Here is a 71,714-nt window from a genome sequence, read left to right on the forward strand (position 1 = left end):
ACAGGAAACTTCTCAGTCTTAAGAGAAGGAGCTTAGTAACATAAACATAGCACATTGCCAGTAAGTTTCTGCATCCATTCAGCAAACACTTAAATAGATACATGTGTATATATAGATATAATAATATATCCATTCCATTGGAAAGTGTGCTTCCTGAGACAGGGATTTCTTTTGTCTGTATTGCTCACTAACAAATCTCAACAGCCTAGAACAGTGGTGTTTGTATGGCAGACATGCAACAGATATTTACTGATAAACTGGAATAAATGAATGCTTAACATGTGCTGTATCTTTGCTCAATACCGGGGACTTGACCTGTACATTTTCTCATTTAATCCTAATGACAGCTCTAGAGGTAGGGACCATCAGTATGCCCACTCCTCAGATGTAGAGACCGAGGTGGCAAGGGATAAGAAGCTTTCCAGGTTTGAGGAAAGCTGGCATTTGATTCAGGTGTTCTTACTTTAGGAGCCCATGCAGAGTGCCCCTTGTGTGCCAGGCCTTGTGTGCAGCATTGCCACCATCCAGACACATGGTAGAAGTACCACCCAGGGACCACTTGCTATCCCCCTGCTGTGTTTTGTCTTTATTGAGTGAAGCTCCCCTTTCCATGGTGCTGTGACAAGAATAAATGGCATTAAGGAAAGGCTGGCTGACCAACAGTGAGTCCCTGTCCCTACCTAGTTCGGTGGCTGAGTTATCTTGCCCCAAACCTCAGTTCTCATGTTGGTAAAAGGAGGAGACTGAGTTTGGAACCCTGCCTTCCCTTCTAGCTCCAACATTCTACTGTTCCTGTGACTCCCAGGGAGCTGGATTGAGTGCAAGAGAGAGGACCACTTGTTACTAGGCAACCAGTACCCACCTCACCCATGTTGCCATGGTGATGATGAAAGTTGGGCTGATGGGATTACCAGCTCTTGTTAATTGCATATGAGAGCTCAAGGTCTCCGTCTCTTTCCTGCTTGCTCTCTCCATCTTACTTTCTTATTCTTCTGGGAACTGTGGAGAGATCTCCTTTCCTTCATCTGCAGTGTCTCTAAGGTAGCCGTTGTACAATGGAAAGCAACTGGAAATAGAGCCTGGCTGTGCCTCTGAGAAGCTGTGTGACCTTGGGCAGGTTCCTCAGCGTCTCTGGGCCGCCACTGCCCCATTTGGGAAATGAAGGTGTTGGAATAGTGGTCCCTGTCTAAGGCTCTTCCTGGCTCTCAAATCCTTTGAAGCCTAGGGAACATGTCAAGGGAGCAGACCACGCTGTTACTAGGCAACCAGCAGGCACCCTGCCCAAGTTGCCTTGGTGACTGGATGCTGAAAGGGAGGGGAATAGCTGCTGCAGCTAATTGCTTAATTATTTATGAGTGCCTCAAGTCTTTTTGTTGTTTTCGTTGCTAGGGGCTGTGGGGTCACCTTCTCTTCCTTCCTCCTGCCACCCCAAGCCATCTGAGTGGTGTGCTACGCAGTGGGAGAGCACGTTGGCCTGGACCTCAAGCTACCCACGTTCTAGTCCTGCCTCTCATTTCCTAGAGCTGTGGCCTCGGGTAAGTTCCCTCACCTCTCTGGGCCTCAGTTTCCTCATTTGTAAAGTGATGGGTGTACGTAGATAGTCTCCAAGTTCCCTTTCTACCCTGAAACTGGAATTCCTGTGGTCCAGTTGCAAAGTGGGAAGGATCAGGGGAATTTTCCTCACTGATTATCTTCTGAGGATAATTCTGAAGAGAAATGGTTAAGAAATGGTTAACCATTCTCTGAAGAGAAATGGTTAGCAGTGGTTAAGTATCTTACACGGTTCCAACAGGAAGGGAGTGAAAGCAATGCCCATTGTCCTGTCCTTGCTTCTCCCCTTGGTCACATCACCAGACTTCTTTAGTAATCTTAAGGTGACCTGGGTTCAATCCCTGGGTCAGGAAGATCCCCTGGAGAAGGAAATGGCAACCCACTCCAGTATTCTTGCCTGGAGAACCCCATGGACAGAGGAGCTTGGTGGGCTACAGTCCACGGGGTCGCAAAGAGTCAGACACGACTGAGCGACTTCACTTACACTTTCAAGGTGATTTAAATTGTGTATTTTTTGTAGATCACTTACTTCCAAAATAGATTTGAGGGGTTCACAATATAAATGCACATGTGCAACTGGATCATTAAAAATAGGAATACATTAATATAAAAATAATGATGCTTTTTCATTGGTTACTATTGAAGTTTTGATTGAACATCAGATGTAATTTTGAGCATCCTGGAAGCCAAAGCAAAAAGAGGAAGGTGCATAATTGATAATAAAGACAAATTGCCAGACTGTTCCTAGTTCTAAATTGTGAAAGTAATTTATCATGTGGTGTATATTCTCTTTTAGAAACTGCAGATGAAACTTTTAAAATTTCCCTTTCTTGCTGAGAGTACTGTTACAGGACAAAAGGAAGAACCTAAACTTGACAGTTTGACTAGTTCTAATCATCAGTAAGCAAAAACTCTCTTTCAACCAATACCTTAGAATTTTATATAAAATTTGAAGATGTCACCAAGGAAATACAAAAGTTTGGAGTCTTCCAGTATTTACAAATCATTTATATATAAATGTACGTAACCATTTTGCACGTTAATTTAGTAATGTTTATCAAAATTTTAGATTCGGGCAAAAATTCTACTTCTCCGAACTTATTCTGAAATAAACTGGTGGAGATAAGGAAAGACATTAAGTATAAAAATGCTTATGGTAGCATTATACATCAAAGGAAATGACTGCAAACCAAATAAATCTTGAGTGTTAGTGAATTATATTACTTCTTTAGAATGGATTATTTTGCAGGGCTTAAAATGAAGTAGATTTACATGTTTTGATATGAAAGTCTTCAAATACGTTAAGTAAGATCAGGAGATGCCACAGTGGTATAAAATACATCTATTTCTCTATAAAAGATGTAGGTAGGTGTACAATATATATATCTAGATATATGCTTTTACGTGCATACTTGCATTTTTCTGGAAGGAAATTATAAACAGTGGCTTCCTCTGGGTAACAGTATTGATAGCCTTGGGAGGGAGGCTTACTATTCACTCTTATTATTATTATATGGACCTGTTAGTTTTCTAGTTAGAGAGGCAGTAGATACTGGCAGTCAGGAGCTAGATTCTGGAGTCAGAATACTTATGTTCAAATCCTGGCTCTCTCACTTTTTAGCTGGGTGACCTTGGGGTTAATTTAATTTCTCAATTTCTCACCTGTTGAATGTGCTAATAATAGTACCTTGCTCATTGGATTTTGTGAGGATTAAATGAGTTAGTAACTATAAAGTGCATAGAATAGCTTAAACAATCTCATATGTGTGTTTTCTTGAAAAAAATAAACAAAAGAAGGTAAGCAACAGCAACAAAAAAGTGCGTCTAACCTAAAAGGCCCTTGTATGTTAGAGTTGGAAGGACTTTTAAATATGTCGCTGCTTCTAGCATCATACTTTGTATAAAATTTGTGTTCAAAGTGAGGCTAGCAAAGCAACATTCTTTCATTGTAGTCATTTTACTTGAACTTAAATACCTTTTAGGAAAGGCACCTACCCTAGGTTTCATACCAGGTGTTTGCAATGTCTGTGAAGCCCCTGAACCCATCTGGTTTTGCAGCTCCTGTTCTGGTGCATCCAGAGACACTCAAGCTAAGAGCAGGATGTAGGCTAGGCCAGGTAGAGTATCTTTGAGGAGATGGAGCTCTGCATCCACAGCTGGTCAAGGCCAGAGAGGGACTGTCCAGAAATTCAAACTCCAGGAGGGCGTCCATGGCCCTGCCAGTTAGGACGCGTGTTCACATGGCCGCGTGCCTTGCCTTTTCTTTTGAGAGAGACTGATAGACACCTGGTAAGGGGCTGTGCGTGCAGGACCCCTCTTTGGGTTCAGGAATCTTCCTCTGTTTTCAGCGGTGCAGAAAGCCGAGGGCTGTGTTCAAAACGGCCCCGTTTCTTCCTCCATTTCTCGTGGGTGCTTTGGGGCAAGTGTGGAGAACCTGGACGGACTCTGGGCACCCTCGTTTACCGTTGGTCACACTTGGGCACACGGTGACCCCTTCAGATCCACTGAGTTAGGAAATGGGCGACACTGACCTGTGACCACTTTACAGCCGGATTAGTGGTCCAGGTTCTGACTGTCTTCCTTTCTCAGCTCCTGCGCACTCCAGCCTCTGTTCGTTCTGCCAGCGGTTCCCCAGGCATCTGTCTGTCACACCCAGCTGTGCTTCCATCGGCCCTTCCATCCCGCCACCCCTCCTCCGAGCATCTGCGAGCGTTCCCACCGTCCTTCAGACTGCTGGTCTGCCTGCCCTCACCTGCGCCCCTCTCGCCATACGGGTCTGGCTCCGTCCACTGGACCATCCATCCACCCATTCCTTCGTCTTGCTGTAGCGCACACATTCGTCTCGCCCGTCACCCGTCAGGCTGCGGAATCCGCCGGCTGGCCCGCTGTTCCCCCGCCCCGTAGCCTGGAATCGGGGCCCGGCGCCGCTCCCCGCTCGCTGCGGCCCGCGCGTCCGTCGGGCCCCGCACGCGGAGTCGGCGCCTGCACGAATCCGCCTCCCCCTCGCGTGGGCCGCGCTTTTGTTCGGCGGCCCCGCGCGGTCCTGCGGTGCGGCTCCCGGCCGGGCGGGCGCAGGGCCGGGCCGGGGCGGGGCGCGCGCGGGGCGGGGCGGGGCGGCCGCGGCGGGGCGGGCGGGGGCCGGGGTGACTCAGCCGCCGCTCGGCCCGCGGTCCGCGCGTCCGCCGGCCTCGCAGGCGGGGCGGAGAAAATGGCGATGCCCCCGGCCGCCGCGCCCCCCGCCGGCGCCCGGGAGCCGCCGGGGCCCCGCGCCGCCGCCCCTGCCGCCGAGCCGCCGGCCGGCCTGCAGCAGCTGTCGGCGCTGCGGCCCGAGCCGGGCGGCGTCCCGCTGCACTCGCCCTGGACCTTCTGGCTCGACAGGTGAGGGGGCGCGGGGCCCGCCGCCGGCGCCCGCCCGGCCTGCGCCGCCGCTTTGTCTCGGCGCTCGCCCGCGCCCGGTGCACCCGGGCCGCCGGCCCCGCGCCTGCCCCCGCGCCCTGCCCGGCGCCCGGCGCCCGGCCCCGCCGCGCGAGCTTGCTCAGACCCAGCTCGGAAGCCCAGGTTCGGGCCGGCGCGAGCGGCCGTCGGGCGTCCTAGGCCAGGAGAAAAACCACGCAGTCCCGAAAGTTTCGGTAGCACTCTCCCCCTTTATTTCCTTCCGAAGGAGCAGCGCCGGCGGGCGGGCATCCCAGCTGGGCGGTGGGGGATGCCGGGCCTGGCGGGGGTGGTCTGTAAAGTGGGGAGAGGGTGCTCTCTTCGCTACGCCCACGGGGTTCTTGGGGAGCTCCGGACAAGACCCTCACTGTGACGGCGCTCGGGAGAGTTGACCAGCCCCGTGGGAAGTGTGCGGCGGTGGTGTTACTATGGCACAGCGGGCGCCTGCACCCCTGCCGATGCTGCCGATGCCGATGCACCCAGCACCGATGCTGCCTCGCACACTTCTTTGAATTCTTTCTCATTCTCTGGGCAGCTATTTCTTGAGCACTTACTGGGGACCGATCCACACACCTCCTAGGTGCTGGGGATTCAGTGGTGAGCCGTGCCTCACCTTGTTAGTAGAGTGCGGACGATTGCAGCTTCCTCAGGGCCACAGCTCAAGTATCTTCTCAGAAATGCCTACCTGACTGCCGCATCGAAATTAACACTCCTCATTCCTATCACTCCTGCCCTCCCTGATCCTCTTCGTAATGTTTATAATGCTACCGAGTTGTGTTGTGTAGGAGACTGTTTATTTTCAAACTGTCTCAACCTCTCAACACTTCCCCCTCTGTTCGGGGCCAGTGAACAGGAACTCTGTACTTGGCACCTAGTAGGAGCACAAGAAATTTTTGACAAATGAATAAATGGAAGAATTGCAAAGACCCTTCTTAGTATCTGTCACGCATCCGGTGCCCAAGGCTGACACTTAAAGATTGTCCCACGAGCTTACGGAAGTTTTGATGACACTGTGTCTACTCTGGTTAAGTATTAGGAAAGCCCGGATGTGACAGTTTTCCGTGCAAGTTACTCAGTAGACACAAATCTGGTTTTTAAAAGCCTTGCGTAAAATACGCACAAGACTTTTTAAAAATGCTGTTCATCTTTTCTTAGGAAGACAGGCTCATTCCTTTCTTGCTGTTGGAATTAGCACCCCCTCTATAAGAGTTAACAGTTTGAAGTCATTGTCTCTTTCTGGAACACAAAAAAGTTAGGAGGTGGGGAAGATACAGTGAGTCTTGTTGGTTTTTTTGTTTTTTTTTTTTTAATGTTTTTACTTTCATTATGAGATGCTGAAAGAGCGTCTTACCGTCATAACAAGAATGGTTTTGGCAAACTGCAGCAGGATGAAATCATATGCGTCTTTGTTTCCAGAAGTGTGTTATGTTGCTGTACCTGGTATCTGTTTCCAAGGTGTTAAACCTGGATTCTGGTCTACATGGAGACTGTGGGCTGCTGGAAACAGTATCAAGAGAGTTTGTTTATAAACATGCACAACATTTTTAAGACCATTAATACTACATAGCATAACTTTTAAAGAATATGTGTTACTTTTTTTTTTAAGAAGTATAGTCAATGTAGAATACTACTACAGTGTACAATATAGTGATCATAATTTTTTAAAGTTACACTCTATAGTTATTATAAGACAGTGGTTTTATAGCCTATGTTGTACAATATAGCTTTATAGCTTAATACAACTTTTAAAGAATATCTGGTATCTTTGAAGATGAGAATATGGTGATTTCCGTGAAGACAGACTATAGCTTTTCTGCTGTGTATTTGCACATTTTTGTTCTCTGAAAGCCAGTAATCAAGTGAAATATGTTGTTGCCCCCATATCCAAATCTGTAACAGAAGTGGCTGTATTCATTTAGACATTATATTTAGTCTATATATCCCATAGGTTTTATTGAACTTTTCTCTAGTTCTCTGGAGATGTAGAGTGCCTCTCTTCCCCTTGAGGTTGTGAACACATTATGTTCTAGAGGTTCCCACGAATCTTTTTCCCCCAGAGAAACAAGATTGTAGAGAGGGTGGTAAGGCTCTCCGGAGAGCCCTCCACTGCACCCTTCTCCCCAGATAGCTGGTGTATGCGCTGATGAGATCAGTCTCGAGCCACACCACCCAAAGGTCTCCTGCTACTTACCAGTCTACTTATTTGGCACCTACCTCCTGGCCTGGCCTGCCTTTCAGCCTGCTGTGTAATGATGAGCGGATGACCTAGACTCCCTAGTGCCTCACCTGCATTGTTTGTGAAATGAGGATAAATAATCATAGGATACATTAGATAGGGCTGCTTGGTGGGTTACATGAGTGCTATGAGTGTAAAACACCAGCATTATTATCCAGTGCTCCCTAATAGCCCCCATCAGTGATCCTCAGGGCAGCTTGTCTGATTTCAGGGTTAGAAAGCCAGCATCCTAATGTATTCCCCTCATGGATGGATTTGAGAGTTCCCCACTCCCACCCCTACCCCCATGGAGTTGTTTGCAGTTCCAATAGTAAACTCCAGTAGGTTCTTATTTAATTAGACTGTATGGCTAAAGATTCAGACATTTGGGCGATAATTTTGGCTAGGGATGTAGGATGAAGAATTTTCCTCTCTTTTTCTGGGAATTTGAAACTCTGTCTTGTTTTGACTCTTATCGGCCACTCCTGGTTGTGTGCCTCTGAATGCTTTGTGTTTGTCTCATATTGACCCATCCCCCACCTCCTCTGAGTTTTAGCTGCAGTACTCAGTGCTCAGGCCTCTTCTTGTTCCCGTGTACACCAGTGATCTCATCCAGTCACAAGGCTTTGGGCTCCATCTGGACTGCTGGTGATTCCCAATACCCTACACTGATCCATTCAACTCCTCCTCTCCATCCCCATGTGGATGCCTGATACACATCCCAGCTCGACACGTGCCAAACTGCTTCACCTGCCCTCCCCATCTTGCCTCCTTCAACTGAGCCATCTCAAACCAGACCAGTTAACAGCAACCCATCCTTCCAGTTGTTCACCCCCCCTTACAATCTTAGAGTCACCCATGACTCTCTTTTCTCTTCTTCCTTATCTCCCCACTTTTTCTGGCCCCTTCCACATCCTCCTCCTTCCCACTGCAGCCGCTATCAACAAGGGCTATTGATTCTACCCTCAAAATATATCCAGAATCCAGTGTATTCTCACCACCTGCCTCCCAGACCCTGCACCACACCACGTCTGTCTCTTGGATGAAGAAAAGAGGATCCTCACTGCTCTTCCTGCTTCTGCTCTTGCCCCACACAGTGTGTTCCCAGCTTAGCAGCCAAAGCAGTTCCTTTAAATACCATAGTGAAAGCCAGTCACCTCTCTGCTCCCCGGTTGTCTCAAGCAAAAGCCAGAGTGGTCATCACAGCCCTTGAGACTGCAGCATTTCCTGCCCCGCTTAGGGCACCTTTCTCCTATCTCTCTCTCACTCTCTCCCTGCATGTGCCCTTCTAGTCCGCTGACTCCCTGGCTCTTTCTCCATCATCGCAAGCCTGGGACTTTGCCACTGAGGGGCCTTCCTGATGGGCTGCTCTACCCTCAGTCACATCTGCTAGGTCTGCACTTTGCTTCCCTCTAGTCTCTGCTTCAATGTCATCTCAGCAAGGCCTGCCTTGACCACTGATAGAAGCTGATGCACACCTCCTGACGCCCTCCCAGGCCCCTGCCTCCCCTTTATAGTCTCTGTAGGATTAGCATTGCTTGTCTGTCTTCTCTCACCAGAGTGTATGCTTCCAGGATTCCTCTCCCCACTGCTCTATCCTCGACTCCTAGTTGAGAGCCTAGGACAGCCTAGGTTAGCCCACACTAAACATTTAGGTGTGGCACTCAATATGCCTGCAAATTTGTAAAACTCAGCAGTGGCCACGGGACTGGAAAAGGTCAGTTTTCATTCCAATCCCAAAGAAAGGCAATACCAAAGAATGTTCATACTACCACACAATTGCACTCATCTCACACGCTAACAAAGTAATATTCAAAATTCTCCAAGCCAGGCTTCAACAGTATGTGAACCTTGAACTTCCAGATGTTCAAGCTGGGTTTAGAAAAGGCAGAGGAACCACAGATCAAATTGCCAGCTTTCTTTGGAAAGAATGATGCTAAAGCTGAAACTCCAGTACTTTGGTCACCTCATGCGAAGAGTTGACTCATTGAAAAAGACTCTGATGCTGGGAGGGATTGGGGGCAGGAGGAGAAGGGGATGACAGAGGATGAGATGGCTGGATGGCATCACTGACTCGATGGACGTGAGTCTGAGTGAACTCCGGGAGTTGGTGATGGACAGGGAGGCCTGGCTTGCTGTGATTCATGGGGTCGCAAAGAGTCGGATACGACTGAGTGACTGAACTGAGCTGAACTGGATCATGGAAAAAGCAAGAGAATTCCAGAAAAACACCTGCTTCATTGACTATGCTAAAGCCTTTGACTGTGTGGATCAGAACAAACTGTGGAAAATTCTTCAAGAGATGAGAATACCAGACCACCTCATCTGCCTCCTTAGATATCTGTATGCAGGTCAAGAACAACAGTTAGAACCAAACATGGGACAATGGACTGGTTCCAAATTGAGAAGGGAGTACATCAGCGTTGTATATTGTCACCCTGCTTATTTAACTTATATGCAGAGTACATCATGAGAAATGCTGGACTGGATGAAGCACAAGAGGGAATCAGGATTGCCAGAAGAAATATTAACAACCTCAGATACGCAGATGACACCACTGTTATGGCAGAAAGCGAAGAGAAACTAAAGAACCTCTTGATGAAATTGAAAGAGGAGAGTAAAAAAGCTGGCTTAAAATTCAGCATTCAGAAAACGAAGATCATGGCCTCTGGTCCCATCACTTCGTGGCAAATAGATGGGGAAACAATAGAAACAGTGACAGACTTTCATTTTCTTGGGCTCCAAAATCACTGCAGATGGTGACTGCAGCCATGAAATTAAAAGATGCTTGCTCCTTGAAAGAAAAGCTATAACAAACCTAGACAGCGTATTAAAAAGTAGAGATATTACTTTGCCAAGAAAGGTCCATCTAGTCAAAGCTATGATTTTTCCAGAAGTCATGTGTGGATGTGAGAGTTGGACTATAAAGAAGGCTGAGTGCTGAAGAATTGATGCTTTTGAACTGTGGTGTTGGAGAAGACTCTTGAGAGTCCCTTGGACTGCAAGGAGATCCAACCAGTCCATCCTAAAAGAAATCAGTCCTGAATATTCATTGGAAGGACTGATGCTGAAGCTGAAGCTCTAATATTTTGGCCACATGATGTGAAGAACTGACTCATTTGAAAAGACCCTGATGTTGGGAAAGATTGAAGGCAGAAGAAGGGGATGACAGAGGATGAAATGGTTGGATGGCATCACCAACTCTGTGGACATGAGTTTGAGCAAGCTCCAGGAGTTGGTGATAGACAGGGAACCCTGACATGCTGCAGTCCATGGGGTTGCAAAGAGCCGAGCATGACTAAGTGACTGAACTGAACTGGACTGACTGAAACATTTAGGAGGCTATTGAAATCTACCCTCAGTGACTTTCCCTTCAGGAGAAGGGGATGATTTTACTCTAATTATCATTTGCAAATCTGCATCCTAACCCTGACCCCGCTCCTGAGTTCTTATACCCAGAACCATCCCTGTGATGGTCAGCACCGCCACGTCCTACCTGGCATCCCCTTCTTCCTCAGATGCCCTTCCCCCTCCAGTTCTTACTTCACATTGTCCATTTACTCTGGGAAGACTTGCTCCAAGCCTAAGCCGTCCCCTCCTCTCCACATTCCTCCCTCTGCACTCCGTGCTCCTCTCCAGCCTCAGTCACACTGTAGCTTCTTGCTCCCAAGCCTGTCCTTTCTCCAGGCATCTCGCACACCTTCAGAGTTAGCCTTCTAAGGGACACCTGACCTCAGCCTTTCTGCCCCTCTGTTCTGCCACAGTAGTCAATGTTGACTCTGTCTCTCATCACCTAAGGGTGCCTCCGTCATGGAACTGTGTGCTCCAGATAGGTAGAGTTGTGGATCTCCACCCCTGCTTCTACCAGGGCAGGTCTGATTGGTTTTGGTGGTGGTGGGTTTTAGATGTGAGCCACATTCATTTGAAAAAAGCATTCCTCAGCTTTGAAAAAATTAAAACCATAGGTTTGCAGATTATGGTACAAACTTCTTTATGGTACAAACTTCATTTAATGTGAAACTCGCCTCATCACCTATGTCTCCCCAATTCCATTATGTCACTCACTCTGTCTGTTCTTTCTGGTGACAGCAGATGCCTGCCCCTTCTCCTGGATAAACCATGGACTTGCCAGCCTCTGAGATATATCTCATGATATTACTTCTGCTTGGGGTGCCCTTCTTCCCTTCTTCTACCTGAAAACCTGCCTCGCATGCTTTGAGGCCTTTCTGAGATGCCTGCTCTGTAATTGTCCTTAATTACACAACAGCCCTTGGCCCCGGCGGGGTTAAGTGCACCTCCTTTGTGTCCCTGCAGCATTTTTATAGCCTGTATTTGTGTTGAGGATTGTTGATGCCTCTTCTGTCCCTCCCTTCTGATCACGAGACACGTAACTGCCTCGTGTCTTGACTCCCAGAAGGAAGTGCACCTTACGGTGTGCATTGGAGGTACTTAGTGAGTATTTGTGTTCTTGTGTTTTTGACCACAACTGTGGGCCCTCTCTACATCGCCCACTAGCTCCACCCCGTCAGTTGAAATACAGGCCCTCACCCTGCCCTAGACCTACCGCATCAGACCTCTGGCGTGACATGAGCATTTGGAACACGGATGCATTAGGTGCCTCACGTGACAGTTACTGTTGTACTTACTGATCAGATTACTTAAGCATATCAGTTGCCAGAGACTGTTGTAGCTGCTGAGAACGCAAAGATGACAGCATGGGCCTGGGCGTCCTAGGAGCTCCAGGGGGAGCTCTGTCTGCCTCGGTAGCATCGATGAAGAGTTTGGTGCGGGACCCGCCTTCCAGGGTGAAGTGTGTCCAAGGGCATTCTGGTGGTGGCTCCATAATAACGGGCATGATGGGGGCAGGGTGGGACCAGGCTTGACACGAGGACCCCCAGAATGTCCTTCCTCATCCCAGAGTGGCCTGCTGGGTCTAAGTGCGGGCGGGTGACAGGGAGAGAGGAACTGGCTTCTCGACTTCTCCTCTTCTTTTTCTCCATTCTTGCCTTTCTGAACCCACAAACTCTCTTACTTGCCAGGATTTTATTTTCTGTAAGAGGCAAGTATTTCTGGGTACTTCAGGCAGGGAAAAGCCCAGACCTTGGGGGCTCACAGCCTGTCACCTGTGGGTCAGTATCTGCAGGAAGCAGACAGGCCTGAGGACCTTAGACATCCTCACTCAGAAAACTTACCAGTCCTTAGCTGGTATATGGTAGCTTCTTGAAAATATATTTTCCTGCTTTCAGAGTAACAGATGCCATTTCCTTATTTCCAAACCTAAGGCAGCTGGTGAGACCTCAGTGACCTGTCACGATGACAGTTCAGAGTCTGGCCTTTTCACTTCCGCTGTCAGCTCTAACACTGTTACAGCTTCTTTTTCCCCCATCCTCTGTGTACTAAAGGATTCATCACATATCTACATCAAAGAGGCATAGTTGTGGCCATCAGGGAGCTCATAGGCCAAGAGTGACAGTAGATAGAAGCAGGGAAAAATCAAACTCAAACATGCAAAGATGAAACATTTAGATTATGTGGCTAGTTTCAGCAGATGCACTCTTAAATGTTATTAATAGGCTCTTGCCCATTTTTGCAAGTGACTCTTTCTCAAACAGGAAGCTGATGTAGCCACAAGCCACAGATCTATCTAAAAGTGATTAAAATGCAATCATCTCTAATGGGGTGAATGACAGGCAAGGGACATCCTTCCTTGTGTATCTGGGCTTGTGCAGGTTTTCTCTGTGACAGCCGAGCCTGACGTGAGTAAATTCAGCAAGAAGACTGGCTTTTAGGAGTCATACCCCTGGCTTTAAAATTTTCCCCATTTAAGTTATTTTCCTGGCTGAAATGAAATGATCTCTCATAAAAATAAGGTGAAGTCATCGTTTATCTTTGCACCAAATGTTTATTGTGTACATGTGTGCACTGTACGTGTGTTTCCATAACTTGGTTGTCCTGTACCATATGTAAAGCTTTAAACACCTTGTTTTTCACTTTAACCAATGGATATTCACTGCTGTTTATTCAGTGCAATGGGCAAATGACTGGAGCTATATGTGGTTATTCACGGAATCCTCACAATACTGGAGTGGGCCATATAGCAACATTTTGCATAGGAGATGCTTTAGGCCCAGAGAAGTAACTTACCTGAGGTCACAAAGCTAACGTAGAACAGAAACAGGATTTGGAGTAAGGACTGTGTGACCCCAAGCACCAGCATCCCTCACTGCACTGAACACTGCTTCCCTGTGAGTACGATCGGTGAATGGCACACAGTTCCCCCTTGGTCCATAGCTTTAGATATGGGAGCTGGGCTGGACTTCTCAAATAAGCAAACTGGGGGCCAGTGTTACAGGAAACACATAAGCCAAGGACTCCTTGTTTCAAAATCGGCAGAGAAAAAGAAGAGAGTCCCACCTAAAACTCATATTTAAGTGCTTTTATAGAATTGTCCTTTACATTTTAATGGTAAACATGTCTTAATCATCTCTTTGGATGATTGAAAAAATATCATTATTTTCATAGATGCTTTTGTTTCCCAATGATTTTTTTTTTCCATTTTTCTGATGAGGCTGTCTATAGCTGATTTAGTTTAAAAGAATTTTTTTTGGATATAGTTGCTTTACAATGTTACTGTACAGCAAAGTGAATGAATCATTAGATTTTATTTCGCATTTCTTGTAGTGATTTGCTTTAGATGATGTAAGTCAGGAAACATCAAACTTGAATGTACAGACAAATTCCCTGGGATTCAGTAGGTGTCAAGTGGGGCCTGGAGACTCTGAAGCTCTAACAAGCTCCTGGGTGATGCTGCTCGTTGAGAGACTACAGTTTAAGTGGCACGGATGTGGGCAGGGTTTGGGGAAACCTTTCTAGCTTCTTTCCTTTATTGGAAGCATCTCCAGGAATCCAGGTCCCTGGTAAGGGGTGCTGTGCTCCACTGAGAGTTAGCTAGGCAATGGTTCACATCATTTCCTTAAGTACTTACGAAGGGAGTAAGTTCCTCTGTCTGCATGAGTTTTATTTCTGAGCTGAGCCTGCAGCAGCCAGGTGGGGTTTAGGAGGAAGCACATTTGGATTGTTGGCAGGTCGGGGTGCAGGGTTGCAACATGCAGGAGAATTGAGAATGTGTTTGGTCCAGAGTTGTGTTCACAGCACCAAGCAGAGTAGCGGTAGTGCCAGAAGTGATCACTTTAGGTTAGTGACAGAGCCGGGTTGCCAGGGACTCTAGGTTCTGGTATCAACTCTGCCACTAGTCAGCCATGAGGCTCTGGGCAAGTCACTGTTCTCAGATTTAGTTTGCTTATCTGCAAAGTGGGATTGTAACCATTATTTAATTAAGAATTTAATTAATTAATAATTAAATACTGCTTAATTAATGATGCATACACATGGCACATGATGTGTGGTCTTTTTACCTACTGGGAGTGCAATAAGTATCTCTGGAATAAGAGAGGATAAAAATGCTTTGAAGTGTCTCAGACTTCAGTTGAGCTAAATGAGTTCTGTCTTGCGGAGATTCTCAGGGACCTGCTTCAATGAGTACATAAACATGACTTGTAAATAGCACATTACATTTTTGCATATAAATGATAGTTATGTGCCTGGAAACCACTTAAGTAGAATAGTTGGTCCAACTTACCAAAATTCCTGCCTTCTCCTAACTCCCCAAATGGGAACAGATTTTAACTGATTTCACATAGAGAAACTTAAGATGCATATGTTGTTATTCTGTCGTTAAGTTGAAGAGACACGGAAGTAATATAAAGCTGGATTTGGGCATTTTGTAAGTTTAAGGGTTCCCCTGACATCTTTTATTAATCATCTCTTTGGCAGACCTGGAAGCATTCCTTCCCACTTCTGCCTTGACCATCAGCTTCGGATTCACCAAGTCCAAGTGGAAGCAGCTCATGGAAACTGTGGCCTTAAGCCCAGAGAGACTGGCACCCTATGGGCTTTCTTTTCTAAGGATGAATCCAGGAGGTTCTAGGCTCTGTGTAACTCTCGCAGAGTTCTTGGAATTTTTGCTCTCTGTCCCACAGATGAGAAAATGCACTTGCTGTCTCTTAGCTCTGATTGCTTCCTCCTCTGTTCCTCTTCTGCTGCTGGTGGTGATGACAGCAACCATTGCTTCTTAGATACTAGGCTCTGTGGAAATACTTCATGTGCATTCACTCGCGTAGTCTAAGTAGAACAGCAATGAGGGGTAGAGCCCATGTTCCTCGGAAAGGGGAAGCGAGGATCAGAAGAGTCAGGCTTGTCACACAGCTGGTGGGTGGCAGAGCTGGGAACTCAGATCTGTCAACTTCAAACCCATCTGCTCTCCTGCCTTCCTGCTGCAGGCCAGTGTGACTCTTGTTTGGTAAATTATCTTAAAATTATGACCTGCAGATGTGTTCCTCCTGAATTAGGTTCCTTGTATCCCATTTGGGGATATCATTGTTGCCAGGCGTCCTGGTGACATGGATCCCTGTCATGTGTCTCTGATTCTCCCCCCTCCCAGTAGTGTGGCTTGATGGGTGATGATGGAGGAGAGAATCACAGGCTATAGCAGTGGGTGGGCCCAAGGAGGGAGCGGGTCATCTAAGAAGGGCTGAGAGGGGATTGCCCTAAGATGTGTTATCTGTGACTACCAGTGTTGACAGTGACTGCTTGTTTTTTACTGAGAAGCAGACTCATCCAAGAGGAAGATTCTAGGCATCAGAGCCAGAGAGACCAGGAGAGGAACCCAGATCTTCTACTTAACAAAACATGTACAGAGTTCAAAACATGCTTAGTTTTGAACTCTGTACATGGAGACAGTGGTACGAGTACCCTGGCAGGATTGCTATAAGGAATAGAGATCTATATATGCAAAGCCTTGTCATATAGTACAGGCTCAATAATAGGAAGCTGTTATTACATTGCTGTCATTAAATCACAAGAGAAACTTCTAGTGAGACAGTTCAGACTCCTTGACCTGATCCATCCAGGAGACATTTATCATCCCATTGCTGCATTCTCAGCTCTGGCTGTGTGCTGTGGGGAGCAGATGTAGTGTTTAAAGAATGTGAAAATAGGTCCTGACTCCTTGGTTCTGTGATTTTCCACAGCTTTGGCTGTATGGCCTTCTAGAAATGGACATAGTCAATGTGTATATTTCTTTCTCAACTTTTTATCCCACTTCTTGCCTCCCAGGCCCGCCCCCCCCCCGCCCCCGCCGCCCCGCTACCGCCAACCAAAAAAAGTATCTAACTGTTATTTCTTAGCCTTCAGATATTTGGGGAATTCAGAGGGGGCAGGGGTGCTTAGTTCTAGAACACACACTCCTGAGGACAAGGACTTTGTCTAGATTGATCACTGTTGTACCCCCGTCAGCTAAAAGAGGTGTGCAATGAGTCTTAGTTGATTGAACAAATTATGTCTTCCCAGGCCTTCTTATATGTCTGCGGCTGGGTTTCTCAGCGTGGACTCTCGACAGTTTGGACCTGATCGTGCTTCGTTGTGGGGGCGGTCCGGTCCACCATGGGAGGGTCCAGAGCACCCCTGTCTCTTACGCACTCAGTGCCAGTAGCACCCTCCCCGTTGTAATAGCCAGAAATGTCTCTGGATGTTGCCAAAAAACCTTCTCTCCAGAGGCCACATCACCCTTAGGTGGGCACCCTTGGTCTACAGAGAGGGGTTTGGGTTAGGGTTCTGTTGAGAGGTTTGGGGTTTTTTTAACATGAAGAAAGTAAAAAGATTTAAGATGTGAGAATGTACTATATGCGTGATAGCAGTAAAAAAAAAAAAAAGAAAAAAAAAGTTTCATTGAAATCCACTACAAACACTTCCCTTCCAGTTGCTGCAACTGTCTGTCAGAGGAAGTGGAAAGAGAAGGTGCGGGCTGGGCTGAGGCTGTGCCAGGAACCGCCGGCAACTGCTGCTTAAAGAAACAGTAACTCTCGATGGTACAGCTTCCAGTTCAGTTTGGAATCAGCAAGTCCAGTACAGATTAACCTGTTTACAAGGCAGTTCACTTACACATCTTGGCCAGTTGGCCTTTTTAAGATCGATTCTGTGATATTTGGCCCAGTATTGCTTGTTAAAGATAGCTGAGGTTCAGGCATGAGGTGTAGGCTTTCTCGTGACTGTCCGAATCAAATTTGGCTTAAAGAAGAATGAGTTTTTTAATACTGGCTAAGCCAATTCACTACTATCAGAAGCATTGTTTTCTTACTTTGACACCTGGGTATTCATAAAACTGTCCAGCAGCTGGAAAGAACATTGAAAATCAGAGAATCTGACCTCCTTCATTAAGAAATTAGAAAACTCATCTTCCATAGAAGCTGACTCTTTTCCTTTCAAGCACCAATGCATCAAGAACTTGAGATACTAATCAGAATAGAGCTTTTGTTGTGCATGATCCTATTACTTTTAGCGAGGGCCTTCTCTACCTTGCTCTATTGCAGAGACTATTCTAAGAAAGGAATATGGACACAGTCTTGTATTAAAAGTATAGCATTCAGCAAAAACAGCCTTGATGGGAACACACCAAGAGTCATTTGTGAAACTCCATTAAAAATGTAAGTGTGTAGATGGTATAACTGGACAGTTTAGCAGTGAGGTTGTAAACAGCAGGAAATCTCAGGTTACCTGTATTCAGGTGAGGTTTCTGTGGCTTGGGACACATTACCAAACCTCTGCAGGCACTGGGCAGCTCACCTGTAAGATGGTGACAAGTAAGAATGACATCTAAGTACGTTCACTGGTGGGAATTCGGCGCTGTAGTGAAGGTGACTTGCTTATTAGCATATAAGCAGGAGTTGAGTTCACACACCCCAGCCCCTGACATCGTCGTCATGCCCTGAGAAGCGTTGCCTCGTCGTCTCATGCTGTAGCCCTTCTCAGACTCTAGAAATCAGATTTCTTCGAAAGACTTGAGCAGTGGAGCTTTGTGTAATTGTCTCCTGTACTGGAATGTGAGTAAAAGACCAGAACGTGGAGACAGAGACAGATAAAGTAAAGGCTTATCAGTGATTTATTTCCTAGGTTAAATAGTGATATCCTCACGTTGTATTTGCTTAAATTGACATCATGCTGTATGAGGTGAACCCTCAAATTATAACTGTTCTAAACCATCATAAATTGAATGATAACTTTAGAAGTTAGCAAAAATTCAAAATGCACAGTTTTAAAAATGAAGAAAAAGCTAGGTACATTTTCCTACCTTTGGACCGTCACTTTTCCCCCATACCCCATTAAGGACAGAACCTGTACATGATTTGCTCTGTGCCTTGGGCAGTCAGGGATATATTTGCTGGGAATAGTTGGTGGAGACGTCAGCTAAACTCTTCAAAGGAAGAAAAGTCTTTGTTAGAATAAATGCCAGTAAATTTTCCTATAAAAGCAGTAGATTGTTCATGGGAAAATCTGTTCAGAAAAGGTTAAAGTTTGGGTTTTGTTTTTAAGTGTTTCACCCAGTTCCTTTGTAATTTAAGCCTCAAACAGCATGTGTGTGTGCTAAATCACTTCAGTGGCGTCTGACTTTTTATGACCCCATCGACTGTAACCCGCCAGGCTCTGCTGTCCATGGGATTTTCCAAGTAAGAATACTGGAGTGGGTTGCCGTTTCCTTCTCCAGGGGATTTTCCTGACGCAGGAAATTGAACCTGCATCTCCTGCATTGCTAAGCACATTGAGGAAGCCTAAAGCTTGTATTAAATAGCAATTCAGTGTTTATCTGAGTCAGCCCTTCAGTTCCTTGAGCAGCGCAGATACACGGAGGCACTGTGGGCCAGGGACCGTTGCTGCAGATGCTGATCGAGTCCTCTCTCTTCGCTGCACTCCGTAGTAGCGTAGTGTAGTAACGACACGGTTTTTAGGCTTCCAGTCTGGCAGCAAAATGCAAACATGGTGGTTATTGTAGCTTTGCTTTTGTTAAACACAGTGTCCAACGCACTCATGATAACTAGAACAGAGTCGCACACCCTGGTGCTTTGGGGAAGATTTATTTAACGGGCTCTACCTGATCACCAGGGTCCCTGTTCACCCCCACACTAGTCCGTAACTGTACTTCCTTTTGACCTCCAGGCCAGGGAGCTGTGTCCAGAAGTGCGTTTTTTATATCAGGTTTGACACCCAGGTCCGTATGATTGGCCCATAGTTCCTGGACTGTCGTCTGCAGAGCTTGGCCCCCTGGTGCCTGATGCTCACCCCATAGCTGGGCGGGACCCTCTGCTCTGCCATCCCCTGCACCTCTGAGCTGGGTCGGTTTGGGGCACATTTCTAGCTGGGAAGTTCAGCATCTTGAAGTTCCCTCTCGGAGGGTCAGCACTGGTAAAGAGCATTCTTTTTATAGGTTCCAGACTCTTACGGGTCGGCTGGGAACCAGTGCGTGCTCCTCACCACAAACCTGAGTTCTTACCAACAATCAGACATGGGGCTGTGGTGCATTACTTGAATTTTTAAATCTTAGGCATGATGTAGCTGGATCTGAACTTTGCTGAGCAAGACCTGCTAATTCAGTGTAGGGAGAAAGGAAAGATGGCCGGGTTGCAGAGGCTTCACTTCTGCACATAGATGAGCACGTGTCCCGTTACCCCTGACCCAGGACACAGTGTGGGTAAAACAGCGGTGGATGGGTCTTCTGGTGAGTAAGCCTGTAGTGTGTTGCCATCTAGTGGAACCTATGGCAAACTAAAGATTAATGTATTCTGACTGCAGAGTTCACCAGAGCTAATTACATCAGCCGGAGAAAATAACTGAAAAGTGTTTTGGAAACACGCAAATTCGGGTGAAACAAAAAAGTTGGAGTGACTTTTAGTAATCATGTTTTCTTAACGTTGGCAAAAGATCAGCCCGTTTCTCAAGAGTTCATGAATATTTACCACCAGGGACCTAACAAGTTTTTCAAACACATAACCAGATCAGGACCACACACTGTCATTGTCGTCTATACAACAGGCCCAGTTTCCCATTCAAAGTCCTCGACAAACGAGGCTTGGTTACCACCCGGTTATTTTAGTATTTTTTAGACGGTGATTTTAAGGTTTCAAATACCTTTCTCGCTTACATTTCCACTTTTCCTGTTAAATTTCCACAGGGTAAATATGTTTGTTTTTAGAAGAAGCAAGCACCTGACTTGACAAAGTAGGAGTTCCACACTTTAAATTCTAACTAGCATCCCAGACGTGTCTGCTTCTGCGGTTTCAGACCCGGTTGGTGTGCAGGCCTGCAGACTTAACACCGTGGAATGTTTCATGAACACTGACTCCTTATTCTCCTTGTTTCTTTGCTCTTTGGCTTCTGTTTGCCTAGATCCCTCCCTGGTGCCACAGCAGCTGAGTGCGCATCAAATCTGAAGAAAATCTACACAGTACAAACCGTACAGGTAAGACCAAGAAACCTGCTGTTTGGGGAAGCTTACCCATTCAACCTGAGACCTGCCGCTGAGCTAGCAGCACCCACCCCGACTCTGCCCTGGCCTCAGCCCTCGGGTTCATTCCGGCAGAGCTTCCCTCAGCCATGTCTGCCCCAGAGGCAGCTGATCACACTACGCTTCTCTTGGTGACCTATAGGATGTTATCTCGACTTCAGTGTTTCCCCAACCCTCACAAACAGCAGTGTGTGGCATTGCTTTGACGATATCAGGCTGTGTCCCATTCAAACACCAGCTCAGCCATTCCCTTCCTGGGCTCTGTTGGCCATCAGTGAGAGGCCCTGGCACCCGCTTGCAGGGTTATCATAAGAAGGGTCACGGGTCACACTGGGAGGACAGGACAGTGTTGAGCAAGAAGGTGGAAAGTGTCAGACCTGTTTCGTACTTCCACATTCGAGTTCCATCGTCCTGAGTATCAGCCCTTTAATTGCTGTGAAACTGGTGTTGTGGTAGCACCTGCCTCCATGGGTGTTTGTGAGGACTGAGCGAGATGATGTCTTTACCAGGTTTCATGGGAAACCTGGCTCTCAGCAAATGTGGGCTCTTAGATCTCTTAGTTCGTTCTCTATCCAACTCTTAGGATGAACATTAAAAAAAAACATACAAAAAAACTGGTTTATTTAGTCGATCACATTACTGTTTTGTTCCAGGGAAAATTCTATCAAGTTTCTCTCGCTTTTCTAGTTTAATACATTGTTGAACACAAAATACGGCTTTTAGGCCTGCTTCATACTTCCATTGACTATATGTCCTGAATTTTCTAGAAGGCCCAGTCTAAATCATTTGTGTGTTCTGCCCCTAAATCTTTTAATATCTTAGAAATTTCAATACATTGGTGTTTAGACTGTGTCTCTCTGGCAACCTCTCACAGTAGCACAGAGATCCTATATTCAGATGCTTCTGCGCCTGTCTGGTTCAGAAAATTTAGGGCTCAGGAATCTGATTGTAAGTGCCTTGCCAGCCACAGAAGACCCTAAGCGGGGTGTAAAAACACAGTCGCAACCACAGGCCGTTTCTGATCTGGTTGAGAAAATGACATAGGCATGTGGAAAGCAGAATAACAGAGCTGCTGTAAATAACCAGTGCCAAGTGCAAGCAGTGTCACAAGGCAGTACACGGGCCACTGTCCAGAGGGACAGATGCTCTCAGAGCCTGGGAAAGGCTACCCCTCCCTTCTCCCTGTGGTGACATTATGGGCCTTGTTACTTCTCCGCAGTGCCACTGTGTAAACCTCCGAGCACTTGATTCTAAACCTGTCCTCATGTAGAAGTTCTTAGATCACGCTGGTTTTATCTGTCTATTTTTTTTTTTGAGGTCCTCTTTAGACTTTTTCCACACTTATTATGACATTGGATCATCAGAACTCTGCCTGGGATTCCAGGAAGACATTGGTACAGTCACACTGAGGGATCAGTTTGTTTCCCTGACCCTGCGTGAAGACAACAGAGCGTTGGTTGAACCTTGATATCTGGCAGCAAGTGACTTAGGACCTTCAGGGACCAATTTAAATTTCCCAGGCCAGCACATACTAGGAAATACTTTCAAATAAACTTTATTGGGATATAATTTAGCAGGTTTCTGAAGTGTATAGTTTGATAAATTTTGGCAAAGATACACAAGGATGAACTATCACTAGGATCAAGATAAAAAATTTTCATCCTGCCTTAAAATTCCTTCATGCCCTTGCCTTCTGATCCTTCTTTTCCAGAAGCAATCACTACTCACATTTCTGTCACCATGCCTTAGTTTTGTCTTTTATTGAACCTCGTATAAATGGAATCACAGTATTTTGTGTTGTGTCTGATTCCTTTCGCTTCATAAATACTGAAGGATCAAATGAGTGATTGAGGAATTAATAAATGAAGCACTTGCCTGAGTCACAGCAGACTGCTCGCATAAGGATCCATTGAGCGGTTAGTCACACATTCTCAGTGAGGGCAAAACCTGATTCTTGGTAGGGAAACTGACCGTACTGGTTTCATACATTAAGCACAGATACGCATACGGTACGTATACAGATAACATAGTCTCTCGGTGGTATTAAAGTTTCGCAGTAAAGTGATTAGGAAAAGAGCTCCTTCAGCATCAGTTCAGTTCAGTTCAGTTCAGTCGCTCAGTTGTGTCCGACTCTTTGCGACCCCATGAATCGCAGCACGCCAGGCCTCCCTGTCCATCACCAGCTCCCGGAGTTCACTCAGACTCATGTCCATCGAGTCCCTGATGCCATCCAGCCATCTCATCCTCAGTCATCCCCTTCTCCTCCTGCCCGCAATCCCTCCCAGCATCAGAATCTTTTCCAGTGAGTCAACTCTTCTCATGAGGTGGCCAAAGTACTGGAGTTTCAGCTTTAGCACCATTCCTTCCAAAGAAATCCCAGGGCTGATCTCCGTCAGAATGGACTGGTTGGATCTCCTTGCAGTCCAAGGGACTCTCAAGAGTCTTCTCCAGCACCACAGTTCAAAAGCATCAATTCTTCGGCGCTCAGCCTTCTTCACAGTCCATACATGACCACAGGAAAAACCATAGCCTTGACTAGACGGACGTTAGTTCGAAAAGTAATGTCTCTGCTTTTGAATATGCTATCTAGGTTGGTCATAACTTTCCTTCCAAGGAGTAAGCATCTTTTAATTTCATGGCTGCAGTCACCATCTGCAGTGATTTTGGAGCCCCCCAAAATAAAGTCTGACACTGTTTCCACTGTTTCCCCATCCATTTCCCATGAAGTGATGGGACCAGATGCCATGATCTTCGTTTTCTGAATGTTGAGCTTTAAGCCAACTTTTTCACTCTCCACTTTCACTTTCATCAAGAGGCTTTTAGTTCCTCTTCGCTTTCTGCCATAAGGGTGGTGTCATCTGCATATCTGAGGTTATTGATATTTCTCCCGGCAATCTTGATTCCAGCTTGTGTTTCTTCCAGTCCAGCATTTCTCATGATGTACTCTGCATAGAAGTTAAATAAGCAGGGTGACAATATACAGGCTTGATGTACTCCTTTTCCTATTTGGAAGCAGTCTGTTGTTCCATGTCCATGCTGCTGCTGCTGCTAAGTTGCTTCAGTCGTGTCCGACTCTGTGCGACCCCATAGACGGCAGTCCACCAGGCTCCACCGTCCCTGGGATTCTCCAGGCAAGAACACTGGAGTGGGTTGCCATTTCCTTCTCCAACGCATGAAAGTGAAAAGTGAAAGTGAAGTTGCTCAGTCGTGTCTGAATCTTCAGGATCCCATGGACTGCAGCCCACCAGGCTCCTCCGTCCATGGGATTTTCCCGGCAAGAGTACTGGAGTGAGGTGCCATTGCCTTCTCTGTCCATGTCCATAGTGGGGTGATAATGAAACACTGCCCTAAGGGGTCAGGAAATTCTGTCCTATGCCTGATGTGTCTGTCCCCCTCCATTTCCTCATCTGTAAAACTGACATAGATAATAGCAGTTCTGCTCCGTGAGGTAGAATAAGGGATTAAGTGAGATTGCATAGCTCTTAGTAGTGCTTGGCACTTCATAAGCCCTCACCTGTCAACAGCTTTTACAAAAGCCAACACTTTTGTAATGAAAGTAGACCCTGACAGTCCTGCCCTTTAACTTCATCAGCTAACCAGGGAGGATGTGGGCTGGGGTGTAGTAAGGTGGTCACATTGCCTGGGTTAGTATCTCACATCTTCCACTTAGTAGCTGGGGCAAGTTGTTTTGCTTCTCTGTATCTGTTTACTTATCTCTAAGATGGGAATAATCTGATACAGGTTGTATGAGTTTGTGAGAAGGAAATGGCATAGGACTTAAAAACACATAGTAAGTGCGTGATAATAATGATAAATTCATCTGCCATTATTTCTCCGCTTCTCTTGGAACATCTTCTTGTACTTCCCACAGTCATTTTTTTAATTGTATTGCTGTATAGTTGCTTTACGATGTTGTGTTGGTTTCTGCTGTACAGCGCAGTGAATGAGCTATATGGATACATATATCCTCTTTTTGGGGTTTCCTCCCCATTTAGGTCACCGCAGAGTGTTGAGTAGAGTTCCCCTGTGCTGTACAGCACGTTATCATTAGTAATCCCTTTTATGCATAGTGGTGTCTAGGTGTCAGTCCCAGCCTCCCAGTTCACCCCACCCTGCCCCTTTCCCCGCTGGGTGTCCATACATTTGTTCTTTACATCTGTGTCTCTGTTTCTGCTTTGCAGATAGGTTCATCTGTATCATTTTTCCTAGACTCCACCTAAATACGTTAATATACAACATTTGTTCTCTTTCTGACTTACTTCACTCTCTGACAGTCCCATTCATGTCTCTGCAGATGGCGCAATCTTATTTTTTTCTCTCGATTTTTTATGGCTGAGTAATATTCCATGGTATATGTGTGCAGCACCTCTGTCGTCCTTTCCGCCATCGATGGCCATTTAGCTTGTTTCCATGTCCTGGCTATCATGCATATAGTGCCACAGTGAACAGTGGGGTGCCTGTGTCTTTCTGACTCTCAGTCATGTTTTAAATTCTGTGTACCACGGCTTCTAGATGATTTCAGGCAATTATTCCCCAGATTATACCACTGCAAATACCTCTACTTAATGAAGACATGTTTAACTTATCCGTAGGTTTGGGGATTTCAGCCTGTATCCTTAATATCAGTGAATAGTTTTTAGTGTTTGAGAACTAGCCTGGGTGCTGATTTTAAAATCATTTGCGAATATGCTTTTTCTCTACTCTCTTTTTGTTCTGTGATGGTAGGTTTATTCTTGACTGTTCACTCTGCCGGTACTAAAAAATTTACATCCCCTAATTATGTCTGTTTTTCCTTCATGCATGTTTAGATGCAACGTAAGGATCATGTGTTATTATTGATTGCTTTCTGTAAGGACGTAGCATGTCTTGTACTTTGAGGCCCTCAGCAAGTCAAGGATGCAGATGGAGGTAGAAGAGGAATTGTTATCCCTATTGATCAGCTGGAGGGACTGAGTCTGGGAGGTTAGTGGCCCAGAACATGTGGTGGAAACAGCCCGTCATGCTGTGTCTCTGGGACCGGAAGTCCCTCCTCCTCTAGGTCCATCCTTTTGCTTTTGCTCCTCCCTGACCGAGGAGTAGATGGATGAGGCCTGCGCCTCCAGCCGGCCCGGTGACCCTTGCTAAGGACACACTCATCACAGCCAACAATAATGCCCTCTGCTTAGAGTTAAATTTATTTCCTACTTTATGGCCTTTCTTGGAAAATTCCATGTTTCATTTAGATGTGTTTTCCAGACAGCCTATTGATTTCTTTTACTCTTGTGTAAACATTTCCAAATTTTCCACATTTCTCCTGTGTTTTTATGTCCTGAACGGATGCAGCACAGAATAGAAGACAGCTTCTGAACAAGCTTGATGGGAGAGAGCTACCAGCCAGAAGCAGTTTGCAGGGGAGGGCTCTGTTGCTACCAAAATTTCAGCCCTGAAAGCCCATTCCTGTACAGCATTCTAACCCACTTTGTTGCTGTGAGCTGCTCAGTCATGTCTGACTCTTTACAACCCCATGGACTGCAGCATGCCAGGCTTCCTTGTGCTTCCCCATCTCCCAGAGTTTGCTTAAATTCATGTCCATTGAGCCAGTGATGCTATCTAACCATCTGATCCTCTGCTGCCCCCTTCTCCTTTTGTCTTCAGTCTTTCCCAGCATCAGGGTCTTTTCCAGCGAGTCAGCTCTTTGCATCAGGTGGCCAAAGTGTTGGGACTTCAGCGTCAGCATCAGTCCTTCCAATGAATATTCATGGTTGGTTTTCTTTAGGATTGACTGGTTTGATCCCCTTACAGTCCAAGGGCGTGGCAACACCTTAAAGGTGATACCTGAGGTGTCTCATTGTTCGATGTCCTACCCAGTGGTCCTGTAAATTGATGGACATTTTGCTTAAATTTAAAGAAAAGAGAAACTTCACATTTCTTCTGTAAATGAATGTCCAACACTGTTTATTGTAAACTGAAAGTCTTCGTAAGAATACATGTGCGTGCTAAGTCGCTTCAGTCATGTCTGACTTAGCTCGACTTTTCTCTGTTTCTCTCAATGTGTGAACCTCATTAGCTCCCTAATTCAGACGTTGTTTTTCATTCACTGACTTCTTGCATGGTGGGAAATTGCCCTGATTCTAGCCTTCATCTTCCTTGCTCCCCAACAGTCCTCCAAACTTTGGTTCTTACTTTAAGTCAAGCCCTTTGGAATTCAAAGCAAAACCCATTTCTCTCTCAAGTACCTAGCTTTCCCAAGTCAGAAGCACTTTGCTTTCAGCCTGTTGTGTCCGCTATGATTGAAAAACATCCATTAAGCTCTCTGTAGTTGCCTTCTTTCTTCTGGGCTCTGTCTGCCCTTTCCATAAACACCATTGATTCAGTTGGTGGGATGCAAGCCCCAGCCAATTAGAATTACCCAAGGAATGAAAATGTTTGTTTAAAGATACTTTCAAAGATTCGTATGCTGTGACCCTCAGAAGAAATTGTGGATTTTGGTTTCTTTTTTCCTTTGGAGGTGTATTTGCTCGATTCTAATTTTTTTTTGTTGGTATACTACGTTGTCTGTCTCCATGTGGCGTTTTTTCATCTCATGTATTTTCAAATTTATTCTCTCTCTTTTTTTTTTTCTTCAGAACATTCAGTAAAAAACTGAGGAGGAAATTTGCCAATTTTCCTGGCAATGATTAATGATCTATTTGGCAAAAACTGTCAGGAGGAGCATAATTGCTTCATCAGAACTAGTAGGTTGGGGATTTATCAAGTGGACACCATTGTCTAGTGACTGTAACCACTCCTGAGACTCATCACAGCACCCTGCCCCTCACTGATGTCCATACATGTTGACTGAATAAATGATGTTGGACTTTTCCCTACCTCTCCTCCAGTTATCATTAAGTCTTTTGAAAAGAAAAACACTTCATCATTTTAAATAAATATTGTGCTTAGTTCTATTGTAATATACTGTTTGCAGGCCAGTTAGAATTAATTCTAAGTTTACAGGCTTTTGAAATCTATTTGCAAGTTTCTATCAATGATAAAACATAGATGTTTCAACGAAAATAAAAGTGTGTTATGGAGAGCATGACCAGGAATTCTCCAGCTTCCAGGGAAACGGCGCTTTTACTTGCGCAGGAAAGGAGGCGGCACAAGGGACTGTGTGATGCTGGCTTCCTCCCTCCAGCTCTTTCTCCATCACACGTGCCTGACGAGTAGTCTACACACTGGGTGAGGTTTGCAGTAAGGAAACAGATTGACTTTGTGCTGTGGACTTTAATGGGGCTGTTTTTAATGAAGTTACCACACATTTCACTCTCATGTTCTGTTCCTGCACAAGCATGCAAATATGGGCTTGAATAAGTACATTAGGTCAGACTAAAGTCTTTTACTGTATCTTCTTGGACTGTAATCTCCTCCTCTCAGATTTGCCAAGACTAACAAAATCAGTTGTCCATTTGTGTTTTCAAGGAAACTTCTAAAGTCACACACTAGCACAATCCTTAGTGTGTTGTTCTTAAGTTTGGAATGGGAGAAGTATTTTGTTGTGTTTTCCATGGTGCCTCAAACACTGGGTGAAAAGTTAAGATTTGAGAACTTTGGCAGGTGTTCTAGCCTGGGATCCCTTTTAGGAAACTTGAAGTTTCCCAGGTCTGAAGTCGTCTTGGTGAAAGCAGGCATTTATATTCTAGCATAAATGTGTTCATAAATTCTGCACAGGTCCTTGCCATATCATTGTGGAAGTCCCAGGCTAGAGCTAAGGCAGCAACATAGCCAGTAATTAAGGGAACCTGCTGGTGGGAAATGGTCTTCAATGGTGCCCCTCACTCTGTGACCTCATGACCTGTTCCATGGCTTCTAGGATTGGAGAAAGATGTGCCTAAAATGGGTCGTAGTGTCTGCAGAGGAGGAAATTGCTGAGTGGTTAAGATCACAGGTTTTAGAGTCCATGTGCCTGGCCTCAAATTCCAGCTCTGCCTATTCACACCCATACCACAGACCAGAAATGAAATATTGGGATAATCTTACTATTTGCACCGATTGCAACCATTTATATGGTAGGTGTTTCCACAAAGATAGGCATCTGTTTGATGACTTACAGAGTTATTTTCAGCTACTCCCTACTTTAGCACTGTTTAGTATAAGGAACACTGATGCTGCTGCTGCTGCTAAGTCGCGTCAGTCGTGTCCGACTCTGTACGACCCCATAGACGGCAGCCCACCAGGCTCCCCCGTCCCTGGGATTCTCCAGGCAACAACACTGGAGTGGGTTGCCATTTCCTTCTCCAATGCATGAAAGTGAAAAGTGAAAGTGAAGTCGCTCAGTCGTGTCCGACCCTCAGTGACCCCATGGACTGCAGCCCACCAGGCTCCTCTGTCCATGGGATTTTCCAGGCAAGAGTACTGGAGTGGGGTGCCATTGCCTTCTCCGAAGGAACACTAGGTATTCTTATTAAATCTGTTGTCAAGTAGGGTGTGTTTCTTTTGCCTTCACTTTTATTTTACCATTCATTATAGCTGGCCTTGCAATGAATCCAGCTTTAATTTTCACACAACATGGGCTGAAACAACCCGATAAGATTGTTTTATCTGTGTTCGATGAGAGGATTATCGTTCAGCATAGATAAAATGTCATTCCATCTATGCTACCCTTGGATTCATTTTTCTAATTGTTCTCTTGCTTGTTCTGTTCTCCTCAGATCCACTAGGAGTCCCAGTTTTCCTTGACTTAACCTCAGCACACAGAATATTGTTTCTCATTTGTATAGTGATTCTGTGCATAAATATGTTCATAGTGCAGTGATTCTCAGGCCTGTTCTGAGCAAACTGGGACGAGTTCTCTCCTGTGTATACCTAGTCTTTGTCCTAAGCCTGGCAATCATTCCAAACAGTCATGCTGGGGGATTAGTCTGTGTGCCTCAGTTTCTTTATCCATAGAACAAGGCTAATAATTACACCTTCTATTGAGATTGTCTTTAGGATAAATTTCATAAACATGTAGACGTTCAGAGACCAAATTCTGGCCCTGTTAATGTTCCTGCTATTATTCTCATTGTTACTATTACTCTACTGTTTTTACGTAACCTGTTTCTGACTACCAGCTACCATGTGTATTAGTTCCAGCTGCTCTAACAGAATACTGTTTAGTTCAGTTCAGTTCAGTTCAGTCACTCAGTCGTGTCTGACTCTTTGCGACCCCATGAATCGCAGCACGCCAGGCCTCCTTGTCCATCACCAACTCCCGGAGTTCACTCAGACTCACGTCCATCGAGTCAGTGACGCCATCCAGCCATCTCATCCTCTGTTGTCCCCTTCTCCTCCTGCCCCCAATCCCTCCCAGCATCAGAGTCTTTTCCAATGAGTCAACTCTTTGCATTGTCTGTGCGTGGTAGAGAGAACTCTCTTCCTTTCCTTATCAGGACACCAATACCATCATGGTGCATGGGGTGTTCCATCCTTATGGCCTGATTTTGTCCCAAAGACCCCACCTCCTAATACCATCCCAGTGGGGTCTTGGGTTTCACTCTGTGAATTTGGGGAGCACACAGACATGGAATTCATAACACCTTGTATCTTGGGGAACTTGTTGCTTTGTCAGCTGAGCTGTTCGTTTTTTCCTGCTGGGAGAGGAAAGGAAGTGGGGAGTTTCCTGTTTGCCTCCTGTATACCCCCTCCCCCAATCCAAAGTGTAACAGACTCTTTCTAGGCTTAGAAGACAGAGTCTGTGTTACAAGGAAATACGGTTCAGTACATATATTCAGCACTACTGACTTTATTATATGCCATCTACGTGTCAGAAAAATCATTAGCAAGATCCTTACGCAGTTTTATGTGGAGACACATTGCATAAGAATGGTTGCTTAATAACCATAGTTTCGTGAAGCATACAACTTGGCCCGACTTCAGAAAAGAACGTTCTTTAATGTTATGTTACATTTCCTAGCAGAAAATTATAAAGAATACTGAGAAAAATCTAGTTTGAATGGATAGGACTTAATGAGAACCTGATATTTTTTTTCTTTAATACGTTAGTTTTACAATCTAGCAGTACAGTAAGTCAATACTGGCTATATTAAACAAAGTGTTTTTCTTTTAAAGATATTCTGGAGTGTGTACAATAATATTCCTCCTGTGACTAGCCTGCCTTTGAGATGCAGTTATCATTTAATGAGAGGAGAGAGGCGGCCACTCTGGTAAGTGTCTTCTGTATAATTCGCAGTTATGGTGGGAGGGAAATGATTGTAAACTTAATAAAATGTTTACCTTCATGCCAAATTGGAATGCCACAGTAATTTTCTCCTAGTGATGCTGCCATGATTTAATTTTGAAATAGGCCCTGCCCGCCATCCCTTTCTCCTTGTGCCCCAGGATGGTGAGTAGGTATCTCAGCATCTGCCCATGGCAGACCCTGCCACGGCCTCTCCATAAGTAGGTCCTCAGTAGCTCACTGAAGGGCCCATGCAGGTCTTTGTTTGGGGGTGCAGCATCATTTGGGTTTCTTCTTTCACTTGTTCAGCAATGACCTGGACAGTGCAATGAGAAAGCTTATAGGCTTAGGGAAGGTGAGGGGACAGATGTGGTGCCCAGGAACCGTGCATGAACAAAGATCACGTCCCCGCAGACATACCTCACATGGACCACCTAGGAAGTGTATGATGCTGATCTCGGCCCACAGTCCAGGGGAAGCTGTCTTTCTTCTCTAATGGCTGGGGTGGTGCTGAGTGGGGGGAAGAGTAAGCCACTTGGCCTCAGCTGGAATCCCAGTTAATAGTGAATCTTTGTATCATGTTCCTTGAATCTTCTAAGTCATTTACTCATTAATAGAAGGGAAATGTACCTTAACTTTTTGAGAGTAAATGACAGAAACCTAAACTGAGCCAAAACTGGAATCTTTGGGCCTCTGTAGCTAGATAGTCTTCTGATGGGGCTAATTTCGGGCAGATCTGGGTGCTTGGTTGTTACTGGGACTCTGACCCTCGGTGGCAGATTCGCCTTGCTTTCCTCTGCTTTGGTTTCATTTTCAGGCAGGTTCTCCCATTTAGGTGACAAAATGGCTTTCCTAGGCTCGTCTTTCACCCTGCAAGTTCATCAGTGTCAGCATTCACCAGCCCCAATAAAATGCCAGGGCAGGCTCTCTCTGGCCCCATGTGGGTCATCTTTCCATCCCTGGCCAACCCCAAAGACTAGGAGGAGACAACATTCTCACGGGCAGACCTGGGTCATGAGCCTATCTTTAAAGCTAGGGTGTGAAATCAGCCATATCAGAAAGTGTCTGACATAAGAGTAGAGGACAGGAAGCTATTTAAAGGGAGATTGGGGTGCTCTTGCCAGAAGGGGGAGCAGTTACTACAGTGGGAAGCAGCAGATACCTTATACAGGAGTTGAGTCTCCCATTAAACTTGTGACACAGGGCTGAAAGGCCAGTCAGAGGAGGCGATGTCAAGAACGTGACGTGGAGATGTAAAAGCCCCCACCCCTGTTAGGCACTTGCAGTCCCTCCCAGATACTCTGGGGAGCCTCTCTGCACCCTTCCTTGAGGATGATCATCTTCCCTGCCCTTCTAGCCACTGAATCCCACTCCCTTCTCCATCGCCTTCCTTTTTCTTTCATCCGCTTCTGTTTCCAGTACAACAGACAGGGATGGGGAAGTTTATTGCAGGATGCTGCCTTGTCTTTTGTTTTTAATATCATGCGTTGTTAAACTAGATGTGTGCAGGACCACATCATCCAGTACTATAACTTTGAACGTTGGTTTTTGATCCAGGGAAGAGGAGAGTAATGCTAAGGGTGGCGTGTGGAAGATGAAAGTCCCCAAGGACAGCACGGTAGGTTTGTTCTGATACTTTTCCATGAGCTGAAGTTGTTGATTGTATGTGATGAACCTATTGTGTGTTTCAGACAGTCCACCTAGTAGACTCAGAACAGGACTGGGAGTGAGAAATTCAATTCTGAACTTGGTGGTTTTCTTTTTTATTTTAGACTTTATTTTCCATTGGGGTATAGCTGATTAATAGGCTTCCCAGGTGGTGCTAAGTGATAAAGAACCCGCCTGCCAGTGCAGGAGACATAAGAGACTTGGGTTCGATCCCTGGGTCAGGAAGATCCCACTCCAGTATTCTTGCCTGGAGAATGCCATGGACAGAGGAGCCTGGCAGGCTACAGTCCACAGGGTTGCAAAGAGTCAGGCACGACTTGAAGCAGTTTAGCAGCAGCAGCAGCAGCATAGCTGATTAACAATGTGTGATAGTTTCAGGTGAACAGTGAAGGGACTCGGCCATACATATACACGTATCCATTCTTCCCCAGACTCCCCTCCCTTCCAGGCTGCCGTGTAACATTGAGCAGAGTTCCACAGTAGGTCCTTGTTGGTTATCCATGAAATATAGCAGTGTGTACATGTCCATCCCAAACTCCAGTCTTGGTGGTTTTCTATCTTAAACACTGTCACCTTGAAAATACACTGTGAGTCTCTGTAGAAATGGAGTAATAGTATGACTGTATCATAGAGTCTGAACAACTCCATACCTGTAAACTTTACCAAAAAGCTAATTATGGTTGTGTTGTCCTCCCCAGCCATAGCCAGCATGTGGGAGTAGGTTTACATAAGTGAGAAGCAGGACCCTTCCCAGCAAAGGCTCGTCCCTTCCCCACTGTAACGACCAACACTCCTGAGAGTGATCCCGGCTTGGAGGGTCTGGACGCATGGGAGGGGTTGCATCTCAGTGTACTTTGGGGTTTGATGCAGGGCTGTGCTGAGTCTCTTTCTGGGGCTGATGCAAACCTGGGTGGTGGCATGTCCTGCTGGGGCACTGATCGGTGGTGGTCATGCCTCAGAAGCCTGAGTTTCCTAAGAGTGGCCTCTACTTCATTATACTCACTGAAAAGAACATTCAAATCTGCTCTGAAGCCTTGGGAAACCAAAAGTTTCTTTCAAAATGGATGTGAGGACTGACAGTCTCACCTTTTCATGGTTTCTTTCATATGGAGAAGTGCAAAGAATTGAAACATCTCTAGGGACCTATAGGCTTGACCAGGCATTGCTGAAGCTGAAACCTCAGTACTTTGGCCACCGGATGGGAAGAACTGACTCATTGGAAAAGACCCTGATGCTGGGAAAGATTGAAGGCAGGAGGACTGAAGGGGACGACAGAGGATGAGATGGTTGGGCGGCATCACCGACTATGAGTTTGAGCCAGCTCCAGGAGTTGGTGATGGACAGGGAACCCTGGCGTGCTGCAGTCCACCCCTCTTTGTGGGGTCACAAAGAGTTGGACACAACTGAGTGACTGAACTGAATGGAAAGATATGACCCAGTTTGTTTCTTAAAAATGCAAACTATCATTAAGGTGCCTAGCTACAAGATTTGCCTATTATTTGATATATAGGATTTAAAAAACGTCAGGGGAGGGAATTCCCTGGTGGTCCAGTGGCTAAGACTCTTTGCTCCCAATGCAGGGGGGCTTGGGTTCGATCCTTGATCAGGGAACTAAATCCTGCATGCTGTCATTTTGAATTTCCGTGAAAACAGGTTTTCCTTGTCACGTTTTTTTTTTACTCACGGTAGATGTTGAACTCCAGTGGAAACGATCATGATGGGTGAAAAGTAGCTGAAAGATGTTTGTTCTCCCTCCTGGTCAGCTCACTCAAGCACATTCAGTCAGAAATAATAACGCCTTCACGACTGTAGAAATGTCCTCATCCCAAGCCACTCAGCCCTCTCTTCTTTGCTGACCAGCGGGAGTCTGGTGGGCTGGCCTTGTCTGCAGTCACTGTGGGACAGGGAACGTTTCCTTCCCATAACTTCCTCTCGACACACTCACCTTCACCCCTGATAGCATAAGAGACTGCAGACGGGACAGAGAGGAAACGGAAAGGGAGGGCTTCTAGGTGGGTGGGAGGTAGGCCAGGGTCTAGGAAAGAGAAAAGAAAACCCTCTTTGAGAAGGAAAAGTCATTACTGTTCACTGCTGTGGTCTTGGTTAAAAATTCAGCGAGGCTGCTTTCAGCTCATTAGAACATGATGATAACAAACACTTATTATAGTTAATATATACTGGGCAGCTGGTCCAGAGCACACGCGCAGCTATTTATGGAACAGATCTTAAATCTTCAGCCCTGTTGTTGCAGTCACAGTACTGAGCCCGTCAAATACATATGTTGACTAATTTCATGGTCACAGCAACCCTGGGAGGTCGGTCCTTTTATTACTCCCTGTTCACCAAAGGGAAACTGATGCTCAGAGAGGCTGATAGCCGGCCTGGGGCATAGGTAGTCAGCCGGCTATCATGTTTCAAACCCAGTTCTGACAGAGTTCAGAGCACATACACCACGACAAGGAAGAGATCCAGGATGAAGAGCTTTTCGAGGAGAAACCAGAAGAACTTGGAGGCCTCCAGTTACCTGTGTGTGGACACTGGCTGTTGATGGCTGGTGTTAGTAGGAGTCAGAGAGGCTCAGTTTTTCTCATTGGGAAGGAGTGGACCAGAAAGTGAAACTGAAAAGTGAAAGTGTTAGTTGCTCAGTTGTGTCCGACTCTTTGCAGCCCCGCAGACTGTAGCCTGTCAAGGCTCCTCTCTCTATCCATGGAATTCTCCAGGCAAGAATACTAGAGTGAGTTGCCATTCCCTTCTCCAGGGGATCTTCCTGACCCAGAAATCAAACCTGGGTCTTCCACATTGCAGGCAGACTCTTTACCACCTGCACTGATTCTTTGAGGGGAATGCACGTCTGCACACACACACACACATAATACACACAGTTAAGTTATTTAGCAGAAACAGAATGCCTTCAAGTGAACAGAAATCTCCAGGTCTCCAGCCCTCAATAAACCAGAAATTTCTTCAAGTGTTCTTCACTTGTGTAACCTTGGAAATGCTTTATAAACTTCAAGAAAAAAAGCAAAGGGTTTTTGAGGAGGATTTTACTAATAGCATTCACTTACAACCAGCTGATACATTTTGAATCAGAGAGAGAGAGATTAGAAAATCCTAGGTCATTTGAATGCATTTTTCCCACATTCTTCTCAAATTCATCCCAGGTGGCACTCAAGATTAGCTTTGCCACGTTAAACATACAGTTTCGTGGACACAGAGTTTGTGACTTGGGATCCCTTGTATCTTTCTGTGCAAAGTGATGTGTAAAACAGTATGATCTGTGCCACCACGTGAGTGTTCACACCCATGGTTCAGCCACATCTGTGGGCCTGTAGTACAGGTGTGGATAGGGCGTGAGAGCTGAAAGAAAAAGTGACCTGTGTAGCTCCTGAAGATAATTGTTTAAAAACGTGTATGTGTTTCTCTTCTTCGGTTCTGGCGTGTTTTTTTATTCTCTTCCCACACAAGTCCACAGTTTGGAAAGAGTTGCTGTTAGCGACTATCGGGGAACAGTTCACAGACTGTGCCGCCGCAGGTAACGATGCTCTCAGCTCTGGTCATCCCCACTTGCGTGCGCTTGGCTTGTGCTTTCCCCCTGCTGACGTTTGTTTCCATATGTTTGGCTTTTGCATATCTCAGGGTCGTTTATTTTGTCACTGTGACGTTTACTTAGCTTTTTTCCGTGTGATCATGGTGTTTCAATGTTACATGTGTAGGTACATATGTATATTTACATATTTGTCTGTTATGTGCATATACGTATGTGTGTATGTTTATATATGTATGTATTTTTTGCACATATAGCTCGTCTTCATAGTATCCATGACCATCTGTCCAAGATAAATAGGTAGGAAAAAAGGAAAAAAAATTATTTCTTAAGTTGAAGTATAATTGGCATACAGCACTGTATTTGTCCCAGGAGAAAATGAAATTTGACATTGATTCCTAACACAGTTGGTGGTAGGTTTTCTTTGTCCATTCCAACCCTTCCAGAAGAGGCAGGTATGTTTGTTGGCTGCTGAAGTTTGTAGTTAAGCTGGCACGATCCTTTCTGTCTCTCCATCCCTCGCCCTTGCTGTCTGTCCTCTTCATCCCTCTGCTCAGAATGAGCCACAAAGGGGAGGTGGGGCTGAATCACCATTAGTGCCTATGATCCCACAGCTAAGGCCAAAATGTAAAGTCTTCAGGACTTTACAGACCATTTTCAAATACTGAATGAGCTCTGAGAGCCCTGTGAATGCATTTCTATTTTGCATTTTTCAATCGAAGTATAGTTGATGTACAAAATGTGTAAGTTAACATGTGCCCAACCTAGTCATAGTCACAGTTTCCCAAGGTCATATACTCCCTCTGTAGTCATTACAAAATACTGACTCTCTTCCTCAAGCTGCACAACAGCCCTGCAGCCTATTTTTTTACCTAATAGTTTGTACCTCTCAATTCCTTTACCCGTTTTTATTTTGCTTTGTTTTTTTGTCATGAAACCACTCAAAGAGGAAAATTGAATTGCTAGTTTACAAATTTGTTTTCTTCTTGGGTAGTTCTTTTTGAATGCTTCTGAGAGGTAACATTTAGAATAACATTTTACCTGTTCAGCTTTCAGTTACAATTTCTTTTTAAGCTAATTGATATTGATTGATTTGCCCTCAGACTTCTTAAATGGTGCTGCCTTTGGGAACCCTCCTAGGCTTAGCCAGTTCCACGCAGGTTCCAGGTTCACCTCACTCACTGTTTCTTCATTTTACTTTCATTGTCCTTAATTGTTATACTTCTTTTTATTCACCGAAGACAGAACCTCGGTTAAGAGGAAACTGTCTTAAAGGTATAGGTCCCTTCTGTTTTAATAGAGGGTAGTTGGTAACTGTACAATATGTAGCCAAAAAACTGTGTCTTCATTGTGATTATAAACACATACATCCCTGGGAGTTTTCTGTATGAATTATTCCCATTTCTAGAACCAGGGAAAACAGTCTAAGTAACAATAAATAGCCAGGATTGAGCAAAGGAGGTGTATTGTTCTGTGGTTGACATCGGAATGAGAGCACTGTTAGCTATTAACCGCTGGCTCCTCATTAACCCAGCTCCACCACTGCAGCAGGGCAGCTAGTGTCTCCGGGCCTCACTTCCCTCATCTGCATACAGTGACTCCTCCTAGCTCTGATGTCTTGTGCTGCCAGTATCCTAGAATCGTCAGGGCCTTGCTGCTTGATGCTACTTGTGAATATTCCATACTGGCCGATGGATCTTCTTTTGCATACAGGCTGCAGCCTTCTTGTCATGCCCTTCTGAAAGTGCTGTGCCAGGAGGCTACACCAAGGTACCAAAAACCAGGCCACACTGAAACACTGACAGTTCAGCCTTTCCAGCACCAATCCATTCCAGCACCCTTTGGTGTACCAATGGTGTAGAAATGGGCAAAATCGAAAGACAAGAAAATGCTAATCTTCTCCTGGCTGAGCTTCATGACGATTCTTGACAGTGATCAATAAGGAAGCTTTCCTCTTTGCTTGCTGATTTTAAGTTCACATAAAATTTAACATTGAGCTCTAGCAAATATACTTTGAAGATAAAAGGAAAAATAAGAAACCTGTACATAAGACACACTTCTTGATGGGCTAATAAGTTTCCATGAATGGCCACGATCAGGTACTGTTTACTTTGGGGGGAGGGGATTTTTGTTGAATTGTGACATGTATACAGAGACGTACACAGACTATACTGTGTGTAGTTTGATAAACATTCCCAAAGTAAACAAATTCCCATAACTGGCATCCACGTCAAGGAACAGAACGTCCGTGGCCCTTCAGAATCTCTCCACACCCTGCCTCCCCGAAAGGTGGCCACCAGCCTGACTTCTGATACCTCCCGCTGATTTTGCCTGCTTTCACACATTTCTATACAGGGAATTATTTAGTATCATATCACACATATTTAGCCCGGAGTGAAATTTATTTTAAAAGGAAAGGGAAAGAGGGAATGAAGGCAAGAAGTGAAGGACGAAGAAAATAAAACGATTATTTTGCTGAAGATGAACCCCTCTAGTAATTGGACAGGCCCTCATTTATCGTGTATCTAAGTGCTGTAACCTTTTAATCCTCAGAAGACACACAGGAAAACTGACAATGTAAATATTGAGATGTGCAGATTTACCATAAAGACAATTAGGCAAAACGTATTCACTGCAGCACAGTTTCCTAACTTTGATAATGCTCATCATTCACATCTGACTCGTTGATGCTGAGTGTGCAGGGTCAAAGGGGTGACCCTATTTCAGTAATGTGCAGCCAGCACGTAAATCTGGAGTCAACAGGCTTTACTCCTGTCATTTTGCTGCTAATTACTATATAGAGAGTGCCTCCTTAGGACAGTACATAACCTTACTTTTCCAGCCACCAATTCTCAAATACCTACAAAACAGCCCCAAATCTGGAATTCAGTCTTAGAAAAAAAAAGACCTACATTAATCAAAGTAGAGAAATACTTTCCTGCCCATTCACTGAAGTGCTGTAATAACGGAGCCACACTTAGGCAATATTTGCTCTTACTTTATACACAGTGCTAACAGATGGTCATTGATTCTCTAGCCCACAGTTAAAATGCCCAGACCAGAAGGGGTATGGCTAGGGAGAAGCAGGAGAGAGCTAGGAGGATTAACAGGACAGGAGCAGACAAGCAAACCACAGAAAGCAGAATGAGCAACTCAGAACACGCAGTCTGGGTCCAGTTAGTGTTGGGGCCCAGAGTGCTAGCCACCCCGAGATCTCTGAATGGTTGGCAGGAAGTCAGGAGAAATCCTTGCTGTCCTTAACGACAGCCAAGCATCGAGGAACAGTTCATGTGAGTTCACTTGGCTTTCAGAGAGCCGAGCATTATGCAACTTGTTTTAGAAAAAGTCTCATCAAAACAGAGTTCCAAATAGTCCAAGGCTTCGGTAACATGTTAAAAAGGGCAAATTACTTATCTGGAAAATCTGTTTGGCCAGGACACTGTGTTTATCTAAGTCCCTGGATGAATGTGATGGGACCGCTACAGCTTTAGCTCACTAACTTGCTTTTGTCCAGTGATTTTCCCTTAGTATTTATCACGAGTTCTCTCATGCCACTTTCTTTTGACCATCTTCATAACCTACCAATAAAATGATAAGAGTTAAAAAGCCAACTCTGGAAGACTTGAAATGATCACTCATTTCTATTTTTCCCCTGCCTTCCCTTTAGATGATGAAGTAATAGGAGTTAGTGTCAGCGTCCGGGACCGAGAAGATGTCGTCCAAGTCTGGAATGTAAATGCCGCGTTAGTCGGTGAAGCCACTGTTTTAGAAAAGATCTATGAACTCCTGCCCCACATATCTTTTAAAGCAGTATTTTATAAACGTAAGTGCTTCATTTCCAGTTACTTCTTTCTAGCTTATTCTTTCATACTCTTAAGGACAGAAACTGTGTTGCCAAGGAGGTGCACGGAGAGTCACTTGAAATTCTATGATCCACTAAATAATTCAATAAAATACATTTATGGGTCTAAAAAAACAGTTTAGCTTTAGAAATTAAAATGAGATTTTGTCATCTAAACACATGTATCATAAAAAAAGAGATACATTATTGTTTTTGTTATTTCAAAAATTTAAACCTAATCTCAGACTTGTCATTCTTAGAAGAAATTGCCTTCTATTTGAAGCAACAATAACAAAAAAGTTATTATATGAGCTGGCAGGTAGATTTTCAATCATCCCTTCCTAAACAGGGATTTATAATGTGTAACATCTGTATTTGTGGAGGAACTCATTCTGAGCACAGGCATGATTGAACGTTCTACTGAAATGCTAATACGTCCTCATTACAGATGACTGTGACCCAGGAGAGAATGCACGCACAGTGGTGAAATGTTAACAGTATGAATAGGTGTGTGGACCCATTGTTTCCATCATGATTCATGTTCATTGCTTTTGTGTGCTCTTTTGAAAAAGTCATCTTTTTCATAATGAAAACAGCTTAGTGCTATTAAACCAATGTTTAGTAGATCAAACTGCAGGTTACAGTTTTAACAGTGAGTTAGAGGAAAGGATTGATAGCCCTGCACACGTATGATGAATTTCCTGTTTTCCCAAACTATTTCAAGAGTCAGTAACCCAATTTTTTTCAACCATGGTGTTTCATTGAATCTAAGATGCCTTTGATGATAAGTACTCTTTCAGTATTACTAAGAAAGAAAAATAAAAGTCTCCTAATTTAACTGTGACATGGTCTTAATTCCAGGGGTCCTCAAATGTGCAATGGGGAGGTCAGGGGGGAGTGCATCTTAGAATGAATGAAATACACTCCATGGCCGTTTTACTTTTCCCAACCCCTTATCAAAAAGAAGAAGAAAAAAATCAGACTTTCTTTTGTCAGTGTCTTACTATGGCATGAATCTAAGGCCTCCCTCTTAGGAATCATATAATGGCAAGCCCAGTGATTTAGGTTGTAAGCTATGGGACAGATCTCCTGCTGCAGATATCCAGAAGGTGTTGAGCTTCTGAGTTTTAAATGGAAGTTTATATAGAAGAGATAGAAGGTGGCACTACGCAAGTCGCTTAACTGATTGTGCAGCTTGGAAATCACATGTTTGTAGATGCAATTTGGATTTCTTCAGTTCAGTTTAGTCACTCAGTCATGTCTGACTCTTTGCGACCCCATGGACTATAGCACACCAGGATTCCTTGGGGGATGTTGGATTCCTCAGGGGACATTGATTGTATTTTCAACCCAGACGTTAATTGAAAGGTCACCAAGGGTCTTTTTTTTTTTTTTTTTCTCTACTCCCTGAGACTAACTCCAGCAGAAACTCTCCGAAAGGAAGTGTTTCACTGACGTTTATGAATGGAGCAAATGCGAGCCTTAGACCCAGCTCCCCTTATCCCTTCAAAGAGGAGGAAAGTGATTTGGAATCGTGAAGTCAGGCACTCTGGATTTTCATCCCATTTCAACACCGTGACCTCAAGCAAGTCACATTCTCTCATCCTTTCACTTTCCCTTGTTAATATTGAGGAGGTTGGTCTTAAATGATCTCCAAGGTCCCTTCTGCTTCAAAATTCTATGATTAAATTTCTAGCTAACCTGCTGTCAGGTAGCAGCAGACTCAATGTGATAGAAGTGTTTAGGCCACAGAGGTAATTAGGCCATCAGTGGTTAGGCAAGTTATTAGGGCAGTGAATAGCCAGGTAAGACGGTGCCAGGGTAGTCATCACTTCGATGTTGCAATGACTGGGGAGCAGGGGGAGAAAAAGGCCAAACAGAGAGGGGAACGTGCAGCTCCCTGAACTGACTCTCTTAGTGTAGACACCATTGTGAAAATTGCGACTTAGGCTGTGGGTCCTAGTAGAAATGCATATTTTGATAGTATAAATTATCATTCAAAAATTATTCAAATTGGGATTGGAAAAAACAAGCAGTTCTCTTTATTTATATGAAGCAGGCAGTCCTTTACTCAGTAGAGTTATATACCATCCACTGCAGAATTGATTTGGAAAAAGGAAGTTTGGGCAGAAACGTTCTTCATAGCTGGGTGAGGAACAATGATCCAGTGAGCCAGATTACAAACAGCCAACTCCATGCCTTTCCTCTGTCTTGTTAAAGTAGGATCCTGGTGTTAGTATTCAGGAGCCACTTGAAGTGTAGATATTCTATGAACAAAGAAACCTAATGAATTTGGGCCAGGCCTCCAGCCGGGTGGCTGAGAGTCAGGCTGTTGATAAAAGTTCTCTGTGCATTGGCTACAGATCGGTCGTTTGACCAAGAAACTGAAATGAAGAGAGACCTCCTCCCCCGCCACCCCCCAAATTCTGTTAGGTTCTTCAGAGCAGCTGAATGACAAATGTCTTCTGATGTGAGAATTGTTCAGAGCCAAGGTTGGCAAACTGCACTGTCAAACCAAATCTGCCACCTTCCCACCTGTTTTTGTATGGGCTGCAGCTGAGAATGGCTTTCACATTTTTCACTGGTTGGAAAAAAAATCGAAAGAAGAACTACATTTTGTAACATATGAACGTTCTATGAAATCCACATTTCATATACATATGTATATATAAAGCGTATTGGCGCCTAGCAATGCCCATTTGCTTACATATCATCTGCGGCTGTTTTCATGTTACAAGGGCAGAGTTAATAGTTGAGACAGAGACCCTGAGACCCACAGAGCCTAAGATGTGTATTCTCTGCCCTCTTCCAGAAGGAAGTTTGCTGATTCCTGGCTTTGAGCTTTTCTATATTCCCTTTCAGCCAGAGCTCACCTAAAGCCTGCCGAATTTTCTGTTTCTTAGAATGGCCCACCCCGCCACCTGATTCTGAATGTTCTGTTCTGTCTCCATAACCCATCGGAATTGAACTGTCTCAACGGTGACTGCCCCAAGCTGTCCCTCACACTTAGGAGTAATAAAAATCTGCAGACAGTCCCTTTCTCCTGACTGAATCATTTGGTGCCCAGTGTCACTAAGAGACCTGTGGCTTCCCACCTTGATCCAGCACTGATATATTTTATTGCACAGCAGGCCATGTTTTCTTTAATGTCTATCCTTAAAGTCTTTCTTAAAAAGAATTAAAACAAAAACATAAAAAGTGAAATATTTCTAAATTTCTGCATAAGAGAAATGTTCAATTACATCGGTTTAGATTCCTGGATGCTCATAGGATGGGCTGACCTGAGGTAGCCCTCAGAGCTATAAAGGGTGCCTCTCCCAGTGTTTCATCCAAGTGAAGACCAGGTTTAGGTGAACAACCAGGATAATCCTGAAGGGAAAATGATCCTATTCCCTGCCAAACCCTGACCCCACACTAGTCTGAAGAATCTAGTTTATCTGAAAAATACAGACTTAGGAGACGTAAAATGGGCCAGCCCATGTCTGCCTTCCCAGGACTCCCTTCCTAGCAGGGAAGAGCTGGTCGGGGGGGGGGGGGGCAAAGCATGGGGAATCCTGAGTGGCCCTTGGCTGTGTTCGACCTGTCATAGTAACTTTTCCTCTTGAGAGAAGAGGATCCACCCTCGCTTCATGATAATGGTTGAACCAGGTCTGGAAAATAGAATTTCAAACTTGGCCTTTTGCCTTGGAGGACATATTCTATATTTCACAGGCCTCCTAGTTCCCACTTCCAGTTTATAAAAATGTAAGTCTTTGGAAAATATTTTTGGTCACATCATTTTTTATTCTAGAGTTCCTATTTGTAATTAGTCATTTTGCAAGCCAGACCCGTAGGGCTGGGAAAAAAAAAAAAAAAGGGAAAAACGAAGAAACAAAAACCATGACTGGGAAAAATAAAAGACCCATCCGTTTAATCAAACTTCATTCCCCCACAGAGTGTTTAGAGGTAGGGGAGGACCTACGAGAATTGCTACCCCCTTGTGTTGTTCTCTGTTTTGTTTTACTTTTTGTTTGGTTTGGTTTTTCAAGATAGGTTTGTGAATGGCCCTGTCTGGGTTCTGTGAGGCAGCCCACACCCCCAGCCCAGCATCCTGCGGGGGCCCCGTTTTCCCTGCAGCATTTGCTCACAGCCCGGCATATCCTCCTCATCAGCTTGTCAGGATTACTCATCCTCCCCAGCCCAGCAAGAAGAAACAGGCAGCATGCCCATTGCTTGTTTATTCCCTGTTTTAATTCTCATTATTACGTTTCTCAGGAAATGCACGCCTTAGCTAACAGTTACTGGCACACAAAGGTGTTTGAGTTCTTGCCAACATTTGGGGAAACTGAATGAGATGCCTTAGAGGAGGGTTGCCCCATCCTTTGCTTAAAGTTTTCTTTCCTTTTTTTCTTTTTTGTTTTTTTTCTGTCCTTTAGCCCATGAAGAGCATCATGCTTTTGAAGGTGGACGTGGAAAACACTAATTGCACTCTGTAAAGAATTCTTTGTCCTTTGCTGATTGGTTTTGGAAACGGTCTTAACAGGAGGGAGAGTGAAGAGGAGACCTGCCGGAGCCCGATGCTGGTTCATTTAGAGTGGGTTTCTGCCCCTGCAGATTGAGCAATTAGGACTCAAAGTGGCAGGTGGGGAGGGGGGAGATTGTGTGGGTTTTTACTGTCACATTACTTGCTTTTCTTTCTTTTTATTTTTGGCTTTATGAATTCTCTGTTCTTTTCTCTCCAGTTTTTTTTTTTCCTCTCTCTTTTAAATTCCTCATTCAGTCTAATTATTGTTTTCTATACTCCCCTTTCATTGAGGCACAAGAAATCGGTTTCCCTTTAAGTAGCTGTGCTGTACCTAGTTAATGAGAATATGCATAATCGTGACAATACTGCTTTTGAAAACCACACTGTCCTCCGAGGAACACTAGCTTGGTGAAACCTGTCTTTTGATTATTTGTTGTGACACATTCCTACATACTCTGCACTGGGCATTGTTTTTTTTTCTATCCCAGGGAAAAGAAAAACCTTACTTAATCTGATTTTGCACTGACAGCACCCACATCTTTTATTTTTCCTTTTTAATAATTTTTTTGTTAGAAATGAAAGGAAAATAATAGTTGGGTTGCCAAACATGAAAACTATAATCACAGTTGAGTATCAGGATATATATCAAACTGTAAATCTTTGGACCTTCTGTGGAAGTATTTTCCAACCAGAATTTCAATTTGGCCTTTTCAAAAGAAGGCCTAGAGTGGTAGCAGGATTCGTCTCAGTAGGAAACCTTGTAATTTCTGATTTAAAGAGAAGGTGATATTTTAATTGTTTGAACTAACCTTCTTCTGAATTTTGGGTGTGTGTACCCATTTAGGGCTCTCCAAATCAATTCAGACACATTTTGTTAAATGATCCCATTTCCCTGTTCATGTTGTGTGTCGTTTCCAATAATCAATCATCCTCTAGCCTGGGCAACTTTCCCCTGCCTTTTTCATTTAGGAGCAGAAGTTAAATCTCATTTCCAAGATGAATGTGAACATTCACAAAGTTGAACTCTGAATGCGTTTTGTTCACATTAATTTTTGGAATTGTTGAGATACATCGTATTATGTTACCAAATAAATACATTTTAATAGAAGGAAATGACCACCCTCTGGAACACTCAGAATGTTCCCATTTCCCTCCCTGCACTCTGCCAGGCCTCCTACTACATCTGCCTGAAAAAGGCAGGGCCATTTAGAAAGGCTGCCTCCTGTCAGCTTTTTTTTGGAGTCAGGGGAGCTAGGGCATGCTTATACATCTCACAGAAGGGCAGTGAACTTCAAATTTCCTTTCACCCAGGATTTTTAATTCCTCTTTTATTATTGACCAGCAGAGAGAGGCGGGGCTTCTTCCAACCCCCAACCTGAGTTTGTAAATAAAATTCTCCATTTAAACACTTTAAAGGACTTCAAACAACATCTCTTTACAATCATTGTACCCTTCACTTGCATTACTAACCACATCAACCATAATAAAAAAAAATGATCATGGCTTTTTTTTAATGCTTTGTTTCTAAACTTGAGTTTCTCCAGTGATTTCAAAATGAGGTATAAGGATATCAGACCCATTTTCAAAAGCCTGGAACGTGTTCTTTTTAAACACTGTACCAACATCCAACTTGTTTTTCAATTATTGATCAAGAATTGAAAAAAATTTTCTGGGCATGAGTTTAAATTCTCTTTTATACTCTAAGTATTTTTTCTGATAGATTAGAAGAAAGGATATAATTGCCTTATCTTCTTTATAATTGTCATATATATTTCCTTAAGTAAATGGATGATGAAGTATTTTTATTTTTGAACTTTATTTAAGGCATTGTGATGACATGTTCAAGTTTTGCATGTATGTAGCTTTTGAAGAAAAAAAATAAAGTAAAAGGAACAGGAATGTTAGGCTCCCATTAATGTTTTCTAGTTTCTATTGTTTATGATCGCGAAACATGGCTTAACACACAAAGTAGATTTTTCTGTCCCAGAGAAATTGTGCAACTCTTTCTGACTCTGGGAAATACCAACCGTGAGAAGGATTTAATTTGCCTAAGTTAAGAACCTATCATCTAAATTACTCTGAGAGAGGATTTTGTCAGATTTTGCTTTGGAAATTGTTTTAATTGAATATTTAGTTCATAAGGGACAGTGTATGAACTAAGCTGATTTAATCAGTTTAAAAACCTCTCATTACCTTTTTGGATTAAAGAAGCTAATACTCTTTTGAGGGACAAGGGACTGTCTTGTGGGGCATGTGACTTTTGTGTTAGGGTAGTGTCCCCTCCTTGGCCGAGGCCAGGGAAAACGGGCAGTCCCAGCAGAAGCCTGGTGTCTTTCCGCCAAGTCTTTGCAGGTGTAGCCTGGACTCTGTGTAGAGTCATCCGCAGTCCCTCCTGTTCAACTGGGGACGGATCATACCTGTTGAAAGTAACTTGTCTATATTTTGGTTTTCTTTTTTAAGTGCTTTCTGAATGCTGACTTACTCCATTTTGATATTTCCTTCTCCCTCCTCCACCTTTTCTGCATTTCTAAAGTGAGGGGTGAGGGTATAGTTTACAGAGAACATGTCCATTTAATATCATGTACCTATTAAATTCAGGATATAGTTGACAGAGAAAAATATGGAAAGGAAAACACAGTTCCGGTAAACTCTGAGTTTGACTTGACTCTGATTTTCTCCACTGTCTTGAATTTAGCTGATATCCACATCCTACATACGGTCACAAGACTTCATAGTTGAAAGAAACTTTTGAGTATTGTTGGGTCCACTTGACATAATGTATAATCTACCAACAGAGATTGCCTTTTATGAAAGGACAGGGGACTAGCCAGTGTGATGCAGCTGAGCACTGAAGTCTGAGGGCTAAATCCCAGTCCAAGTTTCCTTAAACAGGGAACACCCTCTAACCCCAAAGCAAGTTGCCCCAATCGTGCACTAAATATCTGATCCAATCTGGCCATTGATAGACACGTACATAATCAGATGCCCTTGCAGCTCTCATTCTATCCTGAAGCAGTGTCATGGTGTGGCGTTCTAAAATAACTTTATTATTCCAGGAGGTGGGGCTTTGCTATAAGATGCCCGACTCCAAGAGGATCCCAACTTTTGTACTTACATGAAACTGACAACGTTTAGATCGATCACACGGTGGCGCTGCCTTCCAGCCGACGGTCCTGGCTCAGCAGCATAATGTATCCAGCTCTGCTTGTGTAATTACATTAAGATTCTACTGCCTATTGCTCTTGTGGTTTTATAAAACTTTGATGAGATGCTACCAGTAGAGGTTTAGTTCCCCTACACCTAATAAAACTGTATCAACGATAGAACACTCCGGATGTGGTTTAAAAAGTCTCAAATTTTAGGCTCTTATTGAGCCTTTGAGCAGTTAGGAAGAGAAGGAATGAAATAAACCAACATATAAGAAATGCCAGAAATGTTTCATCATATTAGGCAAATATTGTGTCCAAGGGGAGAAGTGACATTAGAGTTGGATTCTTTTGTTTGTGTTCGCTTTCTAGATTTGAACCTCCCCTTTAAAAGTGTAAGTCTGGTGTTCACCTTTCCTGTGTTGACGTTCCTATCACATTCCACTCACTACAAATGAAAGTAGAGGACTGCCTGTAGATGGTTTATTTCCTAATGGAGGATATTGAGACCGATCACAAGAGAGTTCGGTGACTCAGGATTGTAAATGCCTGGAGAACTGCCTCAACCTCAGAGAGGAGTCTGAAGGTGAGGAGGAAAAGGTTAGGTATGGGAGTGCAGTGAAAAACCCCTTGGAACTCATCTCCTGTGTAGCAGTTAGGGTGGGCCGTGCCTCTGCATTTCCCATGAGGAGAAAAGCCCAAATCGATGACACACATTTCACACATCTGATGATGATCTTTTTGTTTTCTGCTTTTACGTATGCATCAAAATCTAACAGTACTTCTTGTTTAGGTTAGCCCTTTGAGGCTCAAAGTCACTGTCTTGTAGATCTTGCTAATGCAACTTGACTCTTCAAAGAAAACTCACAGACTCTTAGAATTTTAGGGTGGAAGGGACCTTTGAGATCACCTACCAGGGCGTCTTGTCCCTTAGCTTGTAGAAGAATTACTGGGGTGCTTCCTTTCTCGACCCCAAACCTAAGTTTCTGATTCAGACACCTGCCTTTTTAGCAAGTGCCCCAGTAGTTCTAGTATGGGTCGTCCTTAGGCCCCCATTTCGTGCATCCCTGATTATATCCAATCCCTAGATATGACAAACGAACAGAGCATCCCACCCCTACCCCCCCAAGCTCTCTCAGGTGACCTGATTCAGTTGTATAATACCAACAACTTTCTGAAGCCTGGAGAAAGCCATTATTACTTAGACTTGAAAAGATGATGCTCGTAAATAAGAACTTTATGGCTAGCACCACAAGTAGTAATAAGTAGCCCATCTCCGGAAGTCCATAATATAAAACCTTTAGTACAGAGTGGCAGGCTTTTCTCTTTTCTAAATACCATTTCAGCCTGTTAAGAGAAAAGAAATTAATGTTCAGAAAAAGTAGTTACCCCATATGTGCAGTAACTACTTTTCTATAATGTCTTATGGCATCTGGGGTTCAGCATCATTGAACAAGATTAAATGAACGTTATAGAGCTATAAAATTGCATGTAAAATAACGCAAAACTGTTCGAATGACTATCAAAGAAGCCCGTGAATGAATTTCCACTAAAATTAATTGTCATTCCTAGACATGGCTTAGCAAAGCTGTTACTAAACTGGAAGGTTTCTTAGATACATAAGAGTATCAAATAAAAAATCAAGTAAGTGTTCCTTAAACCATGTTGATGATAAGTGAAAGTCATCAAGAAGTCAGTATTATTTTGTCCATCATTGCTACTACAATTGAGAGTTCCATTGTATATGTGTGTGTGTTTTGAATGTGCCTTACTAGAATATCCAATAAAATAGCCTTTTGGATATTCTATAGTGTCCTTCAGAAATCATGAGGTTGAAGAAATCTGTCTTAAATGTTTTTGTTTTGGTTGGTTCCTGAAAAAGGTGATCGACTCATTTAACAAACTGCATGATTTGTTCATGACAGTTTCAACTGCTCATGTTGAAGTCAGAGAATTTTTCTGAAACTTTTATTTTGGAAGTGTTTGAGATTTACTAACCTGGCAACTTTACATGAGAGAAACAAGAATGAGGTAAATATGATCATTTCTGAGTGTTGTGTAGAGCTTTTTTTTTACATACAAAAAATTGACTTTAGCAGGTGAAAATTTTATTTTTAGCAATTTATATTGGTGAAAAGTGGGGAATATTAAAGGACATTGAGCATTTTAATTAAGTTATAGGTTTTTTAAAATTTTCAAGTAAAGCTATATTAGTTTTGGTGCATATACATTAAAATTCCCCCCCACCCCTGCATTTCTTAGCCGTTAGTCAGATAATATGGCAGGCAGCCATTGTATGGTTTTACCAAAAGATTTTAACTGTCTTCTCAGTAATTAGTTATTAACACATCACCGTTCCTTTGCATGTCTTCCTCATTTGAGATTTCAGCTTCATTGAAATTGTTACATAAAAGGACTTCAGAGCTTAGACTTGGGCACACTTTAGCTTGGGACCTCCAGCACCATTTGTCCCAAATCTAAAATCTTATCAGTCTGCATTCGAAATTATTCATTCTTTTTGAACTGTGTTACCTGTATAAGTTGAACCAGGTTTATTTGCTTGATTTCTTGGATCTGCCTGTGCCCCCTCCTCCCCATGGTATACCATCTGTGCCCTGTGCTTTTGGGGCCCCTTCACATATGGCTACAAGCTGGTGTAATGCCCTTCCTTTTGATCTGGCTTCATCTAGTGATTTGCTCAGTATTTTTAAGGTCAGACCGAAGAGTTTTCTGTTCTAGTTATTTTTGATTTCATATTGTGTGTTGTGTTTGATGTTTCGGATACATGTGAAAGTTGCATCTCTAAGTCAGTAATTTTTATTCCAGCCTTTGGCAGCCATCAGGTAAGACTAGACTGTAACTTTCTTATTTGAAAACATGTAGTGATTTATGTGTTTCGTGCACGTGTTTGGCCTTTTCATGAGAAAGTTCTTACTGGTTTCTAATTTGGGACTATACTGCTGTGAATTAGCACTCCTGTCTTTTAGGTTAGAACTTCATGAGGTTTGTTTAAGTGTCTGTTAATTTGTAGAACTTCACGTTGAGATTTTTGTTAATCTGTTGCTGTGAATTCTTATGCCGTAATTGGGTTCTGTAGTATAGAAATGTAGTCCCTCGGGTTTAGAATTTCATGTGGTGTTATTTAACCACATTGCTTCATCTTAAGAAGGTCCCAGGTATTTTTGTGTTGACTGTCAAACCCTGTTTATTCCAGCACCGACTGCAGCTTTCTGTCCACCTGTTTGAATGCGCGTGAGCATGGTATCTGACCCTAGTGTGTTGCCGTGCTCCTCTGACAGGAAGCAGTATCTCTGTTTGTTCTACTCCCTTCTTGAATATATTTGGTGGTAGGGCTCATCTTGGTGTCTTAGAAAACACATTTCATTTATTTGCATTCTTTTTTTTTTTTAACCCTCTGCCAAGAATGGTTTCATTTTAGAATAAGCCAATCATGCTTGTTTCTTTTTTGTCCCCCAATTTGCCCATAAGATTCAGCTGTTCCTTATTTAGCCAAGTAGATTTACTCCTGCTTTAGAGCTACCCTGTCGCTTTATAAACAAACAGAAGAAAGCAGCAAACTCTTCCTTTTTAACTTTTTATTTCATGTTGGCGTTCAGTTGGTTAACACTGTCGTGTTAGTTTTGGGTATGCAGCAAAGTAATATACATGTATCTATTCTTTTTCATATTCCTTTCTCAATTAGGCTGTTAGAGAATACGGAGGAGTCAGGATTATGTATATGATGCCCAGTTGATTTTAACCCAGTGAATTTCATGGAAGTTTTGAGGGGCAGGGCACAACACTCTGAAGGCTTTGAGATTTCCTAATATCTCCTCTTCCATTTGAGTCTGAAAGCTGCAGTCATATACTCAGTGTGCATTTTATCACCTAGCAGTTATCAATGCACTTGTGGGATGTGTTCTTGGTAGTTTTATAAGCACAGGCTCTGCCTTCCCACCTGAAATACAGTGTCTTTAAGACCAACACCAGTAGACTCTTTTAGTGTAGTAACTGCTATTAAGGAATTTTTAACTGCTTTCACTAATGAATGTAGTTTTTAAAAATCTCTGGAATCCTACAGGAAGGTAGGTCTTTTGTTATGAAAAGAAAACAGTAGCATGTACAAGGCTCAGCAAGTTAAAATGTGTATCATTGAAATATGTATCTATTTCCCATCATCTGGCTTGGTGGTGGTGCTGACTAGCATATTTCTTGCCAGAGAAAATAAGTTTAAATCATAAGCATATTTAACTAGCAAGCATAAATCATAAACCCTTCCAGTCGTGAGCATACTGAACTCTGGTACCATTTGTACAGATGGTATGGTTAAATGTGTGTGCTCCTCCCAGCCTCAAAGATGTGGACAAGCTTTTACTCCCCGATTTCCTCTCATTCAGGAAACTTAAATCATTTTTTTTTTTTTTGCACACATAGAATTCTAAAAAACACAGACCTAGAGAAAGGTTTCAGGCCCTAGAAAAGTTTGGTGTTTTGTGACTGCTGGAGAATAATGGAAGTGAAGGCTCAGCCCTAAAGCACTGTGCCCCCTTTTAAGGCAAACATGGTTGGCGTTTTGTGAAGATAGTCAAGCTCTGAAGGACAAGACTTTGATTTTCAGAGTGTATCTTTAAAAAAAAAATCACAGAGCCATAAATAAAATTTTAACAGAAGTCCCTTCTCTTTCAAAGAATGTTCCCCAGGTGGCTGGTCCTACAGAAATACTTTTAGATACTGCAAACAAAGCTCCTATTGTAAAATTTATTTTTAAAAGTCTAGTAAAACAATAACACATCCCTACTGACGTGCATTGTGTGGCAAAACCTTAACATTTTGGAAACCAGTAAGTGTATTTATGTACTCACTGATTGTGTTTTATGAAACATCACTTTAAAGACCTTTTTATTGCAAAGTAAAACAAGAATATAGAAAACCACCCAACACAAATGTATAGCTTAGTGAATTGTTACCAAGGGAATATCCTTCTAACAGCACCCATCTTGAGGGATAGAACTGGGCCGACTACCTCAGGAGCCCCAATGACGAGTCTCCTCCTAGTGACCTTCTTCATGAAAATAACCATTACCCTGACTTAACAGTAACACTTCCTTTGTTTTCTTTCTGGTTTTATCACCCAAGTGATAAACCTTACTTTGTATTTTTGTATACAGAAGCTCCGTTATACTTGCAAAGATTGAGTTCAGAAAAATTATTTATAAGCTCTTTAAAAGGTAAGTGTAGAGTGACACTCTGTAAACAGTTGCTACCTACAAGTCAGCCATTGGGCAGAGTTTGTCAGGCTTCTGCTGAGGTATGCTGCTCTGGTCATAGCTCTAATATCACTGAAAATAATAGCTAATGTGTATGGAATTCCATGCCCTCTAATCACATGGGTTAATGAATGTCCTTCACTCTGAAACTCTAGGAGGTAGATCTTCTCATTGTTGTCGCAACTTTCTGTATGTGGAAACTGAGGTTCAGAGAGGTGAGATAATGTGTCTGATGTCTGAGATTCTGTATGAGTTTGGCTCTGAAGGAAAGGCTCTACAGCCTTAAGAAAAAGATGGAAAAGTCACTGGCCTTATTAGTTCACTGTTTTCCTGACCCAGAGAGTATAAAGAATTTGCGTAAGGTCACAGAAACAGTCGGTGGCAAAGTTGCAGGCAGATCCCTAAATCTTGTGGCTGTTAAAATCAATGATCTTTCCTTCATTCCCTACCTTCTGTGGAAAAAAGGACATGTTTTCTAATCTGCTTCTCTTCGTCATTTCCGCATGAGCAGATTTGACTCGCAACCAGTTTATAACTAGGATGCACCACCCGCTTGCTTATTTTCTCAGGATTTTAACTGGGAATTTAAAAAGTTTATATTCAAGGCTTGCTTTCCTGCCTCACTTGAGTGCCCAATCTGTGGATGCACATGCCTCACACTCTTCTCCAAAGAATGTACAAGAATAACACATTTGACTGGTGTGGATGGCAGGTGAAAAAGAATTACTGGTGTAGTGTAGGCCCTTCCACATATTCATGGCCAATTCTGGATTATCCCAGCACAGATGGATCATGCAGAATCCCTCTTCTGCTTCTGACGTGACCTTTAACTATTTGTGTTTGCAAATGCTTCTACCAGAGACTGCAAAGAAGAGCAGAGACGATGGAACTTGATTCCTAGACCAGAAGGTTAAGCATCCTGGTAAAAAGGTTTGGTGGTTTTGCTGGGAGACTCTAGGATTCTCTCTGGGTTGAACCCCTCTGGGATGCCTGACGCAGGCTTGGGTGTGAGCCTCTAGAAGGGAAGCAGACTGGGCAGCAAGCACGGAGCTTCGTTTGGAATTTGTTACTGGATTGAGATCCCGTGAACGTGAGTCTTGAGCAAGTCACTTGTCTTCTCTAAGCCCCAGGTTCCTCATCTCTAGGAGGGAAGAAGGTGGAGCTTCTTCAAAGCAAACAGCATAGTTAGGTACCCAGCTCAGTACTTTGCTCTGCAAAGCAGTAGTAAATACTTCCTTCGGTTGGCTGTGTCCATGAAGTTCATCCAATAAAGAGAATGGAGCTGATCCAGTGAAGCTTTCACAGTTTCCTCTTGAGGGGTTGGCCCAGCTTCAGCTGTTTGAGGTCCTGCAAGTTGTCGGTAGCAACACTGGCCAAACTCACTAGTCTCCCAACTGCTTGTTTACTGATCGTTCCACCTTATGACACTCTATTGGGAAAAACAGATCTACCTTCTTCACTTGAACTCTGTGTGCCTGGCTTCTAAGTCCATTTGCCATGAACCCATTTAAAACCTGAGTGAACCTTCCAATTAATGATTTTCTAAAGATGTAATTGTCTTCCTTCCTCAGGAATATAAAAAGGAAGTTTGGTTGATTAAAATGTTTCCAGGCTGAGGAAACTTGGGTTGAAGCTGAGGAAGATTGTGTTGTGTTAGTCTGGTGTTGTCCAGTGTGGATTGCAGGCCTGCAGACGTGACACGGGATGAAGCCTGTAGCAGGCTCCCAAAAAGTCCCTAAATAACCAGTATATTCTTTTAATCCTGGATACCTTAAAGACACATTGATAGGCATTAATATAGCTGAGATAAGGATTATATGGGATATTGACTCATTCATTCAGCTAGTATGTATTGAACAACTAAGATATGCCAAGCACTAGGGATAAGAAAATAAACAAGACATCATCCATTCTTTGTGGAGCTTACAGTTCAGGGGATGGGTAAATATCATTGAAACTTCTGAGCACTAGATGGTAAGAAAAACGGGAAATGGTTCTTAAATATCTTTGACTTCCAAATGCCTACACATACTGCAAACTCGATGCATGTTTGAATGAAGGAATGTTTGAATGTTACCCTAAGCAGAGGTTTGGTTTTGTTTTTTTAAAATTAAAATATCCTTAGATTTCTAAAGCTGAGTGTTTTCTCTAATCTCAGCATTGTTTTAAAATTCTCTAATAATAGTTTTGACAATGAATTCAGTAACCACAGAGGCTGTTTATAATTTGTTGTTGCTTTTCAAACATCTTTCAAAGCCAAGCGAGCCCTCGACTTCTGCTCAGTAATTCACTGTGTCTTTATGTCTCTACCTGAGGGGTAACCGTCATAAAACGGCCTGTGCACCAACATGTTAAATATGGGGATTCTTACACTGTGGAATGTCTAAAGATTGCTTACTCTGTCATTTTTAAAAGCCTGTAATTCCTTATAAAGCATATATAGCATCTGAACAAGAAATATGACACTAAGTCTCGGATTAAATAATATCTCGGGGCCGCTACCTTATGCATTTTCAGCAGTTTGGGAACTCCACTAAGTGCAGGTTAACAAGACCAGAGCATCATAAATGAGCATCTGTCCCATGACCCAGCTGGAGACCCCTCCGATTATTCATTCCAGAAGCACGTGCTGACACCGAGTTCAGCCCTGCGGCTCTCCCACTCTCCGTGGTCTTTTAAGATTGGCAGGAGGTCAAATCCTTCCACCCCTGTGCTTTGTGGCACGGCTCAGTGGTCTCCGGGTCTTGCTTTGTAGCCCTGATAACTCTATTTTCAAAATTAAAGTAAACAAAAGGAGACCCTGGCCAGGGAGCAATCCACCCCTGAATGTTTATGTGAAAAAGGGTTTGTGTTTTGTTTTAAGTGTTTTAAATGAGAACAGGCAGCTCTGAGAAGAACTTGTTCGATTAGGCACCACTGCTGTTTTGCCCGCTGACCTGGACTTTTGCAAGCCCAAGTTCATCCTTCCTCTTCAAAGGCCTGGCTCTGAGCTGATCACACATTTTCCTTGATGACAAATTAATCAAACTTGATTTCTTGGATGAGATGGATACAAAAGAACTACAACTCCCCAAGGCCCGAAAGTCAATACAGCCCTTCTGGCTCTGATTAGAGTAACAAAAGGATATCTGAGAGGCATCTTCCTCCCGCTTGCGGCTGTGGGACGAGCTGAAAGCCAGCCGAGCTTGTAAAGGAGAAAGGCCTTATTAAAACACATTTCAGCTGCGACCCAGTGAACGGCGAGCCCCCCTGACAGAGAAAATGACTTCTTAGTAGATGCTCACCTTTACTCAAGAGCAAAGTTTCTGCTTAAAAAGACCGAGAGGAAGTAGTATATTATGAATCTGAAATGTTTATAGATCTCCCCTTTTATGTTTCTGCTGTGAAGATGAGGTTAAAAAAGAAAGAAAGAAATCCGTCTGTGATATCTGGCAAATGTTAGATATAGCCCTGAGTTTGGATAAGGAAATTGACTTCTACCTGGTTAGAAAGGAAATTCCCCAAGTCCGGGGGATTTATGTACCTGTGAAGGCAGGCCTAAGACAAGGTGAAGGAATGGGCTTCAAAATGCAATTGCTGTGGGTCTGCTCTGACAACCCACTCAAGGGAGAGAGCGAGAGAAGCATTCTGCTAAATCGGGGAGCGCAGGATTTCAACGCAAACCCCTCTTAGCAGCTTTGTCATCCGCCTGTTCTGTGGGGCATCCAAGGACACTGCTCGCATCCTTCTTGTGATTGCTCTGCCTTCTAAATTTAGAAGAATTGCTGTTGCACAAAATATGGTCCCCTGACTGTCCTGGGCCAGCTTTACGCTTTCCCCCAAATGCCTTCACAAAATAAAGGGTGCATACCTTGAGGTCACAATTTTGAAAAGAGGTCTGGGAAGGTTTTTTCCCTCCCCCCTGTAGTAATGGAGGCAAAACACACACATCTACACATTATTGGTTCCCCTTCTATAAGTTTGTAGGGTCTGCTGGCCCACAGCCCCAACGTCAACTGATGGCTGATACATGTGGGCAGAGGAAAGTGGGGTCACGTGGGACCATCTCTCATTTATGACACTGGGTTTGAAGATCCCTCCTCCAAGTATCTTTCTGATCCTGACAGGTCATTTTCAAAATGTCTGTAGCATTCCAGGACCCTTAATCACTCAAAGCTGTCGTTTAGATTCCAGCAATGAGCAAACTGTACAGAGGTTCTGCCTGCCCCTGTGAGGCAGCTCCAGTGCCACCCTCAACTTTGCCCTCTGACATGTGGGCTCCCAGCTGCGGCAGCCAAACCCTCGTGTCTCTAGCCCTGCACCCCAGTCACACCCTGCTCACCTCTTCCTGGTGCTCTGAGCGGGAGCCCAGGTCCCCTTGCCCGTCAAGCCTGTTCCGATCCCTCCAGCTTGAGTGGAGCCCTCCTCTACAAATCTGGGTGTGTGTGTGTGTGTGTGTGTGTGTGTGTGGCATTTTCACATCGCACCTCACCCCCAGTCCTTTTAAACACTGAGGCTCTGCTCTCGGTTGAATGGAGGAGCCACTTTGTCAAAAGCCCATCAGACATCCCATCTTGAGAAACCCATGCACCATTCTTAGGGGATAGCTTTTGTGGCTGGAGAGAGCACTGTGTTTGGAATGAGACCATTTCGCACCTCCCTACACCCCAGCCTGCCGGTTTTGTGACTCCGAATGAGCTGCCTGACTTCTGAGCCTCTGTTTGCTCATCCGGGTAACAGGAAAGATGAACGCCCCCATCACTGGGGGGGAAGAGTCAATGAAAAAATTATGCATGAGGGCTCCTGACAGACTGTTAAGCGCTCTTATGTAGGTTTTGATGTTAATGTCTCATGATATATGCAGCGTTTTGGTCAAGTTAGTCTGGGTTTTTATGTTTGGGTTTGGTGTTTTTGTTTTTTAAAGGTATTTGGCCAGGTTTTTTTTTTTTTTTTTTTTTTTTAATCACACTCTGAAGTAGAGTCCAGAAACCTGTTATTTTTTATGAAAGTTCTTTTTTTTTCCCCTTTAGGATAAAGCTAATGCATGCTCATTTTTAACAAATGTGAACAATAATAACGGTAGCTGGCCGCATCCCCCATCACCTTTTTTTATTCCTAAATGATTAGAAGGAAATAACAGTGTTTATGAATATCTGAAGATACGCAAGAAAATTGGGCCAAAGTTGGGGCGAGGGGAGAAGGCAAAGAGCTGTACAGGAAGTAAGGGACACTGTATTGGAGAAAGGCACCCAAGCAACGCGATTAGCCTGGCGGAGCGGCACCGCCTGCCCACAGGCGGTACGAGGGACGGGTGATTAATGAGTAGCACGCGTCTGGTCCGCGTGTTTGATTACGTTGACCCTTAGGCTCCGTCAGCGTGGTTTTGCCTTCCTGACTGCTCGGGAGGTGGGGGTTTGAATGTGGAGAGAACCCGGGGGGGGGGGTGAGTCCCCTTGGACTTTCAAGAGTTTGGAACGCTTCCCCCTCCCCCACCCCCCAATAAGAAACTAACTCATCCCTCACCCGAATCGACAAATTTGCATCGTCTTCCCACCAAGAGGCAGAAATGGTTGCCCCCGAGGAAACTTCAGCAGAGGTTCATGGTTTTACGTCTCATTCTTTTGCTTGTTGTGTGTCGTCTTCCCGAACGGCTTATGCCTCTTGGGTTCCTGTCGCTGAATTCTAGTCCGGGCCAGCGTTGTTGCTGTTCACAGCTTCTGCGGGACGGTGGGCTGGAGCTGGAGAATGTGCCGGCTTCTGAGAGTGAAATGGGAGTGACCGCGGTCTTCTCGGGATCTGGGTTTCGTCAGTGGCTGTTGCTTGCCCACGTGGAGCCCTTAGACAGGGCAGCCCTAGAATGTCATTTAGATGAGTCTGTCAAAGGGAAAGTGGTGTGAGGTCTTGGAAAGTGGTGTGAGGTCTTTGTGGGGACCTCGGGGCCCAGGGAGCGGAGGAGGCACTCTCTGCTCGAGGAAAGGCATCTTTGACGCCTAGTTCGAACATGGGCTAAGTTGCCTCAGTCAGGTCTGACCGTTTGCAGCTCTATGGACCGTAACCCCCCAGGCTCCTCCGTCCATGGGATTCTCCAGGCAAGAATACTGGAGTGGGGTGCCATGCCCTCCTCCGGGGATAGTTATAACATATGCTTGTTCTAATGAAGCTCTGTTGCCATTTCTCGTGTCCATTTCATTTTGTGTATTTCAGGTTTTACGAAATTTTAAATCTCATGTTGCAGACGAAATATAACTAATGCGTTCCTAGATTGAGCTGTTGGGGGACAGAATGTATTCACCTGGGACCAAACGCAGGTTTTAAAAACAGTTCGCAGCAGCTTCTCTGGCAGTCCGGTGGTTAAAACTCCACATTTCTAATGCAGGGGATGCTGGATTCCATCTCTGGTCAGGGAAGGAAGATCCCATATGTGGCAAGGTGTGACCTGAAAAAAAAAACAAAACAAAACAACCAAGCTTGTGTTCAAAGTGTATTACAGTGATCGACTTCCTATCTCCAGTTCTTAGAGATACTTTCTTCATTGCACGGAGTTCAAAAGTATCTATTTTTTAAAGCTGTAGCAATTCTGAGGTTAATTTGTAGCAGAATAGGTAAATAAAGCACTCAGCTCATCAGATTATTTCCAAGTTACTACCTATGTGTAGCCCATCAGCTCAACCCTGATGAAATAACCAGTGTGGTTTTCCTGAGATCCTTGCCGGCCTCCTCCCAGTTAACTAGATGGAGGCCTCAAGAAACGATTAAGACCAGCTGTGCTTTGGGGACTCTAGTAAGGGTTTGATGTAGAGAGAGTCCACAGTGGTGGATAGTGAGCCCAGAGAAGAGTCCTCTCTCTTAGTCGGCCAGGTGGTGACGTATGGTTTCCTGAGCACAGTAGGACTCAAATGAGTCTGGAGACCCTCTCCAAGGGCTGCCACTAGAGACTGCAAGATCTGGTACAAGTTAGGTCCTCTAGAGGCTGGCAGTTACATAATCCCACCTCTGTGGGCGCTTTTTTCAAAGAAAAAATGTCACTTTTTTCTTTGAAACTTTTTCAGCTGTGTGCCAGATACAATAGGTGGGGACTTCCTTGGAAGACACATCTCCATTTACTTTTGTAGATGAATGGGCTTTCTAAACGTGTGCTGGTCAACCTTTGATGATTCAAGAGCAGCCTGTGAAACAGTCACTGACCTGAATCAGGGTCCTATCTAGTGACACTTATTTCATAGCTGGGGTCCTGAAGCTTAGAGGGGAAGGGTCCCCTGCACAGGGTCACAGAGCTGCTGAGCCTCAGAGCAGGATCTGTACCTGACTCCCCATATTCCACATCCAGTTTCCTTTTCCCTAGGCAATTTTAATTTTGCAGTTAAGTAACACATTCCTCTTCTCGACTCTGCCTTTATTTTCTGAATTCTGTTTATTCCAAGTCTGAAATTTTCACTGAGAAAAAGCTTCATGAATTAAGCAAAACGCCAAATTAACTTCAGTGGCTTAAAATATTAGGAGTACAAAAAAAAAATTAGGAGTGCAAGGCAAGAGGACCACCATAAGCCCCACTGCATGAGGACTCCTTCATTTCACATGACAGGAAGATGAGCTCAGACTGTCTTTAAAAAAATATGAATAATGTAACTGGAAAATTGTGGAGAAATGGCTTCAGGCAGAGTTTGATCCAGAAGACCTATCATCTTCGTTCTTATGTTTCTTTTGTCTTCGTTCTTCAGGATTAAACCTGCATCCTCCAGTTTTAAGTCCAGAAATACAGACTTTTTCCTTACTTTCTCTCTCTGGCATCCCACTAAGTCCAAAGGTTGTGTACCATTGACTCTAACTGGTTCTCATTCTTATTCCTGAGTCAGTTATTGTGGACAGCAACAGGCTTAAGTAACACACCCATCCCTAATGCAGGAGTGAAGTCATGGTGGTGGCTCCCCAGACAAGCGGGTATTGATACTGGGTAACAAATATCCACCGCAGCCTCAGGTCCCAGTAGCTGGATGACATAAGGCAAGTTACCTAAATGCAAAGCCTTCCTGTTTTTCAGCTGCAGAGTGAAGATGATAAGGGCATTGCTCTGATTTTGTGAAGTGTTCTTGACTGTATCAGGCTCAGTAAATTTTACCAATTAGCATAAGCCTAGAAGCCAAGGGGCTGGAACTGGTCCCAGTTGCAATAAGAATAAAGTCTTGACTCCTTGATTAACCCACAGGGAGCGAAGTCTCCAGCTCTTTGTGGATACCCTCCTGTTTCCTTTCCCCATTCCCATTGCCCCTCCCTGGAGATGAGTGACCACCCAGGGGCCCTGGCAGCACTCTCCTCCCTTCTCTCCCCCTGTTTTCTCTTTAGAGCCACACACCTTTCCCCATAGAGCCCACAGCTAGTCTGTGGAGATTGCCTGCTTGTCTGTCCCGCCCATTAGAGTTGGTAAGGAAGAGACTCTGATTGTCACTTGAAAATAGCCACTGGCTTGCCACCAGTATTCAAAGGATCTTTGGAGTGTAAAACAACCAGGGCTGAACACTAGGCCAGTCCACGGAGCATCTCCTAGGTGAAGGCCTGGTTGGTTCCATGGATTTGGTTCCCCGGTAGAGGAGGGGGCTTGGCTCTGGCCTATAGCTGCAGTCCTCACCCCTGGTTAAGTCCAGGCCACTTGCCTTGCAAGGCCTCCTACAGATGCCCAGGGAGTGTGTGCCAGGAATGAAATGGACCAAACCCACCATTGGAAGCAAGCCCCCGGGGCCCAGCTGGCCTGGGAGCAGTGGCTTTGCCACCTACACAGACTGTTAACAGTGCATGTCCAGGTGTTTAGGAAAGGTTGTTCTGTAGTAAATTCTTGTTTTGAAATGATGAGCTGCTGCTTGATTCAAAAAGCAGATTTTAATCCACCAAAGAACTTTCCTGAAAGTCAAGATTTACTTTCTGTGTTAAGGCTTAAGAGCTGCTCAGAGTAAAAATGTCCCTGACTTTATGTTAAGGGAAATTGGGAGGAGAATCAAAAATGGGAAAGAAACACAAATTTGGAAATAACTGGATGGGCAATAAGACCCATCCTCTACCGGCTGCCCTCTCCCCATTCTCAAGTGTACTGTTCTCAAGCCTCCTGTTTTTATCTTTCCATGCAGGTAGCAGTTTGCAGGGAGGGTCTTGCCAATGGTAAAGTATGGAATATAATTCTTTCTAGTCAGGTTGGGTCTGACTACTCACAGGCTAGAAATACTTCCTTGCTTGAAGTGCTGGAGGTGAACTGAAGGATTAGACCCCAGCTGCAAATGTGCGCCTTATGTCTGAGGAATGAATCTGGGCAACTGTGCTCATCAGCTCCACTTGCAAGCCCACTTCCCTCTCTTTCTGCTGCCAAATTTCCTCTTGCGGAGCTGGTCTCTCTCTTATTGGAGTATTTCCCATGTGTTTGCTAAAGAGACATCACCACCAAGACATCTGCAGAGTCTCCAGGCTTTGAAGTACCCACAGGAAGCTCGGCAAAGAGAAATCCAGAGTTACTTTGAGTCTCCCGGGTGGGTGGACATACTGTTTGTTTGGTTTGGTTTGAGAGCAGCTGGGGGTGAAGCCCAAATCCAGGGTGCTGGCACCGCCGGAAATTAAAGTGTCTTCACTCTTCTTCTACCTGAGACAGGAGCTTAAAATTTTTTTTTTATTAATATTCAAAGGAATGAAAAATAAAAGCACACATTAAAAAGTGTTTAGTTTCCTCTTGTTCGAATGAAATTTCAAATCCGTGTGTGTTTTTAAAGTATGTGTTTCTGGATTCATAACCATTCAAATGTAGGTAGCATGTAAGAGTTGACAAAGGGCATCTGTATACATTAGTTCAAGTCACCTTTGTAACAAATCAATATCGTTAGTGTATTACTATTATTTTGCTAATGAGAGAAAGATGGAAAGACTTGCCCAGCATTGCTTAGCCAGTGTGAGTGGCATCCTGCAGCCCTTTTGATGTCAGAGGGAGTGCTGTCTAACTGAGAGTCTCTTCCAGTTACTGGGGGAAAATGGTCTGATATTGAGCTGTTTTCCCCTCCACATCACCCTCAAATTGTAGGGTAATCTCTTTGCTTTGCAGTGGAGATCGGTCTTCATGGCTCCCCTAGATAAAATTAAAGAAATTATATAATATGATTATATATATATAAAATATGTATATATGTATATATATACATTTATACATATATAATATGTATATATGTATATATATAATATGTATATATATAATATGATTAATCATAATATGATTAATAATGTTTATCAAGTTCTGTGCTGGAATCTGTTGTAAATTACATCTGTGAATGTCAGTAAGCCTCACAGGAACCTTCCTCATCCAGTGAGGTGAGGTGACCAGCCTGCATGAGGTCAGTTGGCTAGAGGTGGTGAGCCAGAAATCAAATGTAGGTGATCCAACAGCAGGCTTCTTCTCTTAACCCCTCTCTTTGTATAACCTGTACTGAACACCTACTAATGCGAGGCCCTTTGTTTGCACTATCTCACTGACTCATCATCACCATCCGCATTTTATAGATAATGAAATAGAGGTTCAGTGCTTTAGTCCTAAGACTTAGGAAGAATTGGAGTCAAGATCCAGCTGTAGAACCGGATCTCAGAGTCTCTGCTTCATTCCATGCCCCCAAAATGCCACTAATGCTTTCATTGCACAAAACAGCTGAAGAGCACCTTGGAGGGTAGACTCCAGAGGCTGGGCTACCCAGCACAAGAGGGTGTCCGCTTAGAGCCTGCCCCGGGCGGTGTGTCACTGAGGCATTAGAAGGGACGCTGATACCCGGGGAGGCTAAGTCATTTGCACAAAGACACATCCACAAGCGAGGGCTGGCACCAGGATCTGAATAAAAAGTTTGTGCTGAAGGCCCTGGTCTAGGCAGTGGTGACTTGAACAACTTTGAACTTCAGAGAGTTCAGGATCCCGGTTTCCGTTTCTGCCCCATCTCTGTTACCCCTGAACCTTCAATCTCCCTCCATTTCTCCCTTCTCCTCCAGAAATGTAGAGAAACTACCACCTACTTCTTAGGAATTTTGCAAAGATTAATAGGATCATTTCAGAATAGTTCTTGGAGCGGCATATATGAAAGGTGCCATCCAGAAGAAGAAAGTAAAATAATAATAATAATTACTCTGTTTTCAGTGTATTTAGGGAAATCTCCATAGGGGCAATTAAGAGAATACTGGCTTGTACTTGTGGAAAATTCACAAGTGAGTAAAATGCCCATGTCTCTGTGAGGCTGCTGCGTGGATGGTGGAATGGACAAGGCCATGGTACCAGATCTAAACCACCCAGGCTTCTGTACAAAAATAACTTGCCTGCCCATCTCAGGCCCACAGGGATGGTGCTTTGCCTGACCACAGCCTGGTTAATGCAGAGTGCTCACCCAGCTTTTTCCAAAAAACTACATTCCCTGGTCATCCACAAAAGAGAACTTACTTTTGGAGGCTTCAGTGTCTGTCCTCTAATTAATTCCTACCCATTTACCGCAGGGACAGCTCAGGGCCTCCACGCACTTCTCCCTATCTGCTGGTAGAAACTGTGTTTGTATTTCGTGGTGGGCCTGGCAGATAGTGAGGTTTTGATGCCGCAGAGCTATTGAGGTGAGTTTATTCTGGGCTCTAAGGAGCCCTTGGCTGGTAACATCTGGTCTGTTCAGATGTCGTCTTCTCCATTCCGAGGGCCTGGGTTTGGTGGGTAAGATGTTCTCGTTTATGATCGGCTTGCCTTTGATCTTTGAGACTGGCTGTCTCACTTAAACACCTGGCCATGCTTAGGCTCTGCACTAGTCCGCACTCCTGCAGTGTTCCTTTCCTCCTGATGCACAGATGGCCACCATGCTGGGCAGCCGCAGCCTGCTCAGCATCCCGCAGCAGAGGGCTGTTCCCTTCTAACTGATGAGACAGGATAACCTCTTAGGCAAACACTTGGGTACTTTCCCATCTCTTACAACTTCATTTTCTACTCCATAGCACCCCCACCAACTCCTCTCCACCTAAAGTGAGCAGAGGCTGGACCCTTAGAGTAGAGCTGCTCTTATCATCTGGGCATCTGATCATAATGGTGATTCTGATCCATGAACCGGGGGTGGGCCTCAGATTCTTATTTTTGATGGGCTCCCAGATGATGTGTTTGGTCCATGAACCACGTGTTGAACAGCAAAGTCTTGCAACACTTCTGGAATATTCTCCACTCTGGCCTCCCCCAGTCATGTTCCTGTCTCTTCTCTTTTCTCATTACAAAACTTAACTCCCTTATGTTCTGTTCCCATAGAAGCACCTTCCTGCCCCCTTATGAATATTTCATGCTCAAGTGATAATAGCTGGTAGATAAACAGTGTAGAATCAAAAGTCTATATCTTAGAGAGCAGGGTGTAGATCTATGCTGTAATGAGTCTGTGAGAATCACATTTCCAATTGGTGAGCCATTATTGTCTTTAATATATCCTGACAGTATTCTGTCTCAGTCAGTTCAGTCGCTCAGTCGTGTCCAACTCAGTCGTGTCCAACTCTTTGCAACCCCATGGACCGCAGCACACCAGACTTCCCTGTCCATCATCAACTCCCAGAGCTTATTCAAACTCATATCCATTGGGTCGGTGATGCCATCCAACCATCTCATCCTCTATTGTCCTTTCTCCTCCTGCCTTCAGTCTTTCCCAGCATGAGGGTATTTTCCAGTGAGTCTGTTCTTCACATCAGATGGCCAAAATATTAGAGTTTCAGCATCAGTCCTTCCAATGAATATTCAGAACTGATTTCCTTTAGGTTAGACTGGTGTGATCTCCTTGCGGCCCAAGGGACTCTCAAGAGTCTTCTCCAGCACCACAGTTCAAAAGCATCAATTCTTTGGCTTTCAGCTTTCTTTATGGTCCAACTCTCACATCCATACATGACTATTGGAAAAACCACAGCTTTGACTAGATGGACCTTTGTTGGCAATGTAATGTCTCTGCTTTTTAATATGCTGTCTAGGTTGGTAATAGCTTTTCTTCCAAGGAGCAAGCGTCTTTTAATTTCATGGCTGCAGTCACCATCTGCAGTGATTTTGGAGCCCAAAAAAGAAAGTCTGTCACTGTATCCATTGTTTCCCCATCTGTTTGCCATGAAGTGATGGGTCCGGATGCCATGATCTTAATTTGAAGAAGTTTTAAAGAAGTCAGTTTATTGGCAGTATAAAATTATAAATCTGAAAACATAATTAAAACATTGTCATTGCAACTGGATTTCGGCTTTCCTTTTCTTAAACAGGCATGTTAAAATGTCCATGCGCATGTCATTCTAAATGAGCATAAACGCTTGAAATCTAGCTGAAACAGTGGCTCTCTCAAGGAAGGAAGCTCCGTTAGATCATGTTTAAATGGCTTCTGAGGATTCTTACATTGATATATCATAATTGACAGACATGGAGCTGAAAGTTCAAGTCACCTGTTTTCCTACCTTGGTTCCATGGTTTTCCCCACACTCTTAAACTTTGGCTTTCTACATGTGTATAATAGGCATAGCTATCATTATGATTTATTACAATTATTAAATATGGGGCTCTGAAAACTCTACCTCTGTCCCTAGGACAGCCCTAGAAAACTGCCTAAGGACTGATGGTCAGGGACACCCGTCACTGAAAACCAACCAGCCTTTATCACTGGACAGGCCCTAGGGGCTGTGCTGTGCACACATTTCCCTTTACTTTCTGGATTGCAGGTTGGCCCACGATGGATGAGGAGGATACCTGGGAGGGGCTGGTTCAGCCAGGACAGTGAGAGTGTTTGGTCTCTGGGGTTTGAAGGCACTGCGCCTGACTATCTGGTATGAAAGAATTTCAGTTTCTAACTGGTCTGTCCTCACTTGGCCAGTGAGAATCCTGAGTATGAAAGGAGGCAAGTTGTCTAAGGTTGCACAGCCAGTGAGTGGTGGCCCAGGGATGTCTCGCTCTGGAGCCCGTGGCCTTATCCACTGAACAGCCCTCCCCAACAGGACATGAAATAAGGCATGTGAAAGTGTTCCCTGTAGTCTCTGGCATGTGGTTGGTGGGTAGTGTTCCTTGCCCTTTGTCTACTCTTGGTTCCTGCCTGGATCTCCGTGGAATCCAGTGCTGTTCTCGTATTTGGGGCTGGGGGCGTTGGATGCGGCTGCCACCTTTGACCTCTGTGTTACCCAGCAGAGCCTGGCTGGTGCTGTGACTCATGGTTTCCAGCTCTCCTGACTGCACCACTGTGCACAGGAGTTTTCTAGCTACAGGTTGGTGAAGTATTCCAGGGCAGGATGTTTACATCCCCTGGAGGAATGGGCACAGAATCAAGCCAGCCCTTGCTTGGCAACCCCTGGCTGTTCTTTCCAGCCTGAGGCGCCCTGCCAAGCCTTCTCAGGAGAGGCAAACATAACAAGTGCTGATGTGCTTCCATTTTATATAGAACATAATAAAAGTTTTCAGGATGATTTATTGTCCTAAACAAGAAGATACAATGGGCGCCATCCATTATTCAACATGCTAATGATAACCTTTACTCTCTTGTCGAGGATGATCTGAGGTAGTGTTCAACAGAAGTACAAAGAATACGCAGGGAACACGCACACACGATCCAGTGACATTTCATGCCGTGACCGTTGGAAAATTAATTGTGGAAAAAGGGGATTTAAAACCAAAGGGAAGGGTATTTTTCCACATTTGCAACTTTCTGAACATCGTTAAAATTAAAAGGATTTTTAAAATTTTAGATGATTGACTTGGGAATGTCCCCTACACAAAGTGAGCATTGAGAACTCATTGAATGCTTTCTTGTGATGTTGTTTTTTTTGCTCTTTTGTGATTTTTAGAAAGTATATTTCTTCCAACTGACGTTATTCAAGCCATATGGAGAAGAGGGCCAGAACTGTATCATTTCTCGAGATGCTTGTTCATGGCCGAGTTAACACCTATGCGTGGGGGGTGAGGATGGTGGCCTGGCATACCGCTGTTCCCTTTACAGGGGACAGAAACTGAGCGCTTTTCCCCTGAGAATTACAGTTAACTGGAAAATAGAACTTTGTTTTGGCTCCAAGTGATTTTGATAGATGGGCAGAATCTTCCATTTGTCCTCTGATGCATGAGGACTTTTTTCCCCAAGTCAAGAGGAAAAGGTGATCAAAGTTATCTCCCATGGTGCTCAGTGATGCTATGTATGTTTCAATGGATATCAATAAAAATTAGTACAGATAGCTTATTTAGATGAGCACCATAACTCAAGTATTGATATCACCAGAGATAAGTTCATTTCTGAATTTCCTATTTATTTGAAGCTTTCTCACTAGTTTGTGGACTGGAAGAGTCTTCTAATAGAGAGGAGAGCCTGGAGAGAGTTGAGAGCTAAGCTTAGGATGCCTCTTTCTGTCTTTCAGGGGACTATTTATTAAAGAAATTTGAAAAATAAACAAAAGCAAACACTTCTGCTGATTCCCTTAAATGGTTTTTTGGCTACTAAAATGAAAGCATCCCTAAAAAATCTTAATGCCCTCAGCAATTCTCCAAAAATTTCCTCCATCATGATTTTTAGATTTATGAGTAATAACAGAAGGCAGCATTTTTCAGTTCTGAATCATAGCAGAACAAGCTGTATTTGGGAGCAGTCAGGACTTGGGCTTCAGAGTAGGCTGGCTGGGTGACCTAGACAAGCTGGTTAACCTCAGCTGGGTTATAATTCCACTGTAAGACTTGAAAGACTGTTGGTCATTTTAAGATTGAAATAAAGCAACATAGGTAAAGGAGTTAGTACAGTATCCAGGACAAAGGAATCCTTCAAGAAATATTGCCCTCCATCTCCCTCTGCATTCCTCCAGCCCTGCCAGACTGCTTAAATATATGTCAAAAGTTTAAAAAAAAATGCACAGCTTAATGAAACTTCCGCAAATATTTCATAGTCCTATGCTTCGTATTAACAAAATAAAGTCTATTTTTATTTGTTCATCTCTTTAATAAATGTTGATTGAGCGCCTATAGTGTGTAGGTGCCAGGAATAGTTGCTTTCCACTCAGAAGCTGGTGCAGCCCAGCTACGCAAGCACTCAAGTCAAATTTTAAAGGTTCCTCCAAGAGGTAAAAACAGCTCAGGGCGATGCTACTAAAACCAACTGGTTATAAAGTTGAACCACTGGGTCTCATTCTAGAGTTTTCCAAAAGATAGCTCTAAAACTATGTTCTTCTTTATTAAGGGATTTCTGAAATTCTTTAGGCTTCTCTCCACCACTGCCTACTTGTAATATCATGTTTAGGATTATTCTGAAGGATTCTGAGACTTTCCACAACTATGTCTATTTCAAGTCTGTTCTCGGAAGATGGAACTCTACAGAAGGCAGTTCACATGATTTTTTAGTCCGAATCTATAAATAATTGGTATATCCATTTTAGCCCCCCAAACTCCCATCTGGTTCTCTGTTCACACGAGGCACTAGGCCGAAAACTTGGAAGGGTAATAATATCTCAAGATGCATAAATATCATAGGATAATTGCAATGATAGTAGATGCTCCTTGCCTCTGATTTTTTTTGAGGACTGGAGCTTGGGCTTTCCCAAGGTAATTAACTCAAGATCAGCAAGCTGGACCGGAGGGGAACATCACTTTGAGGAAGATAGTTATTTCGTCTTCCCTGTTCACTTGTCCTGCATGCCTGCAGGCATCTAAACTCCTGATTCAGAATCAAGAAGGCTTGACCTGGTCCTTGCTCCTATGCAGACTTTTTCTAATTCCTGCCTGTTAGAGAGGCAGAAGAACACAGCTTGTTTGGGGGATCCCAGATGGAGTTTGCAGGATGGATATTAGAAAAAGCATCTCTTGTGACTGGTAAACTGAGAAATTTAAATTGGAACAGCAATGAAAAAACCATACATGTTTGGAGGTGGGGTGGGGGTGAGGCAACCCATGAAGTCACTTTTGCATCTGTAAAAGAGTCATTTTATAGAGTGATCTGCACTTTAAGAATTCCTAATGGGTACAGTCAGTTCAGAGTCTAAGCTCAATGTGTTGGAGTCTCTGATCATGTTCTTCTGATTAAGGGGGGGCGGGAGGGGGAAACAATAACAGAAAAACACTCAAAAGATGGGGAAAATGTGAGCACCAGGCGTGTCCCTGCTGATCTGGGGACGACAGCTGAGAGAAGAACGTTTCAAGTGCAGGGACAGAAGCAAGAATAGCCCCCCCAACAGGAGAGGGAAAGAGGGTCAGCAAAGGTAAGTTTATGAACCACGCAGAGGTGGGGGAGCAGAGGGGCTGAGCAAATCGGGAGCAGAAACCCAGGAAACCAAACCTGCCATGATTTATTGAAGATACTTAATTTGAAATTGTGATCCCTACAATTACTGAAAATGGAGCAGCTAAAAAGGAAAGCAGTTTCATTGTGACAGGGCAGGAAGAGCCCGAGACGTATTTGACATTCGCATCCCTTTTTAGAAAACTGCCTTTGTTCCAAAGTGCTCCTTTTGGATCTGGTGAGATGCCTATTAATTTTGCTTCCTTCATCATGAATCATTGTGTGCGATGGAAGACCACCTGGCACCAGCAACTCAAACTTGTCCTCTGCATCCTACAGGAGTGATGAGAAAATACGTGAGGCAGCCTGGGAGGGAGAGGGGATGCAACCAAGGAATTCCTGGAAGGTAAAGGTTGGAGGTGGATCGCTCTGTGAGGTCTTAGACTTTTTTTCATGAGAGAGGGTAGGGCATTACTTTAGTAAAACCCGCTTTCCCATCCTGTAAGCTCATTTCATTTACCCCAAACTTCCGCCTGCCACCCCCCGCCCCAGTAAAAACCAGCCCGGAATTGAAACCGTCCTTTCCCTGACGTGCCCTCCTGACGGTGACTGGCAGTGGCGGTAACAGAACTAGCAAGTTCTGATGAAGCCCTTTAATTCAGGCCCATTCACGACGTACATTCTCTCTGTGGGTGGAAAGAAACCTGGAGAAGAGAGAGGAAACACGGCTTAAAGCCTCCAGAAATTGGCAGACGAACTTCCGGAAGGAGGCTCCTCCAAGGAATCTTCTTCTTGAATTAAACCTGGATCTGAAGTACATTTGTTAATGATCGGGCTTAAAAGTGGGGTTGGGTTTCCTTGTATCTTGCTGATATGGGTCCAGATACTTTTGTGGGGTGGTTTAAGATGAGAAGGAAGAAATACGGCACCATGAGAACACAGAACTGAAAATTCCAGGCCGCAACTCACCAACTTAGACTAGTCTATTCTGATTGCCTTCCTCAATACATAATGGCTCGCTACTTCCTGAATATTGTATTATGCAGTAATAGTCACTGCATGAGAACAGAAATGAGTTTTAGAAGATATTTGTCTCTGAGGTTTGGGGGCTGTTCACGTATTTTCTCAGTGTTCAGCCATTACTGCACTGAAACAACTTTTTATTTACATTTTTGAGACACATACTTGGTGTGGTTAATGAAAGGTGATTTTTAACCCCATATCTATCTTTAAAATACTGAAGAGGCAGTCCAGAGTTTTTCCATCCATAAATGGTGGTCATAAACTACCATAAGATGGCACTGTAACATAAATTATGGGAAGAGTCAACTATATGGTATAAGGACTGAAAGAAAGAAAAGTCGAGCACAAAATTTGCAGGTGAGCAAACGGGAATTATTCCCAAAGAGCTGCATTAACTAGGAGACTAAAAGCAAGTGATACTCACATTGGATTTTAATCAGGGAGATGCTATCCAGGAATTCAATGCAGAAATGCAGACAAGCCCTTTTATATTTTCAGAGAAAATGAATTCCAATGGAACCTGAAAGAAAGGATTTCAAAAAAATACTAAGAGAAATCAGTCTGCCACTGTAGGTACAAAAAAAATGGCAAAGTATTTTTCACTCTTGATTCTGTCTCAGGAATATAATAACTAAGGTCAGAATGAAAAGCTTGTTGAACTGTTTTCCCATTCTTCTGACTTCCCTGTCATCCCAGGAAGGGGAGAGAGACAATGTTAGCGAAGTAGCCAACCCCACAGGGCCTGGCTGTAGAGTGTG

General features: G+C 44.0%; 1 protein-coding gene across 4 annotated transcripts; it reads left to right on the top strand.

Moving 5' to 3' along the window:
• Nucleotides 1–4,696: 4,696 nt before the first annotated feature.
• EIF4E3 (eukaryotic translation initiation factor 4E family member 3) lies at nucleotides 4,697–47,648 on the top strand. Of its 4 annotated transcripts, XM_060402193.1 has the most exons (8): nucleotides 4,697–4,929; nucleotides 20,474–20,546; nucleotides 30,657–30,751; nucleotides 32,323–32,383; nucleotides 35,899–35,965; nucleotides 39,645–39,800; nucleotides 40,267–40,325; nucleotides 44,234–46,221. In XM_060402193.1, exons 1-7 carry the CDS (start codon nucleotides 4,760–4,762, stop codon nucleotides 40,311–40,313), a joined length of 669 nt encoding a protein of 222 aa, XP_060258176.1. In that variant the 5' UTR covers nucleotides 4,697–4,759; the 3' UTR covers nucleotides 40,314–40,325; nucleotides 44,234–46,221. The 4 variants fall into 4 exon arrangements, with proteins under 4 accessions (XP_060258176.1, XP_060258177.1, XP_027813968.1 ...); XM_060402194.1 differs by lacking the exons at nucleotides 40,267–40,325; nucleotides 44,234–46,221 and adding an exon at nucleotides 47,379–47,648; XM_027958167.2 differs by lacking the exon at nucleotides 40,267–40,325.
• The last annotated feature ends 24,066 nt before the right edge of the window (nucleotides 47,649–71,714 follow it).

The sequence above is a fragment of the Ovis aries genome, chromosome 19 (assembly GCF_016772045.2).
Source record: "Ovis aries strain OAR_USU_Benz2616 breed Rambouillet chromosome 19, ARS-UI_Ramb_v3.0, whole genome shotgun sequence".
NCBI classification, from domain to species: Eukaryota; Metazoa; Chordata; class Mammalia; order Artiodactyla; family Bovidae; genus Ovis; species Ovis aries.

Coding starts and splice junctions, on each gene's coding strand:
- EIF4E3 (XM_060402192.1), top strand. CDS start 4,760: ATGGCGATGCCCCCGGCCGCCGCGCCCCCCGCCGGCGCCCGGGAGCCG. Junction 32,384..35,898: donor AAGTCCCCAAGGACAGCACG/GTAGGTTTGTTC, acceptor TTCCCACACAAG/TCCACAGTTTGGAAAGAGTT. Junction 35,966..39,644: donor CACAGACTGTGCCGCCGCAG/GTAACGATGCTC, acceptor CCTTCCCTTTAG/ATGATGAAGTAATAGGAGTT.